The sequence below is a fragment of the Marmota flaviventris genome, chromosome 1 (genome assembly GCF_047511675.1).
Source record: "Marmota flaviventris isolate mMarFla1 chromosome 1, mMarFla1.hap1, whole genome shotgun sequence".
Lineage (NCBI taxonomy): Eukaryota > Metazoa > Chordata > Mammalia > Rodentia > Sciuridae > Marmota > Marmota flaviventris.
In genome coordinates, this window is record NC_092498.1 from 130247804 (window position 1) to 130319892 (window position 72089).

Sequence of the window (72089 nt, forward strand, 5' to 3'; positions counted from 1 at the left end):
AGCAGGGGTCTAATATCCAATTGAAAACACATCTTAACATAATCATTATCATCTCAATGGCTTGCTGGCATCACCTTTCAACCAAAAATGCCATGCATCATTCCTACTCCACTATGGCTCTTAGCATCTCCCCCCTCCTGTTTAATTAAGCACCAAGCCTGTGGCTTAGGGACCCTGCCTGGTAGTCTGTCCAATACTACATATGGTCCTTACCCATCATCAGATGAGCTCACCTCAAGGCACCAGCCTCCTGTCTTAGGTTGGTACCACTGCAATTGAAATATACCCCTCACTGACTACCAGTCCAGCATCCAGCCATACTTGTGCATAGGCCTAAGCACCAGTGGGGGGGGGTGAGGTTCTTTGCCTCACCTCTGTTGGCCCCCAAATTTGGCCTTGGTGCCAGTGGGGGGGTGAGGTTCTTTGCCTCACCTCTGTTGGCCCCCAAATTTTAGGCCATCACTAGCAGAAGGAAGGAGGATACAGAAATACAACAAAACTAAGCCAATTGACAGCTCCTTTGAAAAATTGTACCACCGGTGACACCATCAGCAAAGATACTCCAGCATTACCACAATTCGCTGCACCAACAGATAGTTCACAATGCATACAAGTGATACATAGTCCAGGCAAGTTCTGCAAGCAGTTCAAAGCAGAGGAATCTATCAATATGTCCATTTCCTCCCAAAGAAAATCAACTCCTTGATTGAGCATTACTTGTTGAGTTATTATTCATTGATGCATCAGTTTATACAGTTTACTTTGATAGCTATCGAAGAAGCTGTGGTTTGGTTTTATCTTTGTCTTCACTGGCACTGGGATGAAGATAGGAATTCTGACAAAGATGGCTAAAAAAAATATGTAACATTCCAACAGTTACTAAGAAAACAATTTTCTGAACAATTTACATTATCCTGAACAGAATTATTAAATATAATGTAAAGGAAAGGTGAAAGTAAACAAAGAGATCTGATAACCTCCTTATTTGTTCATATTTAAAACAATAGCTGTTTACCCAATTAAAATTAAACCATTTAAATCACGTGAATAATAAAAATATTTGGATCCATTTTTTCATGAGCACTCCTCATATATGATCTATGGACATAAGCACATACAGACATACAACACAAAACACAAGTGTGCACACATAACATACAACACATAAGACAATAGTAAAGGCCTTGTAGATTTACACAGGTGAAATCTCCATTGCAATGTTTAAAAACTCCACAGTCAAAAAATAAAACTGATCAGAAAAACATTAACCTAGGTCTGAATGAGCTCAAAAAATAAAATAGAACTTTATGATGTGGGAAAATGCAATAATAAAATAGATATTGAAAAAGACATCCTGGTTACCACCTGGGTTTAACTTTTTTTTGGATATCCCATCCTTTTTCCTGTAACTTGCATAATGGGTCTGAAGGTATTACCACAAGCAAGCCCCAAATTTTTTTTTTTACATTTGAAATAGGCTTTAATGGTGTTCATTATTCATTAGCGCCCAGGTGTGGGAGAACCACTGTTGCAGATCAAGAATAGCCAACCTGGAGCTCTGGATATCAGCTGTTATGGATTTGAGTCAAATCATCTTCTTTTTGGTCTGTAGAAATCGTTTTGGTTAGTCTCTCTGGAATCCAAATTGGCTGCTGTTCTCCCTGTGGAAACATACAAACAGAACCCCGACTCCAGACAATCACTGGTCAGGAACTTTCCATTGTCCTGTTAGAATATCCTTCCAAAGTACCTTAGGCTTATGTACATTTTTTGGACACAAATATCTTTCCGCAGCACTAAGCCCTGATGAATCCAAATTTTAAAAGTTTAGAGTAAAAAGGGTTATTTTACGTTTATCTTTGGGGGATATATACCCATTTCCAATTCCCTCTTTTTGTTTTAATAAGTACATTTTAATAGTTTGATGAGCTCTTTCAACTATGCCTTGTCCCTGTGGATTGTATGGGATTCCTCTTATATGAGTAATGCCAAATGATGAGCAAAATTGTTTAAAAGAGGTAGAAGTATAACCAGGACCATTATCTGTTTTTAACTGTTTTGGAACGCCCACAGTGGCAAAATTTTGTAAGCAATGAGCTATAATATCTTTAGTTTTTTCTCTGGCATGAGGGGAGCCCATCAAAAATCTGGAAGAAGTATCAACTGTAACATGCAAATATTTTAATTTTCCAAATTCTAGCAAGTGTGTGATGTCCATCTGCCAAATATGGTTAGGTATCAGTCCTCTAGGATTGACTCCAAGATTAACTTGTGGTAAAATGGTCACACAATTTTGACATTGTTTTATTATATGTCTTGCTTGTTCCTTAGTTATATTTTAAAACGCTTTTGTAAAATATTAGCATTGACATGGAACCTTTTATGAAAATTTATAGCTTCTTCTATTGTGGAGAAAATATGTATGTCATGTGTAGTTTTATCTGCTAAATCATTGCCCAAACTAAGGGCTCCAGGCAATCCTGTATGTGCCCTGATATGTCCTATAAAGAATGGATCTTTTCTGTCCCAGATTAGACTTTGTATAGTGGAAAACAAAGAGAAAAGAGTAGAGGAAAGGGAAATCCTACCAGCATCTTCAAGGGATACAATAGCATTAACTATATACTGACTATCAGAAAATAAGTTAAATACAGAATCTTTAAACATCACAAAAGCTTATAATACTGCATTAAGCTCTACCTTTTGAGCTGATTGTTTGGGTACTAAAAATGTAAAAGTTTGATCAGGGGTAACTACTGCTGCTGTACCATTATTTGACCCATCAGTGAATATATTTGGAGCATTCATGATAGGTGTTTTTCTTGTCATTTTTGGAAAAACTACAGGATGCGAAGACCAAAAAGACAACAAAGGATTAGATGGTAAGTGATTATCAAATGAAACATTAGATTTACACATGATTATTGCCCAAGTATTTAACTCATTAGCTAACTCATCAATTTGATCCATAGTATATGGAGTAATAATTTTATTGGGAGAAATCCCAAAGACTCCCTTTGCTGCTTTTACTCCTTTGAGTATTAATTGTCCTACAGCCTCAGGATACCTAGTAAGAATAGTGTTAGGAGAATAAGATAAATGTATTCACAATAATGGACTTTCTTGCCAAAATATTCCTGTAGGAATATTTTTTGTTGGTATTACAATAAATAATAAAGGCAAACATATCAATTCTATAAAAATGCATATTTTCCATATGTTTCAATAATTTTTAATGCCTTTCTTGCTTCAGGCGTTAACATGCAGGGTGAATTTGGATCTGATAGACCTTTTAGGATATCAAATAAAGGTCCCAACTCTCCTGCTGGTATGCCTAGATAAGGCCTTATCCAATTTATGTCTCCCAATAACTTTTGAAAGTCCTTAAGTGATTTGAGTTGATCTACTCGTATTTGAATTTTTGGTGGACGGACCATGGTTGAGGATAATAGAACTCCTAAATAATTAGTTGGAAGATTTAATTGTACTTTATCTATTGCTATCTCTAGATTATAATTTTTAATAAATTTGTAAGTGTGGCATAACATTCTAGCAATGTGTTTTTATCTTTATATGCTAATAATACATCATCCATATAGTGAAATATTTGTAGTTCAGGATTTTAATTTCTAAGTGGCTGGGTTATTTTGTTAACATAAATTTGACATATAGTTGGGCCCACCCCCAGAGTAGGTATCACCTTAGAAACTCAGGTGCTGGACCATGGGGGCAGGAGGACAGGGCACCTCCTTGAGGCTCTGAAGTTGGTATTTCAGATGCTGTGCAAGGAAGTCCTGCCCAGCTGTGCCCCACCATGGCAGCTGTGATGGATGAGGACATGTGGGCTCATCCTGAGCAGATCCAAGGATTAGCAAGTGAGAGGGTGTTTGGCAAGAAGAATGATAGGACAGAGAGGCACGTGTGTTTGTAGGAGGGTCCTTTATTGCAGGAGAGGGTGAGTGCTCCGGGAAGAAGAGACAGTGGGTGACTCGGGTGCTCAGGACTTGCTGGGATCACTCTTAATACACTGTGCAACTTTGTCTAAGCCAGGGGACCTCTTTGAACCTTGGTGTCTTCATCTGGTAAATGACAGTACCCCTTCCTTGCCTGCCTCCTAGGGTTGTTATGGCTCCCATAGGTGGGAGGTGTGCTATATTGGGAGAAGGAGGCAGATTCTTACAGGACCTGGGTGGTGGGCAGAAGCACACTTATTTCAAAATGAGTCATAGCCGCTGATGCATGGAAGTAGCTGGTTTGCAGCCACAGCAAATCCAGGGAAGTGTTCCTGCCTGAAAATGAAACTGAGTTTCTAAATGAAGCACCCATGTAAATTAGGCAGAACTGAACTGCTGCCAGTGCTTATTGAAGGTTTCCCTGTGTCTCCTGCAAATTGGACGAAATGCTGATGTGTTCAATTCCTTTGACACTTAGAGTCATTGATGGTGCAGAGCTGGGAGGAAGCTTTGGTTGATTCCAGCCCTGACACCCTCTGGCTCTCTGTCGTTAGGCACGAGACTCAGCAGCTCTGATTTTTGGCATTGTCACATGTGAAATGTAGCCGTGGGCTCTATGGTAGAATCAGAGACACAGGGAGGTAGGGTCCCTGGGAGGCCTGTGAGTAGGAGAGGATGTTTGAGTGGCAGGGGTTGGGACACTCATCCTAATGGGGTCACTTGTGTCTCATGCCAGTCTTGAACTGATCCAAGGGCTGGGAAAATCCCAGGGAGCGATTGTTTTGGGTTGGTCCCACACTGAACCTAGGGCGCTGGTCAGCAGTGGGCAAGTCTTCAGGCTGAAGGACTCAGACAGACAGGCTTAGGTGGCCTGGTCGTGTTCATCTGGGTGTGGACAGTCTCCCTATGCTGAAATAATGACACCCTGCTTTCTTGCTGTCTTTGGGGTTTATGACCTTCAAAATTTGGTTCCAGCTTCTATGGTGACAAATGAATGTGTAGATTGGACCTTGTGAGTGCCTGATAGAGCCCAGGACCATGCAGTCTGAGGAGTGGGGATGATTCCTTGGTCTCTTTTCTGGAGTCCTCACTTGATCTCCTCAGCACAGGAAACAGCTCCTGCAGGTGAAGTGCCCCAGGGCCGGGCATCTTTCCTTCCTGCCTCACAGCAGGTGAGCTGCACCCAGATGCCCCCGCTACCTCTGAGTCTCCCCTGCAAATAGAATCTAGAGTTTATGTCTGTGAGCTTCAATTTCTCATATTAGGGAAAAATAAAACCCCGTAATATGTATTTTAAATGGAATTAATGGACAAGAAATTGCCAAATGGAATTTGCTGACCTGCTGCCATTTAACCACAGATATTCTTGTTTTCCTTCTTTCTAGAGTTCAGCAGAGTTAATATTGCTGTTATTGAATGCCATATAGTAATCCTCTGGATATGGTGCTGAGAGGTGTCATCAGAAAGGGGACCCCAACTGGAGATTCTTTTCCTGCCTGAGTCCCACAGGTGGCATGCATCCAAGCAGGGCGCTGACTGGCAGCCTGTGAGAAAAGAGGGTCATTCTGTCGGAAACGCCAGGCAGGCCCCATCACTGGGACAGGTCTTTTGGACAGCAAAGTTGATCCGTTAAGAGAGCCATGAACAAAGCTACAGCATTTCAACTAGGCAGAGGAGAGACATTTTTGAGATTGCTGTGCAGCCTCAGAGGACTGCATGTTTTGGAATTGCTAAGAGTAAATTTTAAATGATTTCCCAAAACTGATGAGCATGTGGGCTGATGGCTGCATTGCTTCACTGTTTATCACTCCACATTGTCAACCCACATCTGCATGTTTCATTCTGTTCCACGAACATCTACAATTATTATTTGTCAATGAAAACTTTAAAAAGTAAAAACAGGTTACCTGAGTATGAATGCCATTGAATATCAGGAGGCACAGAGGATGGGAACGCCCTGCAGTGCAGGAACTCATCATAATACAAGTAAGCAAACTGTTTCTCCAAACTAGTGAGGTCTTTATTAAAGGGTGGGTGAGGTTGAAGCTGTTCTTAATAAAGCTGGGGCCATGGAATTTGTTCTGTGTTTTCCTGCCAAGCTGAGAGTCACGGCTGGCCCTTCTTGCCTTGCTTTATGAGCAGGGGAGGACAGTCCACCTGTGTGGACGATGGTGATACAACAAGAAAGTTGAATGTCTCACATTGTGGAGGAAACACCTTTGAAGCCACCAGTTTCATTTTTGGGTCCTGAAATGCTCCATGCGTGTCGGGATGCAGAGTTATTACTTGCTAAGTTGTTATAATAACTGAACAAAGCACCTAGTTCATTTTTAAGCTGAATGGCTGGGTTTATCAGTGGATGAATCTTTTGAGTCCTTCCTAAGACCTCATGGTACCTCCTTTGCAAGTCGCAGCATGAGGCAGGAGCCAGAGAAAGGACATCACCATCAGAGGCTCTTCCTGAGCCTTGCTGAGCCTCCTCAGCCTTCTCTGACATGAGTAGTCACATAAGTAGGTAGGGAAAACCAGAAAAGCATCATCTCTTTTTTTTCTGTCATATTGATCCATAAATAAATTAACCCTGTTTTAATTATGTTCACACTTCTATGGAAATTTTACCCCAAAGAAGTCCTGCTGAGGTGAGCTCTACTTCCTGGGGCTTGGGGTGGATCATTGCAGGCCCAGTTCAAAGGACCCAGGGAGGCCTCCAAAAGTCTCTTTCCCAGCTGGTGTCCCCATTCCTTGTACCCTAAACACACCCACACTTGGCAAGACCACCCAGGTCAACTGAGGGGAGCTCCTGATAGTGTGGAGCTTGCTAATTACCTCACACACCCTCCTGATTGAGGCCTCTTTTAGCAATGCAAAATTAAATCACACTCTCCTGTGCACAAGGGGAGCTCTCAGTGCCGCAGAGGCAGCCATGTGAGCTGTTGTATGGACCCCTAGTGTGGGCACATCCCTGAGGAAGCCTCTCATCTGTGGGGGCAAAGCAGCGATGGCCCCAGATTGGGGCCTGATGAGCACAGCCTGGAGGGGTGGGAGCAGGAGCAGGGCTGAGGCCAGCAGCTCCTGTGAGGCCCAGCGGCTCCGCCCTGGCTGCCTGGGCTTCAGCCCACACAGCCATGCGGTGGACAGTCAGACTGCTGCACTTTTTATCTGTTACGTTTTTTTGTTTGTTTGTTTGTTTGTTTGAATGTGAAATCTACTTTCTTAACTAATTTTAAGTGCCATTGACTATAATGTCCTCATTTTATCACAGGTTCCAGAGCTTTCTTCCCTTGCCTGGCTAAAACTTTCCACCACCTGATTCTGAGGCACCCTCCTCCCCCTTGGGCCCTGGTAGCTTGCATTCCAGCCTGTTTCCATGACTGCTGCTTTACTCAGCTCACTTTAAGTTGTGCAGGATCTGCACAACTCCGACTAGACTGATAGTATGATGTCCTTGAGGTTTATCCCTCCTGTTGTGTATGGAAGAATTGTTCCCTTTTTTAAGACTGGCTAGTACTGTATGGTATGCATGTGCCACATTTTCTTTATCATTCATCTGCAGCGGATACCAGGTTGTCTCCATCTTTTGACTACAGCAAGGAACCTGGAAGCGTAGCCATCTCTTTACATCCTCATCTGGGAGAAATAACCCGTAAGTGACATTGTTGGCTTATTTGCTGGCTCTCTTGAGTTTTCAGGAGAGCTCCTATGCTGTCTCCTGCAGTGGCTCACTATCCTATAGCCTACCGACAGTGGGCAAGGGTTCCATTTTCACCATATCTTTACAAAATTGCAACACCATATATAAACCTTCAAAGGCCCCTAGCGTCTCTCTCCCAACCTGTGCCCATGTAATCTAGAAAACCCTTTATATTTTTATTATTTATTTCTTTATTTGATTTTTTTTTTTACCCAGGGATTGAACACAGGGGCACTGGACCACTGAGCCACATCCCCAGCTCTATTTTGTATTATATTTAGAGACAGGGTTTCACTGAGTTTCTAAATGCCAAGTCATTGCTGAGGCTTGCTTTGAACTCAATCCTCCTGACTCAGCCTCCCCAGCCGCTGGGATTACAGGTGTGCGCGATGGCACCCAGCCCTTTATATTTACATATATTTAAAATATCCCTTTCTGGTTTTGCTGTGCATTTTCTTCATCATTCAGGACCCTGAACATCTTCCCATGTCTTCCTTAGAGATATGTCTACTTAGGTCTTTTGCCTCATTCCTAAGTCACTAGTTTTTCTTGCTACTGAAAACCAGTCTGAACTGCTCGCCAAGGGTCTCATTGTCAGTAAGGTCACCAGAGCTTCATGACAACCGTACAGGAGGGTTAATTCATATTCCAGCATCACCGTTGCTGCCTTAGATTCAAACCATCTTACAGATTTCCTCCAGAGTGTTTACCTCAGCTGTGCTGGTTGATCTGAGTTGAGCTGTAATTAAACAGCAGTGCTTTGCTTGCTAGCTCTGCAGGCACTCGATGTTACATTAAATTTTAATTCAGCCTGGACTGGATAAGAAGACTCTTCCAGATGACAAGGTGTGGTGAGCCGTTCCTATAGACCGTGGCCGCCATTAGAAGATGGCGCCGGCTTCCACTGTGGCCTGTGATAAACAACTCCTTTTATGGAGAATTGGCGCTCAATCCCTTACCACCCTATGAGAAAGATCCACATGGCAGCTTGGGATTGGTATGCGGGAGGCTTTATTAGGCTGGGCTTGGGCGCTTGGCGGGGGGTCGCTAGAAGATGATACATGAATCAAGGCCTGAATAAACTGCTGAAAGAAGAATCCTGTGTAGTGTTTTCCCTTGCCGGCGAGGGGTCGCGACAACTGGTGGCCCGGACGGGGAATTATATTCCTCGAACCCAGGATCCAGAACTTTCAGCAGTCAGGGTGGTGCACCGGTAAGTTCCCAGGTAAAGTGGGAATCCGCAAGCAAATAGCGGGGTGCTCTCTCTGTAAATAGAGAGAGAGCGGGAAAAAGGGACGCTCCCCTGTAAAAGGAAGAGAGCGGGGAATTCATAAAACGGAACGCTCCCCTGTAAAAGGAAGAGAGCGGGGATTTTTGTACTTTCACTTTCTTTATAGCTCTAAAAACATTATGGGCGCTACTTCTTCAAGCCCAATTTTGTTGGCCCTAGATGGGTTGCTACGTTCAAAAGGACTCAAAGTAAAGCAGAGCACTTTGCAGATGTTTTTGAGAGAAGCTGCTGGGGCCGCGGCCGCGGTAGGGCATGAGGATGGCGGTGGGCTCAGACAAGATGCAGCCGCCGTGCGAGAACCCGGCCCTGGCCGCAGCGGTGGTGGCGGCGGACAGCGCTCTGCACCGCAGTCCCAGCACCCGCGAGCCGGAGCGCGAGCAGCCGCCGGCGTCGCTGCGGCCGCGGCTGAAGGACCTGCCTGCACTGCTGCGGAGCGGGCTCACACTGCAGAGAAAGCGGAGCGCCGCCGGGGGCCGGGACCGGACGGAGCCGGTGTGGGTTCCAGAACGCCTGACAAGAAGAGTCCCGACAAATACATCTGAGCTTAATATTACCACTCTGGCCATTACTTCTCAGGTGTTAATTCCGTTGCCTCCTTCTAATGAGACCTCTAATGCCACTCATTTTAAGGCTTCTCCTTATTGCACCCCTGAGTATGGCTTCCCTCCAATATTCACGCCTTGCCAAGATCATTCTTGGGAGAAACATCAGGTCGCTAAAGGTTTCTCTCTTTCCCCCTCTCTCAAAAGATATTTGTATAATTCTTCCAGCAATGCTTCCTCTATAGGAGCAGGTTGGTCTTGGTTTCAATGGTTGATTTCCAATGAAAAGGGGGCCACAGCTGATATTTCCGCTTTGGCTCAATTACGAGGAGTCCAAAGTTGGCTGTTTAATGTTTCTGGTAGTACCCAAGACTCGGAGCGAGGTAGGAGGCTTAAAATTTTTGCAAATAATTCACAATTATCTAATGCTACATTACCCTCCGCACCAGTCTGTCTCCAATCTCCGTTTCTGTTTCTTTTGGCTAATGATACATCACAGGGGATGCTTAATTGTTCTAATGTTACCTGTTATTTGTCTGAGTGTTGGAATGGCTCCTGGACTACGGTAATGGTTATGAAGATTCCAACCTTTGTCCCAATCCCAGTTACTGCAGATCCAGAATCCTTTCCTATTGTTGAATTGATTAGAACCTGTAGAGATTTTTGAATTACGGCAGCTATAGTGACAGCTGTGGCGGTATCTGCTGCTGCAGAAGTTACAGCTGGAGTAGCCATGGCCAGCCAAGTACAAACTGCTGCCACTATTAATCAGGTTATTCAACAAACATCCACTGTACTTGAATCCCAAAGTAAAATTAATCAACACATTTTATCTGGGATTTTGGCTGCTAATCAAAGGATAGATCTGCTTCAAGCTCAAGTTGAGGAATTGTCTGACCTAGTACATTTGGGTTGTATTGATCAACGTGCACATTTATGTATAACCTCTGTCAGATTTAATGATTCCAAAAATGCCTCCCGCATCATCGGGGAATATCTATCCGGAACCTGGTCCATGGAAGCAGAAAACTTGATCCAGTCTCAACTAACTCAGATTGCTGTTTTGAATAGTACCCGTGTCGAACCAGTGACTTTGGGTCAATTCACCAGTTGGCTGTCCTCTGCCTTTTCCTTTTTTAAGGAATGGGTGGGAGTGGGCATTTGGGGGGCAATGTGTTGCTTCGGTGTTGTACTTTGTTTGTGGCTTCTCTGTCGCCTTAAAGCTCGCCATGCGCAAGAGAAAGCTATGATTGTACAGGCTCTTGTGGCCTTAGAGAATGGCATTTCTCCACAAATCTGGCTTGTACATCTTAAACAGTGATTTCTGGGCATGGCCATTGCACCCCAAGTTAGTTTCACATTGCACTGGGATTGGCATGTCCTCTTCTTTATGCTCTCCCGGTACTGAATAGCCCTTGCACTCTGCAGGTCTTGTTACCATTGCACGCAGATGGGTTTCAGGACTGGTCTTTCTTCTCGGCTACAGACTCTTTACCTTCCTCTGGGGCTTAGGGATTGTGTTGCCAACTTAAATTTTGTCATCATTACCAGGCTACCTGTGTTATCCTACTTCTCACTGTCGTCACGATGCAGGATGCGAGGCAAGGCACTGCACTTGAGTGATCCCTCAACGGACCTCAAGGAAAGCATGTCCTATTGCATGCGGGTTTGACGTCCACGCCCCGCCCTACGAAAAAAGGCGTTGGCTGATATGGGACCAGGTCTAAGGAAGGGCCCTCCTTAGGACTGAACCATACATTGCATCCACTTCTGCACAGTGGGATAGGACCTCTACTTTCGCCTGCATTGTTTTATAAAACAGAAGGGGGAACTGTGGTGAGCCGTTCCTATAGACCGTGGCCGCCATTAGAAGATGGCGCCGGCTTCCACTGTGGCCTGTGATAAACAACTCCTTTTATGGAGAATTGGCGCTCAATCCCTTACCACCCTATGAGAAAGATCCACGTGGCAGCTTGGGATTGGTATGCGGGAGGCTTTATTAGGCTGGGCTTGGGCGCTCGGCGGGGGGTCGCTAGAAGATGATACATGAATCAAGGCCTGAATAAACTGCTGAAAGAAGAATCCTGTGTCGTGTTTTCCCTTGCCGGCAAGGGGTCTCGACAACAAGGGAACACTTTAGCGGGGGGAGGAGGTGCAGGCGAAATTAAGCAGAGGTTCTCTGAAATGCTCTCATGGCTTCCTCCATGGGAGTGATTGGGGGTAAGTGCTCAGAATCACCCCTTAATGTTGCAGCCCCCTTGAGAGGACAGCAGGGCCTGGGAGAGTGGGGTGTAGAGCAGGAGAGAAAAGACTCTAAGCTTTACTTTTTCAAGTTTTTGCCTTCTCTCTCTCTCTGTCTCCCTCTGTTCTTCTAGACATGCAATTGCACGTGCATGTTAAGAGAGCTGTGGCTCCTGTGTGCTCCCTCCTCCTTCTCCTCTGCCTTACCAACACCTGTAAGTCCCGGCTCCCTTCTGTTCTAGTTTGAATAGTTTCTACTGACATGTCTGTATTCACTCAAATTTTCTTTTTTCTTGTCTAATGGGCTGCTAATCCCACATGTTTTTTTCTAGTTTTCATTCCTAGAAGTTTGATGTCATGATATCCTGTTGCCTACATCTGTGTCAGTTCTCAGTTTATTGCTAGTGATGGAGTTTCCTCCTCTTTAGGGGGGTGGTAATTCCTTTCTTTTTCATATGTCTGATAATTTCTAATTGGATGTAGAACATTGTAGATTCACCTTGTGTTAGATATTTTTGGATTCCTATAAATAGTCTTATGTGCCACAGTCTGGCTGGGCACAAAATCACGAGCCACTCAAGCAGGAACAAACTTTATATTTGAAACTGCTGCCAATGCCCGGAATTCCCTCCTACTGCACTTCCCCAACCAATGGGAACTCTCCAGGAGTCCTGTAGCAGGCCGAGGCGGACAGCAGGAGTCCAATATCCATATGAATGCAGATCTTAACATAATCATATCATCTCAATGGATTGCTGGCGGCCCCTTTCAACCAAAAATGCCATGCATCATATTACTTGGCTATGGCTCTTAGCATCTCCCCAATTCTGTTTAATTAAGCAACAAGCAATGTGGCTAGGGACTGTGCCTGTTAGGTTGTCCAATTCAACATATGGTCCTTACCCATCATCGGATGAACTGACCTCTAGGCATCAGCCTCCTGTCTTACGTTGATACCACTGCAATTGGATCATACCCGTCACTGACTACCGCTCCAGCATTTAGCCATACTTTTGGATAGGCCTATGCACCAGTGGGGGGGGTGAGGTTCTTTGCCTCACCTCTGTTGGCCCCCAAATTTAGACCATCACTAGTAGAAGGGAGGAGGATACAGAAATGCCACAACACCAAGCCAATTGATGGCTCCTTAGGAAAAATTGCATCACTGGTGACACATCAGCAAAGATATGCCAGCACTACCATAATTCGCTGCATCAACAGATAGATCACAATGCATACAAGTGATACATAGTCCAGGCAAGTTCTGCAAGCAGTTCAAAGTGGAGGAATCTATCAATATGTCCATTTCCTCCCAAAATAAATAGACTCCTTGAATGAGCATTACTTGTTGAGTTATTATTCATTGATGCATCAGTTTATAAAGTTTGTTGTGATAACTATCGAAGAAGCTGTAGTTTGGTTTCATCTTTGTCTTCACCGGCACTGGGATGAAGATAGGAATTCTGACAATGATGCTAAAAAAAAAAAAAAATATGTAACATTCCAACAGGTACTAAGAAAACAATTTTTTGAACAATTTACATTATCTTGAACAGAATTATTAAATATAATGAAAAATATGTGAAAGTAAACAAACAGATCTGTTAACCTACTTATTTGTTCACATATTAAAACAATCCTCAACAGCTGTTTACCCAATTTAAATTAAACCATTAAAATCACGTGAATAATAAAAAAAAAAAATTGGATCCATTTATTCATGAGCGCTCCACATATATGATATATGGACATACACACATACAGACATACAACACAAAACACAAGTGTGCACACATAACATACAACACATAAGACAATAGTAAAGGCCTTGTAGCTTTACATAGGTGAAATCTTCATTGCAATGTTTCAAAACTCCACAGTCAAAAAATAAAACTGATCAGAAAAACATTAACTTAGGTCTGTATGAGCTCAAAAATAAAATAGAACTTTATGATGTGGGAAAAAGCAATAATAAAATAGATATTGAAAAAAGCATCCTGGTTAATCACTGTCACAGATGTAAGAATAGCCAAGCTGGAGCTCTGTATATCAGCTGTTATGGATTTGAGTCAAATCATCTTCTTTTTGGTCTGTAGAAATTGTTTTGGTTAGTCTCTCTGGAATCCAAATCGGCTGCTGTTCTACCTGTGGAAACACACAAACAGAACCCCGACTCCAGACAATCACTGGGTCAGGACCTTTCCATTGTCCTGTTAGAATATCCTTCCAAAGTACCTTAGGCTTATGTACATTTTTTGGATACAAATGTCTTTCCGCAGCACTAAGCCCTGATGAATGCAAATTTAAAGAGTTTACAGTAAAAAGGGTTATTTTAAGTTTATCTTTGGGGAATATATACCCCTTTCCGATTCCCTCCTTTTGTTTTAATAAGTACATTTTAATAGTTTGATGAGCTCTTTCAACTATGCCTTGTCCCTGTGGATTGTATGGAATACCTGTTATGTGAGTAATGTCAAATGATGAGCAAAATTGTTTAAAAGAGTTAGAGGTATAGCCAGGACCATTATCTGTTTTTAACTGTTTTGGAACGCCCACAGTGGCAAAATTTTGTAAGCAATGAGCTATAATATCTTTAGTTTTTTTCTCCTGCATGAAGGGAGCCCATCAAAAATCTGGAAGAAGTATCAACTGTAACATGCAAATCTTTAATTTTTCAATTTCTGGCAAGTGTGTGACGTCCATCTGCCAAATATGATTAGGTATCAATCCTCTAGGATTGACTCTAAGATTAACTTGTGGTAAAAAGGTCACACATTTTTGACATTGTTTTATTATTTGTCTAGCTTGTTCCTTAGTTATTTTAAAATGCTTTTGTAAAGTATTAGCATTGACATGGAACCTTTTATGAAAATTTATAGCTTCTTCTATTGTGGAGAAAATATGTATGTCATGTGTAGATTTATCTGCTAAATCATTGCCCAAACTAAGGGCTACAGGCAATCCTGTATGTGCCCTGATATGTCCTATAAAGAATGGATCTTTTCTGTCCCAGATTAGACTTTGTATAGTGGAAAACAAAGAGAAAAGAGTAGAGGAAAGGGAAATCCTACCAGCATCTTCAAGGGATACAATAGCATTAACTATATACTGACTATCAGAAAATAAATTAAATACAGAATCTTTAAATATCACAAAAGCTTGTAATACTGCATTAAGCTCTACCTTTTGAGCTGATTGTTTGGGTACTAAAAATGTAAAAGTTTGATCAGGGGTTACTACTGCTGCTGTACCATTATTTGACCCATCAGTGAATATATTTGGAGCATTCATGATAGGTGTTTTTCTTGTCATTTTTGGAAAAACTACAGGATGCGAAGACCAAAAAGACAACAAAGGATTAGATGGTGATTATCAAATGAAACATTAGATTTACATATGATTATTGCCCAAGTATTTAACTCATTAGCTAACTCATCAATTTGATCCATAGTATATGGAGTAATAATTTTATTGGGAGAAATCCCAAACACTCCCTTTGCTGCTCTTATTCCTTTGAGTATTAATTGTCCTACAGCCTCAGGATACCTAGTAAGAATAGTGTTAGGAGAATAAGATAAATGTATCCACAATAATGGACCTTCTTGCCAAAATACTCCTATAGGAATATTTTTTGTTGGTATTACAATAAATAATAAAGGCAAACTTATATCAATTCTATCCAAATGCATATTTTCCATATATATTTCAATGATTTTTAATGCCTTTCTTGCTTCAGGCGGGGTGAATTTGGATCTGATGGACCTTTTAGGATATCAAATAAAGGTCCTAACTCTCCTGTTGGTATGCCTAGATAAGGCCTTATCCAATTTATGTCTCCCAATAACTTTTGAAAGTCCTTAAGTGATTTGAGTTGATCTACTCGTATTTGAATTTTTGGTGGATGGACCATGGTTGAGGATAATAGAACTCCTAAATAATTAATTGGAAGATTTAATTGTACTTTATCTATTGCTATCTCTAGGTTATAAATTTTTAATAAATTTGTAAGTGTGGCATAACATTCTAGCAATGTGTTTTTATCTTTATGTGCCAATAATACATCATCTATATAGTGAAATATTTGTAGTTCAGGATTTTGATTTCTAAGTGGCTGGATTGCTTTGTTAACATAAATGTGACACATAGTTGGACTATTAGCCATCCCTTGAGGGAGTACTTTCCATTCATATCTCTGATCAGGACCTTCATGATTTAGTGCAGGGATAGTAAATGCAAAACGTCGACTATCCTCGGGATGAATTGGAATTGAAAAAAAAAAAAACAATCTTTAATATCTATAGCTAAAACATACCAGGTTTTTGGCAAAGCAGACAATTGGGGAATCCCTGACTGAGCAGATCCTATAATAGCCATCTCATTATTAATGGCTCTTAAACCTTGCAATAATCTCCATTTACCAGATTTCTTTTAATGACAAAAATGGGAGTATTATGGGGAGATATGGAAGGTTGTATATTTCCCTCTGCTAGTTGTTGTTTGACCAGGTCATGGGCTACTTGTATCTTTTCTTTAGTCAGGGGCTACTGAGGAACCCATACTGGTCTTTCTGATTTCCAAGTAATTTTTATTGTCTCAGTGGCCCTTTCTGAAAACCCAATCCATGTCTATTTATTCCTTGATCTATTTGAATTGGTGATGTTATACCTTGTTTTTGTTCTCTTAATCTTTTTTCTTTCCTAAAGCCTTGTCTAGCCCTAGTAGTGAGCGCGTTAGGATTGATGTTATTTGTTAATGTCAAACCTAATTGATCGAGGACATCTTGTCCCCATAAATTTATAGGAAGATGATCCAATACATATGGCTGTATAGTTCCTTCACATCCTTCAGGATCCTTCCAATCTAATACCATTGCACTTCTATGACGATTAGTTGCCACTCCTAGGCCTCAAAGAGTTTGAGTGGCTTGTTGTAATGGCCAATGTTTTGGCCATTCTTGTCGAGATATGATGCTAAGGTCAGCTCCTGTGTCCAGTAGTCCATTAAATTCATGCCCTTGAATATTTAGTTTTAGCATTGGGTGAGAATCTAAGTTTAAAGACAGCATAGCCCAATCCATACCTGTGGAGCCTAATCCCCTGGAACCTCTTTCTACAGTATGACTGGAAATTTTATCATGCAGGCTGGGTATTATTAATAACTGTGCTATTATTAATAACTGTGCTATTCTATCTCCTGGTGAAATTACTGATATACCTTTTGGAGAACTAGCTATAATTTTTATTTCATCTTCATAATTGGGATCAATTACCCCAGGACTTATCATAAGTCCTTTTAGTGTAGAAGAACTGCGTCCCAATAATAAGCCTACTGTTCCTTGGGGAAGAGGTCCTTTTACTCCTGTGGGAATGATTTGAACTCCCATCTCTGGAGTGAGTACTGCTCTGGCGGAGGTGCAGATGTCCAACCCTGCGCTCCCTCTAGTTTGTCTGATGAGGGATTTAATGGATAACGTGTCCTGGGCCCTACCCTGATGGTGTTGCTGGGTTCCTCCATTGCCCCATATATTTGTGGTTGTGGGTCCCGGAGCATTGGGCCCCCAGTCTGTTTTTTGGCAATGGAGCCTGATGCCTTTCTCCACGATATCATGGGTAAACACTTGGTCCTTGTCCATTTTTTGATAACAGAATACCCTCTATGGTGGTTTGAGAATGGCATTCATTAGCCCAATATCTCCCTCTATGGCATCATGGGCAAATACCTGGTATTCTATTCCTGTGATACCTAGCTTTGTTAAATCCTCCTCCTATGGGGCAACTCCTTTTAAAATGTCCTGTTTGTTCACAATTGTAGCATGTTTTTGGCCTGGCATCTAAAGCCTGTTGTACTGCAGCTGCCAAGATTTGCCCTTGTTCATTAATGTCTCTACATAATATATGTGTTTAAATCTTCATGTCTCCATGGTCTAATGACCTCTATGCAGCAATGATTTGCTTGGTCATAAGCCAGTTGTTTAATAAATGGCATTGCTTGTTCTGTATCCCCCAAAATTCTGGAAGCTGTTTGAATAAGCCTATTTACAAATTCAGCGTAAGGTTCATTAGTTCCTTGTATTACCTTAGATAATTGTCCTTGTAAATCTCCATGCCCCTGTAAAGTTTTCCATGCCCTAACCACATCTACAGCAATTTGTGCGTATATGCCAGGATCATATTCAATTTGTTGCCGTTGACCCTCATAAGGTCCTTTTCCTTACAACATATCTAGATTTCTTTGGGGGTAACTGGCTGCTGCATTTCGCCTAGCTGTCTCCATGCAAAATTCCTCATTGGCAACCTTCCATAACAAATATTGTCCTCCATCGACACATGTTAGCCCAATCTGCTGGCGTCATGTCCAAGTTGGTAATGATTCGACCATGCTCACAGTGAAGGGTGCTTGCAGGCCATAGGTTGTTACAGCCTCCTTTAATTGCTTCACTGTTTTGAAATCTAAAGCACAGTGAATTCGTTGCCCTCCTGCCTGCTCAAGTACAGGGCATGCTAATCTTTGAGGTCCTGCCTCAGGATTCCGTCCATCAACTACGGGGGTTGAGGGCCACTCAGCTGTAGATGGAGCTGTTGGTTGAATTACGCCCTCTGGTGATAGAACAGAGTTAGTAGCCGACTCCTGTTGTAGCTCCCGCCCCCCATGGTTGTTTGTCCTTTAAGCTTTCTTCCTTTAAATTTTCCTCTGTCTGACTAGCTCAAGAGACCTTCTCTTTTGCTTGACCTAACATGTTTTCTACCATAGTCTGGACCTCTAACAATTTACTTAACAGTCTTTCGGTTTCTTTTTTACTAATTTCTAATCTACTATAAAGGTAACGCAACCCAATAAGATAACATAAAACAAAACCGAAACAGAATGAAACAAAAACGGAACAAAAAATCGTTGTATCAATTTTCTCTTTCTCAGGGCCGAAAAACTTCAAACCTTGAGCCAACCATTTTTCCCAGTTTGCCTGAGAAAGTTCTAGGGATAGGCAGCTTGAAACAAAAACAAAATAAATCAAAACAAGAACACATTGTTTTTTGAAATGGTCACCCATTCTCTCTCCTTCCCTCAGGGGCGAGCAATTTTACTCACCTCCAAGCTTCAGGCGTCCCCCGCACGAGCCACCAATTGCTGCAGTCTGGCTGGGCACAAAATCACGAGCCACTCAAGCAGGAACAAACTTTATTTTTGAAACTGCCACCAATGCCCCGTACGCTCCCGGGAAAATTGCCGATCAACACACATGTGGCGTTCCCACCCCCCCCCACCCCAACAGGAAGTCCCTCCTATGGTATTCCCTCCTACCGCACTTCCCCAACCAATGGGAACTCTCCAGGAGTCCTGTAGCAAGCCGAGGTGGACAGTAGGAGTCCAATATCCATATGAATGCAGATCTTAACATAATCATATCATCTCAATGGCTTGCTGGCGGCACCTTTTAACCAAAAATGCCATGCATCATATTACTTGGCTATGGTTCTTAGCACTTATGATTTGTTCTGGGGCAAGGTTAATTTACAAGGGGAAAAGTTGACCATTTTGGATCTTGTCTTATACATTTTTGAGGCAAAGGCAGCTCTCCATCTAAGGATAATTATTCCCTGCTAGTAAGGCGATTCTCTTCCGAGTATTTTACCAGATGCCCTGAAAAACATGAACTTGAAACTTGGAGTTTGTGATAATTAATGCAGCTTTTCTATATTGACTGGAAACTTCTAGGGGGCAAAACCTAATATTTGTATTTTTCTGTTCAGTAAAGCTCAGTGCAGTGCTTTTGCATAGAACTTTTTAGTCAAGGTACTTTAAGTTGCAAATGACAGAAACCTCATTTCATGCTAATTTAAACAAAGCAACTCCTGAAGCTAACATGACTAGGGCAGCAGGTTCAGGTACAGTGTGATCCAACAACTTGGATGTTCACAGGGAGTGACTTTCACCTCCTCTTAAGCCTGCTTTTCCTCGCTTGGAATCCACTCCCAGGAAGTTCTTTGCCTGGAAATGATCCTAGCATCTCTCAACCTGTGCCCTTAGTTTAGAAAGCCAGTGGGGAAATAATTTTATATGTTTTTTCTCAAACAATTCCAGCCAAAGTTCTGGGATTCAACATAGCTGGTGTGTCTTGGGTCACATGATCACACTAGAACCTGCCACTTGGTCAAGAGAGTAGAACCCCTGATTTAGGATCCAGTAGCCTGTGGTCATGCACTATGTCTGTGTAGATGGCAGGGGCTATCCCACCTAGCTTGCACATACTGACAGTGGAAGAACAGCACCTGATGGAGAGCACCACCCTGTGCTAAGGACATAGAGAGCGCCCTGGCAGGAGCTCAGCAGTCACTGCCAACAGCGCAGCTGGGGCCAAGGTCAGGAGGCCATCGCTACACCTCAGTTGCCTGTGCACAAAGTGTGTGCTGCCCCACCAAGGTATGGGTACCACAGTGACGGCATTCTCCTCTTCCTCATCTCCCTGCTTCCTCTCCACCACCATGGCTTCCTTTCCACCTCAGCATTCACATTGCACCTGACATTTCCCTGGGGAGATTGGAAATGGATAGGTTTAGGCCATTTTTGTATTTCTTTTGTGTTTGTTCCCTGCATGCCCTGGGGTGGGGAGAACCCTGGAAGGAGATGCATTCAGTGAGCAACACCAAGTGCACGGGGAAGTGGGCAGATGCACGGGCAAGTGGGCTTCCTCTGCCCATACCTCTCCCTTCTAGCTTGTCATTGTTTTCAAACACTGATTTCAAAATTGCTATTCACTGTTGACAAGGAGCTATTGATTGCACCTTTAAAATCAATGACAAACAAGTGGTTTGTAGAATTGGTCAGTGATGGTATTTACCTCTTCAGGATCACTGTAAGAATGATGAGAGGAATCTAAATATATCCAGCAGACCTCGAAGCAGATCCACAGTGTCTTCAGAGCGGCAAAGCTGTGGGCACATGGAGCATTCAGATCTGTTCTGGGTACACAGCATCGTAGGTATTATAGAAAATGTCATTCTCTATGCTGTCAGCACCTTCATTTTCTTTCCTTAGGGCTGGGATGGGAGGACGAGGGGGATGCATACTGATTTGGAAAGTGGTGTGGGGGCATGCTTGGCCCCTGGGTCAACGCAGATGTGTTGGACATCTACCTGTTCCACAGAGCCGGGAGAGCAGACCATAGGGTGTTTGTGCCCTTTCACACAGGGGCCACACTGCCCAGGGTGTGACAGCTGCTCTGGCCCTTGCTCTTCCCCATAGAAACAGGCACTGGCAGGCACAGCTGCACCCAGTCCTTTGGAACCTTTTCCATCACTCTAGGTCTGGAGCAGTCTTTCTGAGTGCCTGTGATAATGACAGTAGCTAAAATTGAGCATGTTCCCTATGTGCTAGCCGAGCTGAACACCCTGGGTACCATGTGGCCCCTCAGGATCCAGAGCACACCTGAGGAGGGGCACTATTGTGATCCCCATTTCCAAGATGAGGAAATTGAGACACAGGGACATAAAAAGCACACTTTCCAGGGCTAGACTTGCAGCGGGCAGCACATGGACGCTGGCCTACGGTGCTCAAGCTGTGCCAGCCCAGCTCCTCCCCAGGGGTTCCACATCTCAAACTCCACTGCACCTGGGAGTCATCATGAGACCTAGAGAAGTATAAGATACAGAGTGCAACATGGGAGAGAACACCCCAGGGGAAGCTGTGCTGTCCCAGGCAGAGGGGACTAGTGGGATGGGCATGTTGCACCTCTCTGCCCCCCATTCCTCCTCCTGTGACTAGGCACAAGCACTGGGCATGGTGGCTGCCACCACTTCACTACAGAGCATCCCCAGGCTAGTGGCAAGCTGCTGTCCCGGCCCCCTGGCACAGAACCAAGGCCCTCACTGGCCTTCCTCCACGCTGCTATGCTGGTGGGAGGAAGAGGAGGCTGCTACACTTCCTGGTTTAATGCACCCAATCAAGTCCCTGACACACAGGCTGAGCCTCGACTCCACCAGCCAGTCTGGCCCCAAGGCTATGTGCTTCACCTCCCTTCTGACCTTCTGCTGAAATGTCAGATGTGAATCCAGGGCCCAGGAGTCACTGGGGACCAGAAATGCACATGTGTTCTAGTGAAGCTCACAGGCACATGTTTTTAAATGTTTAAAATGATAACAAATATGCTCTATTTAGAATTGAAAATTCTGCAAATGTCATGTAGGGAAAGACTGGATGCTAGGAGCCTAATTTGGGGGACATTTGGCAAGGACAAAGTGAGATGGTTAACTCTCTACAGTTCCCTGGTTTGGACTGTGTCTGGAGGGGGGAGAGGAGATTGCTGGAATCTGGTGGGGAATCCTGAGGTGGAGATGTTTATATTCTGTGATTGGCCTTCCTTTATTTTGTTTTTGTTCGTTTGTGGGTCTGTGCTTTTAAGTCTGAGCCAAAAACAGTGCTACATTCTACTCTATTGTAAGCTTAGCCAAGCAGTTGGTCATTTCCAAAACAAATGTTCTGGAGCCATTTTGAAAAGTGTTAAGCAATAAACAAACCCAGGCTGATTGTGCTGAGTGGGGTGCATGTGAGGATCAGAAGGCTCTGCAGACGAGGTGAGGGTATGTGGAGCAGGGAACCGGGAGCACCTCCTGATCACCCAGACAGAGAAGCCCCTTGCGGCCATCCCAGGTCACAGGGGGACACCATCCAGGGGCTGTCGCTGGCCGTGTGCTGTGAGCTCAGGGACTCCACACACAGATGATCTTTAAATGCAAGGTGGGGCACAGCCCATGTGGCCCCTGCATCAGCGACCCTCTCCCCACCAACCCCGAGATTGCTAGGCTGCTGCCGTGCACCTTTCTGTTCTTTTCAGGACATGGGTGTTTCAAACAGGGTCAACTCTCAAGGGAAAGGCTACTTGACTCTCTGAAGATCATGGCCACTGGGGGAGTTGGCTCTGCTCTCAGATCAGGCTGTGGCCCAGGAAATGGTCTGCACATCACCTCATGGCTCTGCCCCTTCCCAAAACTAGGCTGACTCAGCAAGCCCTCTGAAGAGCTGGGGCCAGGTGACCTTGCCCAGAGGGGACGATTGACAGCAGAGACTCTCCCAGATAGGGTGCTGCTGCTCCAAGCTGCCTGGAAAGGGGGCCCTGGCCCTTCATCTTGAACAGCAGAAGCCTCCTGTGAGGCCCTCCTGATGAGGAGAGTGCCCACCCTGTGTTCACAGCCATGCCCCCAGACCCCCGGGCTGTTTCCATAAGTGATGTGCACGTCCGCTTTCTTGTTAGTTTTCTTTAACTTTTTAACTTAACAACAACCTTTAACTTAATTCCATAATTGCAAAATCCCTGGAACAATCAGAATCAGACTCCTTAGCTTTCTTTTTTTTTTTAAAGAGAGAGAGAGAGAGAGAGAGAGAGAGAGAGAGAGAGAGAGAGAGAGAGTTAGTATTTATTTTTTAGTTTTCGGCGGACACAACATCTTTGTTTTTATGTGGTGCTGAGGATCGAACCCGGGCTGCACGCAATGCCAGGTGGGTGCGCTACCACTTGAGCCACATCCCCAGCCCCTTAGCTTTCTTAATATGTTAAAATAGACAGCTTATTGAAATGGTATCTGTGTCCTCACTTGACATTAATTTGAATATTAACACATTTCTGTCTTGCCTTAAGAGCATCTGGTGCTTCTTGATTCTGGCTGACCCGGTTCATGTGTGGGAATTCATTAGCATGCAGTCCACAGTTCTTTCAGGTTCTCAGCGCTATTTGAATCGTGATACTTTGTGTTTCTGCCTATTTTTTTTAACACACTGGTTGGTCTTTTCCTTGTGTAGCAGAGAACTCAGAAGTGAGCTCTTCCAGTGCAGAGTGGAGTCCTCAGAAACAGCTCTCCTCCTTCAACATTTAAAAAAGCCCCTTGGGCTCCATCTAGTCATTCACCTTAGAAGAAAATACACCCAGTTCTATGTTTCTGTACATCTCAGCTGCTCTGTGCAGCAGTCAAGTTTATGTCTGCTTCCTTCTCAAAGACTTCAAGGTAGGCTTGAAGTCTTTGAGAAGACTTGAAGGTTTTCATAGAAGAGATCTAAGAGGGGTTAATTTCTACCTATAGTCTAAAGTTAGGGCTGATGACTTAGGAAGGTGACTGCTATTTAAGCTATAGTATTAAGGCGAGATTGCAATAAATCACCAAGTCGATCTTAAAGCAGGAGATGGAATCTTTTTCCACTAGCTGATGGTCTGGATCCACCAGCTGGTGGGCCAAGGGGCAGGCTGCAAGTCTGCACCCTTTGACCCCCTCCTGGGATTTGAGTACACCTATTTTAGCCCAAACACACATTAATCATAAGTGGCTGTTGCTATGATTCAAAACCATAAACAAACGTCATGAGATCTACAATCACAAACAAAAAAGTGACTGGGCCAAAATGTCCTAGTGAGTACAAGTTAAAGAATGGTTACTAACATTTAGACAATCAATCTTTAGACAAGGTACCTTGCCCAGGAAAAATGGGATCCAAAGAGAACACTTTTACATTGTATAAGAATTGCCACGTTTGTTGTCAAACCTGCTGAGCTAAGCCATTGTGGATGGGCACAGAGGCAGGCCTTCCCATGGGAGAAGCACTTCTTACCTGATGTGGAGTCTCAGGGTAAGATGGGTAAGAAGGAGTCTGTTTGGTCATTGCCCATACAGCCTGGCCCATAACAATAGGTTGTCTTGTACAGAAAAATATGATCTTTCACAATCAATACTAAAGAATAATTTTACTTGGAAACCCCAATTGAGCATGACATGTTTCTTGGTTGTTGTGACTTAGACTTTGTCATGGGACAAAGGTGAACTAACTCACCAGCTTCCTGGAGTCTCCATGCAGTTGCCATATCACTGCAGGCCTTCCACAAATGGAAGGGCACGAAAACGAACCAGGTTCTGAAAGGTCTGAGCCAGACAGTGCGAGGCCCTCTGCAGAGGCGCAGAGACCTGGCCACCAGTGGTTAACTAGTTGTTCTTGGCCCCATGGGAACTTACCTCACCTGAGGTGTCCCCTAAAGCTTCTGTGTTAATGTCAGAAGTGACATTAGTGAGTAACAGAAGTGAGCAGTGGAATCCTCATCACAGGTTGAGGAGAAGTTTCTACACACTGGGCTTACTATGCTGGGACTTCCTTTCAAAAAAAACAATTTACCTGCAGCCCTGCCCATCCTAAGTCAATAGGATACACTAAATTCCTCAGCAAAAACATATTATCTGCAGAAGAAAGCAGGCCTGATGGGAGCTTTGTCAATGCCTCTCATCCCATTGACTCAGGAGGCTGAGGCAGGAGGATCACAAGTTCAAAACCAGCCTCAGCAACTTAGTGAGGCCTAATTAACCTCAGTGAGACCCTGTCTCAATATAAAAAATAAAAAGGGCTGGGTCTGAGGCTCAGTGGAACAATTTTAGACTTGTTACTCAGAACAGTAGGTTCAGTCCCAGGTGCCAAAAAAAAAAAAAAAAAAATATTCCTAAAAGAAATTGAGGCCTGAAAAGCTCCTCCCTGCCATTAAGAGGAATGTAAGTTGCCCCAAGGGGGTTAATATTTTGTGAACTTTACATAGAGCAGATTCCAGAATTTAGGCAGATATAATCATTAGAACCAGTCAGTGTGGGTCACAGTGACCCAGAGTTGCCTGGATCCTCAGCCTGTCAAATCCCCCCTTGCGGTACCCCATGTGCAGTAGGGATTTGAAAGTCTGAGACAGTCCTGTTGTCAGTCAGAAGTCAAGAGGTGGACCTGAGCAGGACTCTCCAGAAACTTCCCTGGGCCCCAATAAACTTGAAGAAGAGGTTTCCCTTTCATCTCCAAGAGGACACACCATCTTCCTTGAGACTGTCCCTTTTCCTCTCCCACCTAATACTAAGGCCCGCACCTCTGAGCACCACAGCTAAGCTTTCCCAGTGTGCTCAGCAGAACTGGGGTCAGGACAGCCTCAGCAGTCGTGGCTTTATGTTGGGCCCTTGCTCTGTAACAAAATGATCTGTCTTGGAGAACTTTGGCCTCATTGGTCCGTCCTTGTCTGAGTGGACTGACTGGGTGGCATCTGAGGGCAGGTGAGTGTGGCTGAGGAAGTGGATCATGGGGACTGCTCTGGAACCATGGAGTAAGACAGATGGCCCTCCCCATGCAGTGAGCACCCTCAGTCCTTCCTGGTTGGCTACAATAGAAAGGTGAAAGGAGTTCACACTTACTTTCTCTGACTGCTTTGGCTCTGACATCACCTCTTGCCCTTGGACTTGGGCTGATGCCGTTGGCACTTCTCCTTCTCAGGCCTTTACCCTGCACTAGAATTTATACCACCAGCTTCCCAGGTCTCCTGTTAAAGATTCTCCATAGTCACCACATGAGTAAATTCTTCATTATCTATCTATCTATATAAATGTATATAAATATATATAATATATATGTATATATGTGTGTATAGGTATGTGTCTATAATTGTTGATATACAGGCTGTCCCCAACTTACGATGGCTCAATATTTCAACTTTATGATGGTATAAAAGGAATATGCATTCAGTAGGAGCTGTACTTCAGGTTGTGAATTTTGGTGTTTCCCAGGCTGGCAGTAGTATCTCAGTGCTGGGCAGCTGCGTAGAGCTCCGCACAATCATGAGAGTCCACATCAGTCTCCATGGAGCATCATGTTACCAGCTATGGAGATCCCTAGGTCAGATGTAGCAAGCACATCTCAACTTAGGTTATTTATGGGTCCATATTTTGTGGATGTAATCACATTATAATTTGAAGGGCATCTTTATTTATCTATTTATTTATCTGTAATACACCTGATTTCCATAATAGTCCTCCCTCAGTGTCCATAGGGAATTGGTTCCTAGACCTCCACAGACACCCAAATCTATAAATTCTCCCATCCTTATATCAGACATTATTGTGTTTGCACATAACCCGTGAGCAACCTCCCACATACTTTAAATCATTTCTACATTACTTACACTACCTACAAGATGCAGAAACTATATAAATCCTTGTTATGCTATATGTTAGGGGATGAGGACAAGAAGGGAAAAAAACTATGTTCAGTATGGAAATGGCTTTTTATTGGTTTGGTTGATTTATTTGCTTTTGCTTTTCTAAAAAAAAAAAAAAAAAAAAAAAAAAAACTACTTTGGATCCACTAGTTGTTCACATCCACAGACAGGAACCTGAATAGCTGAGGTCCAAGTGTGCTTCACAGTCTCCTGTGGAGCCTGGGAGATGCCTTACTTCAGAAGTCAACAGATCTTGCCTCCTCCCCTGTGCGCTGCATAAAAATGGGGTTTTCTTCTCAGCAGTCAGCCTGGTGCTCAGAGGGAAACCCCATGGTCCATGGACCATCAGGTTCTGAGCATGTGAACACTCTGCTGAAGGACCGCAGATTGCAGACCCAGGGGCCAGTGTCAATGGAGAGGATCTAATTAACGAGCCGCCTTGTCAACAGTTTAATGTCCACATTGGTGGCACAGTATACCATGATGACCTGAGCATTGGGTGGGGTCCTATTCTTCTTTGACCTCTCTGGACCCATCCTGGGCTCCTCCAAGAGTATGCGGTGCTCATCAGCGTCCTTCAGAAGGTCTGCTCTTCAAAAGTGCAGCGACTGTGCCTCTCCCAGGGAAGGTTCTAGAGGCTGAGTGTCCCTGCATGGCACGCATAAGGAGAGGCTGCACGCAGTGGAGACTTGCACATTACTCAGGGAGGAAGTGTCAATGATGCCCATGTCAATGGCAGTAATGGGAAAAGTGCATCTTTTGTGTGGCCCAGGATTGTAATCCTTTGGGGTGACAGAGAAAGACATTTTTAAGAATCCACAATTTGGAAAAAAAAGATTCAACAGTCTGGGATGTTGAACCTAATGTAGTAAAATCAGAAGGAGAGAATGTAAAGTTGAGGAAGCAGGTCCAAATAGAATGCCTTTGCAGTGTGAGAAGGCGGAAGATGAGGCTGAGCTGCTGCAGGTGAGCGTGTATGGAACTGAGCAACTGAGGAGTGCATGGCATCTGACGGTCCCTGTTGATGGGCTTTACCAGACGCACACTTGTCTTGGGACTTCAGTGAATAGAGGTGATTTCACATTAAGGTAGGTAGGTATGTAGATAGGGGATGGCTGTCTCTGTACAGAGCAATGTGTATGGGGCATTGGGAGCTATTATGGAGTATCTATGGCTTTTTCCTAACCCAGCTATAATCTAACTCATGATTTCAATAGACTAGTATTTATTGAGCATTTATTATGTGCCAGGCACTATTATAACCATACTGACTGAATTAAACCATCTAACAAGCTATTAAAGAACCTAATACTACTTATCACACTGTTTATAGTTGAAGGAACAGAGCTAGCAAGAGGCTAAGTAACTTACCAACATCACACAGCCTGCTTTGCTGGCTCCAGAGCCAACATTCTTGACCTCTAGGTATTAATGAAGTGCCACTCAGTGCGACCTTATAGAGCACAGGCCTTGTTCTTATGAAATAGGAACCCAGTGTCTGGTTCCAAAGAAGCTCACAACAAAATGCTTGTCTTTCCCTAGCTGGGCATTCAGAAGCAGGTGATTGATGGCTTCCTTGTCATTACAGGAAGAAGGAGCAGGAGCCTGACTTCCATAGTGTGATGACAATGTGATATACGATCATGGACTTTCTGACCAAGAGGAGGGCTCATGTGTTCATATATTAGCAATTGTATTGTTTATCAGCAAATCATGGCATTCAGAGTCTCAAAAGCCTATCATCCCTCATTCTAATGGAGTGAGAGAAGCCCACTCCTGCTCACCTTGGCGATGGTGTCTGCCAGTTTATTTCTGCAGTAACTCACTTTCTCAGCCTTCACCATCAGCTGGACAAGGCACTAATGAGGTGCTCAAGGGCCCATAATGAGCATCAGCGTCTTCAGGCCATCCAGCCCCAGGAAAGCTACTTGTTTCCAGCTCCGTCTGTGACAGGTGAGGGGAGGCAGGTGTCTTCTGATGGATGTGCTGTCAGAGGACATCTGAAGTTGCCTGCTGTGGGCTGGAAGGAGACTTCATGTGGCCTTTGGGAAAGCATCACTGGCTTTGAGATAGCAGTGGATTTCCTTAGTTAACCTGTAGCGGCTTTAAGAAAGAGACTTGGTACCAAGTTGTTTTTTAAGACTTGAATTTATAGAGAAGATCTGCTAGAGAGCCAGAGCCGAGCCAGTGTTGGAATCCAACTCCACCTGACTCCCAAATCTTCCAAGATGAATGGCACCATCCACTGGCACCCGTATGCTCACAGATGGATCCTGTAGGGGTTGGGAACACATGCCTTCACCTACCTGCCATTTTTAGGATAAGGAGAGATCAGCAGAATAATCAATGAGCACACCTATCTGGGTGAGAGCACCAGAGCCTGGCAGAGTCCACCACCGCCCGTGGGCTAGAACTGCGTGGGAAGAGGCAGATCTCAGAGAGGGAAGCCTGAGCACTGCCATTTTGGCTGGAAGAGTGTCCTCCACACAGGTCGTCAGTGCATGTTTTCTAATAATGTTCAGGTCACTCGACAGATGCTTTGGAGGGTATTGATGTGAGAAAGAGAGAGAACCCAGGCTCCCCAGAAGGTCCAGGTGTCTCTCTGAATTGCTATCGTATCATTGTGTTGATTGTTATTGTTAAATAACTAGAAGGTAATTTAAGAATTTCCTTCAAGTGAAGCAGACAAATACCATTCCTGTATGGTACAAATAAAAAGAGAAATGAGTGAGAAGGTAGACCTCATTCTGTACAATTTCCTGGCTGTATCACAGGAGACTTGCACTCACACCCTGCTCTGGTACTAGATTTTAATAAACTGAGCAGGAGTGGGGTGGCCAGGAGTGATGGAGAGGAGGAGGGGCCTTCAGCTGGACTTCTGTCATGCCAGAAAATGAGTCTTTGTTCTGGAAACTTGCTCACAGTTGGAAAAGGACTTTTCCTCCCATCCACCTATGTGCTGCTACTATGCAAATATGCACACACACAAGGGGCTCCTGCTTCTTAGGCCACACCCAGGAGACAAGCCCTGAGCAGTCCTCTGTCCCCAGCTCTCAGGCATCGCAGAAAACTTGACTGCACTCTGCCTCTTGGATGTGAACTTCAGCCCATAAATTCACAAGCTGCTATGACTGGAAGACTTCCTTGGCCCTGGACTGAAATAAACCCTTCAGACAGTGGTGTGATGGACCCATAATTTAAAATCTCCTGAGCACAATATGATTATAGGGAGACCTGATGTTGTAGGTCAAGGTCCTGTCTCAGGCCTTGCTATCTGGGTATCTCAGGCCCCTGATAGCCTTTCCTGGTAGATCCTGTATCTGTACCGATAACCTCTCTTCAGATGCCTGGATAAACTTCTTGGCAAGCGTCACTAAGCTTAGTACACCTCCAGCTGCCACCAGCCCTGAGGCCAGGGGTGCTGTCTGCTCCCATCTGCAACCTGGAGAAGTGCTCTCCCCGTCTTGCCCTAGCTGCCTACCTGGCCCCCTTCCAGTGTCGTTAGCAAGTATCTTGATTGACTTTCTTTTCTCACAGACTGCAAAAGTTTCCGTGGGGGGAAATGTCATGACTTGAACCCATGGTAACTCAAATCATGTTCTGGGTCATGGTTACTCCCACTTGGCTCAGAATAAACTATTTTCTTACTTCCTTTCAGGCAGATCATTCTACTTTGACATTTCCTTATGGCAAGAACCCTGTTCAGTATTTCCCCTTGTATCTCACTTGACCCTTCAAATCCATCCATCTGTGGGTCAGACTCTAACATCATTCACATTTCCCAGGCAGAGAGATGACTGGGCCAAGTAATTCTGGATAGTCCCAGAGGTCGTGGGTCTGAAAGTTAGTCACATTGGCCTCATATTAAGTTGTCTGCAGCCCGCTCCTTCCCTGGGCTGTTTGCAGAACATATTTCCTCATCTTTCCTTGCTTTGGTAGCAGCCCAGATTTCCTGGCTCATCAGGCCTTTCCCCACCCTAGAGCAGCACAGCCGGGGGCTTCTTGCTCCTGCCAATGCCCTCTGCTTGTCCATCTTCCCCCCCTTTAGCCCACCTGAAAGACAGCTGTGACTGCACTGAGCCCACCTGAAAAAGGCAGAATCAGTGTCTGCTGATGAGGAACCTTGGTTTAGTCTGCAGTCTCAACTCCCCAGGGCCTGGAAACAGCATTCACATCTCCTAGAGATTAGGACAGGAGGTAAAAACCTCTGAGTGGGGGCCAGAGGGCATTATTCTGCATGTCACAAGGAGATGACATAAAGAAGTCTCTGGAATTCCAGGGGCAAGCAGAGTGAAAGAAGGATCAGATTCTGCTAAAGTTGGAAAAAGTGCACAAATGCCCCTGGGCTTCCAGCCTAACCGCTGGCCACCTGCAGGGTGCCCACCAGTTGCATCCCAAAGCCCACGAGTACTACAGATGCACACCACAAAGAGCAGGCCCGGCTCTGTCAAATGTCAGCTATGACTGAGTCTTGAGCCAGGCCAAAGTGAGTTTCCTGCGTACTCCCTAAATACATGTTGCTCTCACCTTTGTAAAAACAAGCACCCTTTTGAAGAGAATAGTCTCCTAACAGAATCCACGAACACCCAGGCACTGTTCTGAGGGGCTGGCCTGCCACGTTGCTGCTCCATGGCCACCTGAAGTGTGCCCTTCAGGTGTCTGCTCTGCAGCTTCCTTCAATGCCCGGGTGCCATTTTGTGCCAGTGCGATGGTTAAGAGAGGTTTGATATTTCTGTAGAAGAGGCCAGTAGCACCTTACAACAGTGTGTAAAAGGAGTCCAGGGATATCTGAACCAGCACAGCCCTGGCCCCTACCCAGTGATGAGGAGAAAAGTTGCTTTATTCAAATCACTTTGTAAATTTTCCCCTAGTGCTGTGAATGGACCTTGCATCCTGGCATCTGAGCAGCCTGATGAGGGCCTCATGTCCTACTATGACATTGCACCCACTGGCTTGCTCATCCACCTGGACATCCAGTGCTGGGCCATAGCCTGGTGACTTGAATGCTCACTGATCAACTGAGTGTACAGAGTTTGTTGTCCTTTATGCAGTCCTGTGAAGCTAGTGGAATGAGCACTATTGGTATCTTAAGAGGACTTTGTGGCTGAGTGGGTGACTGTGCAGGCCCCAGAGTTAGTGACCAGGCCTGGAACCAGGGCCCCCGTGCTGAATGCAGAGGCTGAGGGGGCTTCAGGAGTTGACTCTGGAGCCACGTGGCTGAGTACAGACCTCCCAGTACACGCATCATCTGTGTTGAGTCGTTCATCCTTGGTGTTCATCAGTGTCCTTGTCTGTCACCTGAGGGTGGTGATGTCACCTGCCCCCTCTGTGTGAGGATTAATGAGCTAACATATATAGACACAGAGAACCATGCAACAACCCAGTCAATCATTGGGCAAGGGAATGGTCTTTGGACTAATGGGTGGAATCCCAATACTCTCAATTAAATAGCACCAAGTCTGCTTCTCTGATTGATGTTTCCTGTTCTGTCCCTACTGAACAGACACTTCTCAGAAGAAGATATACAAGTGATCAACAAATATATGAAAAAGTGTTCAACATCTCTAGTAATTAGAGAAATGCAAATGAAGACTACTCTAAGATTTCATCTCATCCCAGTCAAAAGGGCACTTATCAAGAATACAAGCAATAAGTATTGGCAAGGATGTGGGGAAATGGGTACACTCTTCATTGCTGGTGGCACTGCAAATTGGTGCAACTACTTTGGAAAGCAGTATGAAGATTCCTCAGAAAACTTGGAATGAAACCACCATTTGACCCAGTTAACCCACTTGTGCATTTATACTTAAAATCAGTACACTATAGTGACATAGCCACACCAATGTTTATAGCAACCTAGATGCCCATCAATAGATGAATGGACAAAGAAACTGTCTTTGGAATGGAATATTACTCAGCATTAAAAGAGAATGAAATCATGGCATTTTCAGGTAAATGGATGGAGTTGGAGAATATCATGCTCAGCAAAGTAAGCCAATCTTAAAAAACCAAAGGCCAAATATTTACTCTGATAATTGGATACTGATCTATGATGGGGGGGGGGGGCATGGGAGGAATGGAGGAACATAGGATTGGGCAAAGGGGAGGGTGAAGGAGGGGTTGGGGGTAGGAAAGATGGTGGAATGAGATGGACATCATTACCCTATGTGCATGTATAATTGTACGAATGGTGCATTTCTATACCATGTACAACCAGAGAAGTGATATGTTGCACTCTATTTGTGTACAATGAATTGTAATGCATTTTGCTGTCATGTACAACTAAGTAGAACAAATAAAAATCACCATCATCATCGTAACAATAATAATAAAATGAAATCTAAAAAAAAAGATTGAGCAACAGTGGTATAATAAGTGCTCTGTAAACATGGGCACTTGCTCTTTGCCGGCAGCTTCTCCCCTGTCTGATGGCTTTTTCAGAGTGATTAGACTTGGTAAAGTGAGGTTTGCCTGTCTAGCCTCATGTCATCCCCCTCTCTAGCCACATTCCTCATTGGGAACAAACCTTCCCACTGTCCTTGTGGGGATGGGTCCAGTCTGGCCAGTTAGCACTTCAAGTCTCTGACCAAAGTGATCAAGTAAAAAACTGGGAGGCAAACCAGGTCTTACAATCCAAAGACTTTGCAAAGACTTTGCTAAAATTCTAAGGCAATGGATTTCTGGCTTGACATGTTCTGATTCAGAGACTGCCAAGGAACCACCAGGGGAGACAGGACTCCATGGAGAGTCTAACAAATGTAAAGCAGAGACCAAGAAGGAGGGGCTGTGGGAACCTGAGCACGTTGTTCATAGCCAGGATTAGAGGATGCATTCAGCTCAGGGTTGAAGCCAATCACATCTAATCTAATTCTGATTCTAATCCCAGAATGGTCTTCCTGCTTACTGTCCTTAACATAAATAGATCTCCAGTAGAACCCAGCCCAAGTGGTCATTCACAAGGAATGAGAGCTGAGGTCTATTTGTTGGCCCAGATCACTGAGGAATCATTACCTTAGAAGGAAGCCGGGCATGGGTGCAGATGACCGACAGTCAGCCACCAGAAGAGGAAAGGAACAGCCATGGCCACATGGACTTGGTAAGGAAAGAAGCTGCCCCCGGTGCCACATTAGAGGACTCCTGTGTGTAAGGATGTTCCCAGAACATAAGACCTTCATGGAGGACACCAGGAAGAGAAAGGGATACACAAAATAGTAGTGAAACCACAAAGTTTCCACAATAGGCTAAAAAGTCTCTCCAGAAATATAATGTTTAGCATGAGGACTATAATTAATGACATTGTATTCCATACTAGAAACGTGCTGAGAGATAATATTTTAGTATTCTAGATATATTAAGGAAAGAAAGACAACCAGGTGAGGTGACAGATCTGTTAATTTGCTTGACTGCATAGTCACTGTGTACATGTGCATCAAAAGATCATGTGATCCAACTTACATATACACAACACAAATAAGAACAAATGGAGAATTAGTCATACCTGGCCATCAGGAAATTAGACAATCTCTAACTAGGAGTGATAAGAGTCTAAATTATTACTATAAAGAAAGAAATAGTGCCAAAACACTTAAAATGCTACAACTAGAAAATTACTGTTTGTGAAATTCTTTTGAGAAGTATCAGTTTGGATCAAGTTTGATTGTTTCAATTTTAATAATTATTGTAAGACTAGGGGGATATATAAGGGAGTAAAGTAATTCCCAATATAGTCTCAGGCAGTAGGCTGATGGTCACATGGAGATCTTGGGGACTTAAAGGGGAGGAACTGTGTTTTTGATGGAGGTTAATCTTACAAAGATGTCCTGGGCAAGGGAACGGTCTTTGGACTAATAGGTGGAATCCCAATACTCTCAATTAAATAGCACCGTGTCTGCTTCTCTGATTGATGTTTCCTGTTCTGTCCTTACAGAGGCTTTTGTTTTTAGCTCCTGCTTATCTGTTTCTATCAGCACTTCATAGAATACTCTGTGCATATAATGGTCCTGAACATTAGGCCTGCGTTACACTACTGTTAGTTAAATTCTACCTGCACACAATCATCAGGGTTAGGGTGATTTATTACTGGTGTAAATCTAGATTTCTCATATGGGATATTGAGAGTATGGAACAATTATAATTCTCCATAACACTGGTGAGTGTTGTGGGTTTTACTTCCCATATTGTTCAAGACAAGAATTTTATTCCCAGAAGTTGCAAATAACCTTCTCCACAGTGGAATGCACTCAAAGTCAAATAAGAGAACGCATTCCATGGACTTATTTCTTGATACTTTGGGTCCTTGGGCACCAAGCCTGCCTCCAGGAGCCATTGGAGACTGGCTCTGCTTTCAATTGCTGAGTCTTTCTGGAAGTATTCACTAGAGTGTAAATTTGGAAATTCAGTGTCTTGGCTGCAGCCAACATTACCAGGCTTCCACCAGGTGTTTTTGACTTGGTCCTTCTCTTCCATAGAAGTCTGGAAAGCAATCCTTGCAGATTTCCTTTTTCCTGTAATTAATTTCCTACGCAAATCCCGAATACCTAAGCTTGTTCCAGTATGTGTGCCCATGGTTCAGTGAATCCAGAGGTGGAGAAAGCTGCCTAGCTCCATATGTCCAGCTTTAACCAGACAAAGAGGTCTTAATCCTTTCTGGGCCATAATTTGATGCATTAGCATTTCCTGGATCCTGTCCTAAGCCTACATGTGTTGGTGCTATTTTTTAATCTCCAAAAGTCAGGCATAAAATGTTTGAAATAAAAGAGCTCATGAAATGTGATCCATATCTGGCCAAGATGGAATAACAGGAACCAAAATTTACATCCCAAAGGAAACAACTTAAAAATGGACCAAGTACATAAAACAATGGTTTTTAGACATTGCTGTAGGCAGGGCCCTGTGCTGATCACTAGACCAGGGAAAGCACATTAATTGGGCTCTCTGACCCTCATCCTGGTGCACTTCCTGGAGAACGTTTCAGGGCCCAGCACAGGTAGGGAATCCCAGCAGAGCCTCGCATTTCCCAGAGCTGAGAATAGAGAAGTGGAAGTTCAAAAAGAGCTCCCTGCTCTGAGAAAGGCAGAATTAATACTGTTAACAGGGCCACGTTACCAAAAGTGATCCACAGATTTAAAGCAAGATACCAATGGCATTCTTCACAGAACTAGAAGAAACAGTCCTGCAATTCATATGCGAGAATAAAAAACCCAGAAGAGCCAAAGCAGTCTTGAGCACTAGAGGCTCCCAATACCCGACTTCACACTCACCACAGAGCCTTAGTAACCATCAACACAGTGCAGTCTAAAACCAGCCGTGCAGACCAATGGAATACACCAGAAGACACAGAAACAAACCCTCACTGATAGTCGTCTGGTGCTTTATGAGGATTATTAAAATAAAAATGATCACACTTCATCTGAGCTGATACTTCTCAAAACTACTTTTCAGTTAGAATGACAGTCATCAAGAATACCAATTTTAATAAACATCCGCAGGATTTGAGGAAAAAAGGAACACCAACACATTGTTGGTGGGACTGTAAATTACTATAACCATTTTGAGGACATTCCTCAAAAGACTAGGAATGGAACCACCATATGATCCCGCTGTCCAACTCCTCAATAAGAATGCAGAAGAGTTAGAGTCAGCACACTGTGTTGGGACATGGATACACGTGTTTACAGCAGCACAGTTCACCATGGCTGACCTGTGGACCAGGCTGGGGGCCTAACAACAGACAAATGGATAAAGAAAACATGGTGTATATAGACGATGGAATTCTACTCAGCCACCAAGAAGAAGGAAATGTGTCTTTTGCTGGTAAATGGATAGAACCCAAAGCATTACACTAAGTGAAACAACAGTCTCGGACAGTCAAGGATTGTACGTTTTCTCTCATGTAGATGGGAGGGCGAAGAAAAGAGGAAAGAAGGGGGATCTTATGAACATGGGAAGCAACAGAGCAGAGGCAGGTGACCATGAGGAGGGGGCGAGGGAAAGACGAGGTACCTGGTACCACAGGCCAGTCACTCTGTGTGCGCACATGAAGATGTACCGGTGACTTCCACCATGGTCTGTAAGTCGAGTGCAGCAAGGCCCATAACAGGGAAGGGACTGGGGTCTGAGAGGTCAAGGCACCAGAGTCCACAGGCCGAGTGGAGGTGTCTGCTCTTCTGTCCTGGTCCACCCCACCAGAAAGACCTTCAGAATCAACCAAGGGATCAAGAATGGCCTTGTTGAACTGAAACCCTGGGAGGAGCTTGTGGCTGGCTCCAACTCAAGTCAGTCCTAAATTCCTGAAAAACTGTTCCACGTGGAGTCCCTGTGCAAATACCACCTGCCCTTGGAGGCTGGATGTGGAGATGGAACATAGGGTTCTCCACGTACCTCCACCATCTGGAGGCCGGGTAGGCTCTACACGGCCTGTTTGATACTATATTTTATATTCTTCCCAACCTCACTTCTTGCCCACCAAAACCTGGATTTGCCTTCTCACAAGGAAGGAAGTCCCCATGATCCAGTCTGCAGATGTGAACTTAGCACCCAGTTAGCAAATGGGACTCAAGGGAGACTCAGGGAGGCTCAGGGAAGTGTTTTCTGGTTGAAAGTGTGAGCCTTGGCCATGAGTCTGCCTCTGGGGTCTGAGAGGACAAGGCACCAGGACAAGGCTATGCACCAGAGCTCTGTGGCCATGTCTTGCAGCCAGAGGCAACATGTTCAAAAAGATAGCAGAAGTTCTCAGGATGACAAAATGCAGAGATAGGAAGTGACATCCCTGAAGTGTGGAACCAATCAGGAGCCTCCTCTCTTCTCACTGTGTGAGAAAATCTGTGGCCATCACTGTGCCTTCCATAGTCAGAGGAAAGGACAAAGCCTGGGGGTCAGAGCAGCTTCTCAGTGGAGAGCCAACAGAAACCGTGAAGATCCTTGTGGCCAGGTGTGGATTGCTGGATACAGGAGAATCCCCGAGTGCCCAGGTACAAGGGAGGTCTGGAGGTACATGGCCTGAGATCCCCTTTGCGTTCCAGGACCAGGTTCTGAATGTGAGACAGGAGAAGCTGAGTTAGGTGACAAGCTTCAGGATCCATGTGGAGACAGCTGGTTGCTGAGCATCAGGCACACCATGCACCTAGAACCTGCACCCTCTCCAATTCCCGGGCTAAGTGCTCTGCCACTAGGAAGGGGCAAGGAGACTGTGCAGGCATGGTCTCCGAAGCTGCAGGGGTATGCAGGCTGCTGTGGCATGTGACCTCCTTGCTGACCTATGAAACTATGATGGCACCCCCACTTGGACAGCAGCTGGCTCATTGCTTTGGAGGTCATTCTAGAAGTGAACCTGCAATCTCTTGCTCCCCAGCATTGTCCTAAAATTTTTAGCACCAGCAACTTACTTTTTATAATGGTATTTCTACAACTAGTTTTTCAGAGAGACTGGTGAGAGCCCCATTGCAAACACTCTGAAGGGGGGGAGGATAAAATAAAGATAAAACTTCTCTAAGCACCATGAAGAGCTAAGTGATCAGTGCCCCACCCCCAACACACACACTTGACTTTAGAAATTGTTGTGGGCTCAAGAAATGGAGTGTTTGAGTCAGCAGATTCCTTAGTGTGTGGGCTTAACCAGAGTGGGGAACAGGGTGGCCTGGGGGCTGAGGTTCTGGTTTTCCAGACAGAATAGAAGTGCAAATGGAGGCATGTGTGTGGCCACCATTGTTCTAGTCTAAGGAACAAAGACTGAATGAGAGGCTAAGGAGCTTATCTCTATAAATAAAGTCCTTAGCTTCTGTTCTTGGAATCTGAGAGTGTCTAGCTGGGCTGATGGCCGCCCTGCCTATCTTGCCTGTTAGGAAGATCAAAACAACCATAATAATAATAGGAGTGGGAGAGAACAGAGCCAGGCTGTGTGAGCAGAGCATCCAATGGGGGCCGTGAGTCAATGTGGAGAGTGCCCATGGGCCTGCTCTAAAGATGTCTGTGACATTGAAGGTGCTGAGTTAGTCAGTAAAGGCTCTCCTTATACACAGCAGCGTTGACTTCAGCAATAACATGAAAGCACAGTGGAAGGAGAGAGGGGGAAGAGAATACACCACCAGGTTGGTGAAGCCCAAACTCCTGAAGCCAGGTAGCTGTGCGACCCGGCCACTTCTCAGGGTCCCTACTGGGGAGTCCTGGCAGAGCATCCTCTCCACCACTGACACTCCAAAGCTCTTGCTTCCAGTGGGTCTCTTTAAATACCAGCAAATAGAACACAGAAGACACCACTTCAACAGCCTTCAGGACTTAGCCTGGCTTCATCCCCCCAAGTATGTGCCAGACCCCCAGAGGATGTGTACCTAGAGATAAGTGAGATCACAGTTCCCCTGAGGCAGCCACTCCCACAAGAAGCCAGCATTCCCTGGATGTTTTGTAGGAGACATTCAAAGGTGACTGCAGGCAGGGGACAGGGAAGGCCTTGATATTTTCCTCAGCCTGCAATGTTCTCAGGGATGTTTTGCATTAATTAGCTCTCTTCACTCTCACAGTGACATCATAAATGACTTTAAACTTGGTCACCGTTTTGCAGGTCTGGGCCCATGGATTCTGTGATGCACCAGGTAAGGAAGGGTTGGGCCTGGAGTGTGCTCAGCTCGCTGGCTCCATGCCCACCCCAAGCAGCCATGTGACCCCCTAGGCAGGCTCCTTGCCCAGGATGAGACAGGCCAGGGCCTGTGGTCCCAGTGCTCCTTGCTGGGTCTGAGCTTTGCCTCCAACCTTGATTCCCAAAACCAATATGGTGTTGGAATGAGGAGGATCTGGTGTCTACTGCCCCTTCTTGGAGGACCAGGAAGCCCCGCACAGAGGTCCCTTTTGCCCTCCTGTCCACAACCAGCATTTGCCTCACTTCTCTGGGGAGCCATGATGGTCACCGAGAGGTGTCCAGTGAGACTTTGAGTGAAGGCTCAAAGTTTGCATTGGGGCTCTCACCAGTCTCTCTGAAATACTAGCTGTGGAAATACCATTATAAAAAGTAAGTTGCTGGTGCTAAAAAATTTTCTGCAGTAGGAGGAAAAGCCATGACGACTCTGTGTCCTGGGTTTTACTGGAGCCTCTTAAGTTAGGAGGATCCTGATTTTGAGAAGAAGCCATAGTACTTGATGTGCAGCCGCAGGAATGAGAAGATATAGTGGCAATCAACTGCCCATGGAATGCGGACTATGGCATCCAGACACATTCCCAAAGTTCCTTGGACTCAAGGGAAATGAGTGCCCTTCAGGAATGTCATGATGGCTCAGGTGACTGAAGGTGCAGACTGAAAGATTGGGGAGTGGAAGCTTCTCCGAGGCCATTTGGTGTATGGGTAGCACAGGCAGGAGCCCTGACCTCTCCAAGCAGTCATTGTCTGTGAGATGAAAACAATGATCTGCACTTTTCTATCTCACAAGATGATGCTGAGAAAAAATAAATGAACATCATCAATGTGACCTCTTTTAGTAGAAAAAGCTAAGCTGAAAAATGAATGAAAGCTGTTTTCCTATGAATATAAGCCTCCACTTTCTGTGTTACTAATTGAAGACAGGGAAACCGTGAGGATTTTATTTTCTAAACTTGGAATTGAATTCTTGAATTGTATTGGACATGGGCAGTGGTTAAGAACATTTTTAAAAAATGGAAAAAATTATTTCTTGCTGAAAATATGAAATTACCAGATCTTCTATCTTTCCGCATGCACCTGTAGTAAGTATTTTCTAGCTAATACTGATGGAATTATATTTTGGAAATTGATCAACAGAACTATAAATTCTCACTGTAAAGTGTTAGTCTATTGAGTTGTTTTCTAATGTCTGTTTAATACATGCAGCTTTAATGCAATATGTCCTCTAGAACTAAATTGCAAATAGAAGGTAAATTGGACGAATTGATAGTTTTAGGCCATAAAACCCCCTTTCCTGCTGTGTTTTCCTGGGGCCCTCAGATCTTTCATAGGGACTGCCCACCTCTGTGCAAGAACGTGGAGGCCATACTTGGAGGGTTATGGGGTAGAGGGAATGACGAAGCCGTCTTCTCAACAGCTTTCCTATCTTTGCACCGCTCTCTGAGCACAGATTAATTTTTTAATGTCATGATTCTTTACTCTGAATATCCAGCACCAAGATCTGCATCATTTTTGAAATAATCTTTATTGCTAAATCAACCAAAATCTCTTTTAAAGCATACACACAGTTACTACTCTTTAAAATCAATTTATTTGGGGCTGGGGATGTGGCTCAAGTGGTAGCGTGCTTACCTGGCATGCGTGCGGCCCGGGTTCGATCCTCAGCACCACATACAAAGATGTTGTGTCCCCCGAGAACTAAAAAATAAATGTTAATAAATTCTCTCTCTCTCTCTCTCTCTCTCTTAAAATAAATAGATAAAATCAATTTATTCTTTGAGTAAAAGGAAAAATGATGTAAGTTGTTCTTTTTAGGAATGCTTTATTTGGAAGGTGAAATCAAGCAATTATTGAAAGCTTTAAAAATCATTTCAGCAAACATTTTATTTTGAAAGTGAATTAGGAAATATTTTGGTGTAAACATTAATTACAGTGTTTTAAGTGATTGTGATAAAATTGCAATTAAAAATAAAACATGCTTGTAATTTAGAGGTTCATTTTTCTTACACCTATTTCACCTTTGTTGCTTTTTACTTCATGGCACCTTAATGAGCAGAGACAAGAGTTCTTGGTGTCACTTTAGAATATCCTACATCTGTCTAGCTCCATCTTCTCCTAAAAGGCAGTGAATTTCCAGTGTGGCTGGTCCACAGCAAATGCCAGGCATAGACTGCTTCTCCCTTCTCACTCTCTTCTCGAGTCTCCACCAGAGATAAGAGAATGGTTCCATGGGAGGTTCTTCAAGTTCCTAAAGAGATGAGGTTCCCAGAGACCTCTAAGACCCTGGCTAATGGATAGAGCCTGTCCCTCTCAGTCTTCATGTCCCAAAGGTCATCAGCAGAGGGCATGTGCAGTGGAGATGGCACCCCAATATGTCTCCCTGCCTCTTCCCCAGTCTGCTCCCAATGCATGGGGAACACTTCTTCTCAGACACTCTTTAAATGTCCATCACAGGTCCCTGTGCCATTTGCTCGGCAGCCAAGTTCATCTATGCAATTGACTGTCTACCGTAGACCATGACAGAGAATTGTATTTTTCCATTTTTATGAAAGCAGGCAGCTTTTGACACTTAGAAATTCCATTTCAGCTACTGTAAGTAGGCACCAAATTGCTGTCTACTTACTGTAATTATGGACAATTCTAAAACTTTCACACATTTTCAGAGTTTTAGTGAGTCACTTTAAGAAGATATCAGGGGCATTGTGTCTCTCTAGTGGGATGGGATTATAATGCATTTTCCCCCAAGTACCTTCAGCCAGCACTGTGTGGCTTTAGCTGCATTGAATTTCTAAAGTATCATCATAGTTCAAATGATATCTTGGTTGATGGCTGATTAGTTGCCCTTGGAAATGACTTGGATGCATGGCCTAATTTTTCAAAAAGCTTTAAGAAGGGTCACAGCAAAATTCAGTTGTAGGACATGAAATAAACTAATGTGTATTTTCCTGCCCTTTTAAAACTATATTGTTTGTTCATCATGTTGCTGGGATGTAGATCATTATTAATGACAGTCCAGTGTATCTCAAGTATGGATTAAGGTTACAGAGCACTGAGGCTCATTTTTTCTAATTATATACACTTAAAGAATGTTTTGGAATTAACATTTCTGTGATAAAAATTTGCAAATGTGAAGAAGAGTTATCACAACAAATATTTTGATTTTTTTTCTTGGAGTTTTGTTCAATTCAGTAAGTAACACTTAGACATTTATGATCCCAAGGATTTTTCCATAACTGTCTCATCATTGGATGAAATGGTGGTGTCTGTCCAGCCAAACCTGCAGTCCCAGTGGCCAGTTGTGGTTGCAGAGGGCGAAGCACAAGGGCCCCTGATCAAGTTGGAGATGATGATCAGCGAGCCTTGCCAGAAGACCAAGAGGAAGAGTGTTCTTGCTGTGGGTAAAGGAAGCATCAAGGTCAGGTTTGCATAGGGCATCGAGGAGGAGCACCGAGGAGGCAGCAATGACATCAAGGGCATGAACCAGGAATATAAAGATCACCTAAGCAACTCCATAGAGCGGGAAGGGAGCCAGGAGCCAGCGGTCCAGGAGTGGCTCCAGCATGGCAGCCCCGCTGGCCCAGAGGACAGGACCAACAGGAGCACAGCCCTGTCGCTACCTGGGGAGGGGAAGGACAGGAAGCTGCTCAAGAGTGGTGGTGCAGATGCCTTCACCAACTTCCCCACCCAGGGGAAGTTTCCAGAATCCAGTAACCCTAGTGACCTTACAGTGGCCTCGAGGGGCTTGAGGGACTTGGAGATCGGCATGCACGCCCTGCTCTGCGTCTTCTGCCTGGCCATTCTGGTCTTCCTGATCACTGCGTGGTGTTTGCCTGGAAGTACAGACAAAAGGCTTGCGGTGAGCGAGCAGGGCAACATCCCCCACTCCCATGACTGGGTCTGGCTTGGGAACGAGGTGGAGCTTTTGGAGAACCCAGTGGACATCACACTCCCGCACTCCCATGATAGACAGGGGGCTGCAGTTTGAGGAGAGGAACTTCCTGCTGAGTGGAGGCTCCCAGAAGCCCTTCCACAGTCAGCTGCTCAGACCTTCTGACTATGTCTATGAGAAAGAGATGAAAACCGAACCTGTAAACTCTTCTGGCCCAAAGAGGAAGAGGGTCAAGTTTACTTCCTACACCACCATCCTCCCCGAGGATGGGGGCCCGTACACCAACTCCATCCTGTTTGACAGTGATGAAAGCATCAAGTGGGTCTGCCAGGACATGGGGCTGGGGGACTCACAGACATGAAATACTGTGTTATATTTGAATTCACTGATGTGCCTTCTGTTTTTCAAACAGCTGGAGCCGTGAGCTTGTTCAGCAACAGAGGGTGATTTAATAAGGATTTATTTGTTGAAACCTGGTGTGGGGGTGCAGGGGGTAGCGTCCTCTTTAAAGCACATGAAAGTGGCCTGAAGAGTTAGTGCAGCTTGTGTGTAAGCCAGGATGAACACCTGGCATGGCCCCTGTAGTACTGCTGCAGCACTGGGTCAGCAGACAAGCACCACCTGGTACTCACTCATTACCAGTGTGCCAAGTTCTCCACCAAGGACTTTACCCGCCATCTCAGGGCAAACAGATATTTACAACTGGGAGGAGTTTGATGGTTAATTTTCCTATACTTTGACATCAGTCAGGTGCATGGACAAGTCTTACGCTGGGCCTGAGAACTCTTCTGTGACAGGTGAGTGAATGTGGACACCCTTAGTGGTGATGTGCTCCGTCCATTGTTTTTATGCACATTTATGCCAACACCTGTTGTTTTGTTTGGGGGAGAGTTGTTTATTGTTTTGTTGTTGACTTCTGGGAGGCTTTTTGAAACATACATGGTTTCTCTCCTTTAACTGACATTTGCTTGGATGAGACAGGAGTTGGGCTCCCTAGAACCAGCCTTGCCACATCCAGATTGAATTCCCAGGGCCCTTCTCTGCTTCACCCTCTGCTTTTGGATACAAAGTAACTGAATCCTCATTTTTCTCTAGCCCTTGTTTTTTCATTGACACATTTTAAATCAGCATTGCATGACAGATTTTTTTTTAAAAAAATTAACATTCGATGAAAAAGATTCACATGGATTTCACAAAAATTGGGGAATATCTGTGAACCACAAAAAATTTTTGTTTTAAATACATTGGAGATGAAAATCCATGTGGGAAATTATAGAGTCCACTCCTAAGGGGAAAGGGCCCACTTAAAACACCTAGTCACATAAATATTTTGTGGAGAACATTTCACTCACTAGACTCAAATATGAAACTGGTGTGGACCTTCGTGAAAAGAAGATTCCTTAAAAACAGATATAGACTAAACTGCCATTTTACTCAAGAAGAATAGAGAAAGCACGGATGAGATTCTGTTTAGCAGGATGGAAATCCATCTATTCAGTGACCAGGAAAACATTCACATCTGTGCTTCTGGCCAAGAGAAAACATCACAGAACGTGTCCTGAGGTAGGAAAGCAATGAGCACACTCAATATAGTCATGAAAATAAATGGCCACTCTAAACCTCAAGATACAGTTGTCAGGAAATCAAGGGTCAGAAAAAGAAGGGGAGGAAGGAAAAAATCAGTCTCCAATTCTTTTTGAAAAAATAAACAGCGGTTGAAACAGTGGTATGAAATGGAGTTAGAGCAAGCTTCCGAATAAGAGAATGAGACAGCTTGTCAATTAAATAAATTGAAATGGCTGTAAACAGATACTGGACATCGCAGCTTCCTTGAGAACATCTTTTAGCACCAGCGAGGAGTCTCAGGAGGTCTCCCAGAAGAGGGGCCCTTGCAGGTTTTTTTTTTTTTTTTTTTTTTACAGGTTTTTAAAATAATTTTTATTTTTTAAAAGTAAATTGTACATTACAGGAAAACACACACACACACACACACACACAAGCAAAGAACAAAGTCATCCAGTCACAAGAAGCTTAGTTGGACGTGTCCCTCTAGGTTGTATGCATATATACACAATATCCCATTTTGTGTGATTGAGATTGTGGTGTGTGCTTTTCCACACATCATGAATATTCACCAATTCAAAATCCCGAAGCTACATGAGTATTTTTTGATAACCAAGAATACACTACACCAACTCAATCTGTTATCCTTTCTTGGGGACAAAAATTTCACTGAAGACAGAAATGGCAACAGGCCTCTAGATAGACATATTGGCAGAGTTACAACTAAAACAATTCATTCCCTTAATGCTCAATTTAAAATGAAACAGCAACAGAATACACCAAGCTTGTTTCATTAACAGATTTCTACTACTAAAATATTAGCAATAATGCATGTTCCCAGTGAATTAAAATATTCCTATAGTACAGCCAGAAGATGCACACACACCAGTGGCTTACATCAAAATGTAAATCTTTGAGCACTTGCTTCCATCTTTCTGTGTTTCCCTGTGCCCCTCTGCTGCCAGCCTAATGAACAAGTCCTGATACACAATGCCCACAGATAAAACAATTCCATGTCCAAGATGCATCTTTTCTATCAATTATAACAAAAAGATATTTACAAGTTGGCTAATTCACTAGCAGTACTTTTTATGATTCACTGTCACCTCAAGCATCTAGAAAGCTTAGATATTGTGAAATGAAGTATGAACTTTGTGCACAAAAACACAATTTACCAAAAATGTACATATAGATATATGGTTATAATCTAAACCTGTCTTCCAAATATGGAGACTTTAGCAAAGAGCACTTCCCCTCCCCCTTCCTCTTCTCCCTCTTCACCACTCCAGTGACTAAATTCAGGACTATCCCTAGCTCCAAGAGCTGGATTAACAAGGGTCACTCTCAGAAGACAGTTCTTTCTAAAAACTAACAAAAGGACATTTATATAGGGATTATTTTGCTATTGTTAACAAACTTTTGGCATTAGGACTTATCCTTTAATACCCAGCAATATTAACTAAAATGCACATATAACAATGGCTAGACAATCTGAACTAATCTAAAGGGCACCCATTGCTTCTCTATGCATACTTTCTCCTTCCCCTACCCCCGACCCAGTGAACCTTCAACCTACCCTCCAAGACATCAAGTTCAACAATTCCATTCCCCTAAATGGCAACCATTCCTAAGTAGAAACAAAACATACTTAAAGGGCATTACTTTAGCTCTCTACTTTTCCCATGTGTTGTGCACTTTTCAACATCTAGAAACACTAGATGTTCCCAACAAGGACTTAAGTTTCCAACTCTACATACAGTAGCACTGAATAAACTGCAACACTTACTTAACAAAGGCTATACTTTCAAGCAAAACTCCCCCCCCACCCCTTTTTTTAAAGGCTAGAATTTGAAAGTGTCTTCCAAACAGTAACATTCTGGCCTAGAACCCTTCCCCTTCTAGTCTTATCAACCAATGGGTCGGTATATGCATCTGTAATGCTTAGAGATGACTTTTAACAAATTTCACTTTCTAACTGGTTTTAATTATAGTCTTTCCTATGAATATAACAACATGTACTCGGTGTGTTTACTAACTCTACTTTTGTCATACACTGGCAACCTCTTTAGCATCTAGATAGACTAGATGTAAATTAGGACTCATTTGTCCTTTATATACACTATTTACACAGAATAGTAAAACAAAACCCACAAATATAAGGGACAATGGTCAATTCTGCTTCACAGAAAATACACTGGTATAAAGCCCTTTATATTTTCTTTTCCTTCTTCCTCCCTGAACCAGCACAGATATAATATGTACTCTTCAGAGAAGTGTTTTGATCATTCCATTTCCAAAAGACAGTTATTTCCTCATGAATTTAAAAAAAAAAAAAAAGATATATAACAAAATGTTTTATTTACTACCTCTACTTTTAACATACTTTGTGCACTTCTAAACATCTAGAAAGACTAGATGTTTCAAATAAGGACTTAAGTTTGTCCACTATGTACATAGTAGTGTTAAATAAACTACACACATGTAACAATGGTTATATCTGAAAGTGTCTTCTAAGTAGGATCATTCTGGCCTAGAATCCTTCATTTCTTCTACTTCTTTCTCCTTTTGTCACATGTGTCACATCTGAGTGTCACATGATATGATGTTACAATTTCATTTCCAAAAGTCCTTTTCAGAAGACTGCCTTTCTATGAATTTTAACACAAAGTGTACAAAATGTGTGAGTTTACTACTCTACTTTTGTCATACATTGGCAACCTCTTTAATATCTAGAGACTAGATATTATAAAATTAGGACTCCTTTGTCCAATATATATACAATATATACAGTACAGCAAAGTTAAATGAAATGCACGGTACAAGGCAATGGGTAACCTGAAGTTTTCTAGCACACTCTAACAATGTTAAACACCTTTTGCAACTTCTTCCCTCCCACCTCCCTCAACCCAATCAACAAGTACAACAGACAGTATTCTGTTAAGAGGTGGTTTAACAATTCCAAACACAAAATTTCTCATCAGTTTTTAAAAGCTATTTACAAAAAGTTTCAATTCTACTACTTTTACTTTTAAATATATCAAGCACTTCTAAATATATAGAAGGACTAGATATTCCACACAAGACCCTGTCCACTATTCACACAGCACTGGTAAATAAAATTGCACACGTAGCAATGGTTAAATATGAGGTATCTTCTAATATGACCATTTTGTCCTTGAACCTCTCCCTCCTCATTTCCTTCTATTTTCAGTCCAGTGGACAAGTACAGGCATATGTAACACTTAGAGATGGTCGAACAAATCCATATCCAAAAGTCTTTTTACAGAGGACAAGCTTTCCTATGAATTTCAACAAAAAAAAATGTACAAAATGTTCTAATTTTACTAACTACTTGGTCATACACTGGCAACCTCTTTAACATCTAGAGACTAGATGTTACAAAATTGGGACTTATTTGTCCATTATATACACTATATACACAGCAAAAACAAAATGCACAAAACATAGAAAACTGATGTCTGAAAATGTCCAAATATGAACACACTAACCTTTTGCAATTGCTTCCCTCCCACCTCCTCCACATCACTGAGCAAATACAGACAGTACTATACCGCTCACAGAGGTGGTTTAATAGTTCCATTCCCAAAAGACTATTTCATATGAATTTTAGCAAAAAGATATTTACAAAGTGATATTTTACTACCTCTACGTTTAACATACATCGGGCACTTCTAAACATCTAGACAAGACTAGATGTTTCAAGTAAGGACTCAATTTGTCCACTATGTACATGACAGTCTTGAATACACTGCACACATGTAACAATAGTTCTAATTTGAAAATGTCTTCAAAATATGAGCATTCTGGCCCTTCACCGACCCAGTGGGCTATAATGCTCAAAATTTTCAGAAGACAATCTTTCGTAGGAATTTTAACACAAAATATTCAAAACTGGTTTACTAATTCTACTTTTGTCATACACTGGCAACCTCTTTAACATCTAGAAAGGCTAGATATAGATTAGGAGGACTCATTTGTCCTTTATATACACTATGTACACAGCAAAGTAAAACAAAACCCAGACAACTCTTGGCTCTCGGTAAGCACACTGGCACGGTGCTCCCCAGGACCAGCACACAACTGTACTATTCAACAGGGGTTTGGCTATTGCATCCCCCCCCCAAAAAAAAGAAACCATTTCATAAGAATTTTAACAAAATAAATTTACAAAATGTGTCATATATTTTACCACTTCTACTTTTAACATATATCAGGCACTTTAGAACATCTAGAAAACCTAGATATTTAAAAAAAATATTTAGCATTTTCAACTATATATACACTAATGAGTAATAAAATGCACACGCAAAACAATGGTTATTATATGAAAAATGTCTTTTACGAAAACCAGTCTGGCACAGGACCTCCTTCTCACGGTCAGTCTTCTCCATGTCCAACAACCCACTGAACAAACGTGGACAAGTGTCGCTCCTAGAGGTGGTCTAACAAATTCATTTCAAAGTCACTTCCAGAAAACATTTCTGATTTTTTCAAACAAACGGACATTTACAAGACGTTATTTTCTAACTCTATCATACGTCAGGCATCCTCTTTACATTTAGAATGTCCAGATTCAGCACAAGTTTTAAAAGGTTGGGGGGCAAGTTGAGAGCAGCTTTTTCATATTATATACACAGGCCTTTTACAAAGGGCCAGGAAATCTCCCCAAAGGGTGGCGGGCGTTTCCAACTGGGTAGATGCGGCTTGTGACTACCGTTTCTCTCTTTGGTAGAACAAACACCAACCGCCCGAGGCCGCTAACCGTTCCACCCGTCGTCGTCTTCCGGGGCTTCGCTCACCTTCCAGGACGGTTCCCGTCTTTGTTGGCCGAGACAAGGTGTGGTCTCGAGGAGCTGGCACTGAGCGCTCACGGAGAGCCCTGGTCTGTGCGGCTCCGCTGTCCAATGCGTGGTCGAGCTTTCAGGAGTCCATCCTCCTTCTTGGGACCTTGAAGCCCCTGCCGGCCTCCGCGGTGTTTGGGCGGCCGCCATTCTTCTCGCCATGCCACGCCCGCCTCCACCCAAAGGCGCCACGTCCCAGGTGGCGGCTTCAGCTGGGACGGGCACGATTGAGCCAGGAGACCCGGCAGCCCTCGGGGTCCGGGGCCCGACAGGTCGCCGCCGCCATCAGGTCATCCATCTGGGTGGCAGGTTCACCGGTCCTTCACAGCCAGGGCCAGACAGTGGGCACTCGCAGCAGGAGCTCCGGGGATCTGCAGGAGAGGCCGCGTCCTGTCTTCGGGCCCCCCAGCACACCCGCCGGCCTGGGGCCGGGGGTCCCAGAGGGCCCCGGGGAGCAGGCCGCACTCCCGTTTCTCACCACGCTCCCCTTGCAGGGTCTTGACACACCTCACAGAAAAGAAATCCAGGATGTGTCAAAAGCAGGCACAGCAGAGATTTATTTAGGAAACAAGGAATGTGCACTTAGGCAGCCTGAAAGTGGACGTTATCTCAAGAATAAGTGCTTTCAGGACCTTGGGCTCTTCTATTAAGGGAAACTTTGTGCTTAGTGACCATGTCAAATGTGTGGGTGGCGTCACCTGGTGGGCCCAGTTCTCTTCCTCAGGGAGAACAGGGCTGACACGGTGCTGTGGTTCTCTTAGGGATATCTGGGTGGATGTCATCCAGGTGATAAGGTTTGGAAGGTACCCACATGGTGGCTCCTCCAACATCTCCCCTTTGGCTCTGTTCTGGCAGCACCTGCAGGCATTAGTGACTGGACTCACAGTGCTCCAAGGCTCACGGGCCTCTCAGGAATCCACATCAGGAGGAAAATAGGCTGGGCCTATAGGTGGGACGGGGCCTCTTAGGGTTAGACTTAGGGTTTCTTCTATCTTGTCTCACTTTGAGCCACGACAAGTCTAAGAACTAACTTGGAAAGACAGAGGAGGAATCTGGGGCTCAGCCATGACTCTGACGGGCTGATGGCTGAGCTGGTCAGAACAGAGGTGTTCAGTTGCCCCCTTGTTGTGTAGACTTCCACGTGGGTGAACCCACCCTCAAACCCATCTGCTGTGAGGTCTCCTCAAGTTGGCAGCCAAGAGGGTCTTCATCTGCTTCTCCCTCATGCACAGGGCTGGAGGTTTTGTGGAGAAAGGGTTGGCCTCACCACAGGTGTTCTCTGGGTCCTTTGCTGTTGGAATGGTGCTTGTGAGTTGAGGCCCTGGAGCCTGGGAATCCTTGCAATGGTCTGGGGAAGGAAGCATTTGCAGGATGGGGAGTCTGCAAGGCTGGCTGACTCCTGGAGGAAGGGCTGCCCAGGAGTCCCGAGGAAATCATGCTGCATTTCTCTGTATTATTCTTTTACTTTTAATTGAGTATTTTGTTTATGCCACTGTTTTTCAGAGGATTTGAAGGTGAGGTAGCCCCAAACCCACTGATTGGATAAGTCCACAGGTGTGTTAATGGAGCACAACTAACAACTAGGCCTGTGATTTCTAGAGGCCACTGTCCAGTTCTCCCCACTGTGTCCTGGCTGGACAAACACTACAGAATATATATATATAGTATTCAAATTTTGAGCCCTCATCAATGATCTCTGTGGATTTGTAAAAGTCATATGTGTTATGGAAATCTCTCTGTTCTTTGTTTTTAGGTTTTTTTTCATAGAGAAAAAAAAATAGAATAAAATATGACCTGGGTTTCAGTATTTATGTTGGACAAGCTTACTCAAGATGGTCAGGACACTAGGACTTTCCCAATGGGAAGTAAGAACCCAAAAGCTTTAAAGTACACTAGGGAAATTATCTTCCCACTCCAAGAAAGCAGTAATGATATGGGTTCCCACACTGGGCAGGCTTCCTGTTCTGTGCCCTGCCTTCAAAATATTATTGCTACTCAAAGTCAGTTTTTCAGATTAAAAAAAATAATTCAATATGCAGAATTGCCTTTTTAGGTTCTGTTAAACATTTTAATATATCTAAATATTCCTCCTAAATACAGCACTTTGCAAATAGTGAAATTCCATTTTTATTATTAAGGTTGGAACTAAAATGACTATTTGAGTCCTAGAGAGATCACAGACACAAGGGTTAAAATTAAAATAAAAAAAGGTTTAAACAGAACCTAGAAATGAAAAATAGAATCTATTTTGGATTTAACAAAGACTTCTTAATCATGTTTCAAAATTGTTTTAAATAAAATAATAAAATAATTGTCCTTTATAAAACATTTAAAAATATTTCTGCAGATGAAAGATATAGTTACAAAATGAACGGGCAAACATAAATTGGGAGGAAAAATTGCAGTACATCTCCTAACAAATTGTATACAGATAGGTAATTCTGCTATTGCTCCAGAATAAAAGACAATCTAATTTTTTAAACAGGCAGGAGAAAATGGCTATTGGGGCTGGAGTGTAACTCAGTGGTGGAGCTCGCCTATGGGCACGAGCCCCTGGGCTCCACCCCAGCACTGCAAAAAGAGAAAAAAGGAAAAATTCATGTCAAAACTACAGTGACTTAGCTCTACTTAATTTCTAGAACAACCAAAATTTTAAAGTCTGAAAAACACCAATGTTAGTGAAAATGTGGATCAGCTAAAACTGTCTAATATTGCCAATTAGTTGGCAGTTTTTAAAACAAATTTCTAAAAAATTGTACACATATTCTATAACTAAGCAATTCCTCAACTTAGTATGAATACAAGGGAAACTATTCATATGTAAAAATATAGTAACATGTTTATGTCACACACAGCCCAAGGAAACCTGATGAGGACATTTGTAGCAACTTCAATTATAATAACAAAATACCAACTGGGAACAACTTTAATGTCAATGACGAGGTAAATGTTGCTCAGCTGGGTAGATCTACATAGCAGAATGCCATTCACAGCCCAAATCATGACCTCCTGATTCACCCAGCACAGGGTACCCTCAGAAGTGCTTTATGATGAAAAAGAATCCACCTGAGGTGGCAAAGCAAGGTGGGCTGGAGCTCAGGATTTGGAGGGAGACAGCAGGCAGGACGCGTGCCTAAGTGTTTCTCATCCTGGTGGGGGACCTGCTACCTGTAAGTTTGTAGTGATCAACTGCTGTGATCTATGTATTTCACCACGTTAATGACACCTCAGCTGCACTACAACTCAAGCATGTTGTGCGACCATCATATGCAGAATCATTGACCATCATGGGGAAATAAATAAATAAAGACCTTTTTATGGTACATTATTTTTCAGCCCTTGTGCGTATAACTGGACCAGCAACAAAGTAACTCCTTGAACACTGTATGACACTCAGTGCCATGACTTGAGAGTGATCTGAACAGCTCCACCACATTTGTAAAGATTAAAGACAACTTCTCAACAGATATACAAATAGACAGTCCCAGTCTCCATGGCGGGTCTTTATGTGGCTCCTAGTCAGGACCCGTCATGGTTCTTAGAAGAAAAAGCTGACAGTTCTAAAAAACAGAGGGATAATTAGCTTCAGAGCCTGGCGGAGAGTGAATTGCAGCAGAGGAAAGACTAGAGGGCATGTGAAAGAAAATGCCAGGCTTGGCAAAAATAATCCACCATTATTCTCAAAAGTAATTGAAGATTATTTATGGAAATCTTTTACTTTCACAAGTAAGTTGAAAGAGGGGAAAGAAAAGAGAGGTGATTGAACCCCTGCCCCCCAAAAAAAGCTTTAAATCGCTAATGAATGCAAAACATAGCTGTTAATGGGCAGACTTGTTCTGAGTTCCTGATAGAAACCTTTTTTTTTTTTTCTTTTTAGTGCATTGTAGTTAGACGTAATCTTGGGTTCGTTTTCACAAAATCATGCAAGCATGGAATAGAATTTGGTCCACCGAAGTCCCCAGTACTTCCCCTTTCCCTCCCCTCTGCCCTCCCTTTCGTCTATTCTCCTGATCTTCTTTCTATTTATTTATAGTCTTTTAAATTAGTGCTTTATAGATAGACATAAGGTACAATTAACCGTGGTATACTCACGTATGGGCATAGCATGATTTAGTCAATTCTACTCCAACTTTGTCCTGTTCTCCCTCCTGCCCCGCCAAGCCCCTCCTACTCTAGAGATCTCCTGGATTTTTCACCTTCTTTCCTCTTATTGCAGTCTCACTCATGCATGAGAAAACACTGGACCCGTGGCGTTCTACTCATTTCACTGAGCTCCATCCATTTACTGGCTGATGCCAGAGTTCCATTCTTCTCTGTGGCTGAGTAAACTCCACTGTGGATATCTGCCACATGTTCTTTATCCATTCATGTGTTGATGGGCGTCTAGGTCGATTCTATTGCTTGGCTCTTGTGAGTTGTGCTGCTGCGAACATTGATGTGGCTGCGTCCGTATGGTGTGCTGATTTTAGTTATTTTGGAAAAATACTGAGGAGAGGGACAGCTGGATCATATGGTGGCTAGTCTTTGGAGGAATCTCCATACAGCTTTGCAGAGTGGTTGCGCTCATTTGTAGTCCCACCAACAATGTAAGGGTGGGCCTTTCCCCACATCCTCCCAGCACTCGCTGGTTTGTATTCTTGATGTCCGCCATTCTGACTGGGGCGAGGACCTCTCCTAAGGTGACCGATGTACCTGCTGCCCCGAGAGGGCATGATGTGGAGGGTGGAAAGCTGGGGATAACAGAGAATAAGTGAACATTGAGTTCACAGTGCTTATCAGGCAAGGTCACTTTAGAAACCATCTGGACTGTTGAGGGAAAGGTTCCTCCTGACAGAGAAAGAGGAAATGAAGCGGATGCACTCAGTGAAGAAAACCCAGGAAGTGAAGCTCCAGGGACTCTAGGGGCAAGTCTCCAGCTGGAACAGGAGGAAACTACGCCGGCCAGGAGGTCCCCAGCCTCTGCAGAGATGTAGACCACCATTGGCCCTTTACCAAGCACATGCTCCTGTGCATGGGAGGAGAAACACTCAGGTGTGGAAGAAGGCCTCCGCCGGACTCAGAAATGGACTCAAGTGGAGTGGAAGGGGCATATTTTGTGAAAACTGTCTTGTCTTCCAAAAGTAAGGCAGCTGTCGGTGACGGAGGAGCGGCCCTGTGCACTGAGAGAAAGCTCACTGACCTGAGAAAAGACACTCGGGGAGAAGTGAGTCTGTGCTAAATTTGAATGTGAGTTTTCTCAAATGGTCCTTAAGAGGACCAGGCCACCCTCTGATTTCCAGGTCCTGGAGGAGAAGCACTAACCAGCAATGGGTCACCAACTGGTAAAACTAGGAGCTTTTCCTGTGGCCTCTGCAAAATGCATCACCTTTTATGGAGATTGGTTTCAGGTGCTCTGTCTTGTTCGTTCTCTCAGTGGGGGAAAGCAGGGGAGAGTCATGTCTTAAGGGCAGGTCTCAGCATATGCCTTCAATCCACTTGAGCATTTCAGACCCTCCTCTCCCAGCCCAGGATTCATCTAGTTTCAGCAAATGGAAACCAGCAGGCAGTTCAAGGCCAACATAAGTGCTGTCATTTGTGAACCAAGGGCACACCTCTCTCCCAGCCCATCTGTGCTGTGCTTCAGGACCCCTGGAAGGAGGTGACCTGTGTAGGGTGGCCGGGTCTTCCAGGTGCTGGCAGGATGCAGCACCCAGTCTCTGCCTGGTACAGAGCAGGGCTGGGTGACAAAGTGCTGTGTCAACAGGTCAACGGTAGCGTCAGATTGCGAAGAAGTAGTCTCAATGACAAATCTAAGCACCATCCAAGCACCCCTTTGTGGGTGGCTCTGTGGTGCTGGCTCCTCCGTGCTGTTCAGAACGAAGGAGCTGGCATTCCCTTTGCAGTTTTCATTCCAACTTAAACTCTACGAGAAGCATCTGTTGCTGATCATGGCACTGTAGGAGAGCCATGATTGACTGGGTTCTATTAATCCATTAAAAAGTCCTGAAGTTTGGCTTCCCCCTAAGAAGATGAAAGCTGCCTGAGAATCTTGCTCTCCTATTAACAATAAGATGACAAATTGGTTAATCAACATAACCACAGAATTTTTGAAAGCCAGAATGTCAATGGACACTGGTGAGCTAAATTTCAGAATGACAAGCCCCACTTAAGAGAGTGGGAGACACAGCCTTTGATAAAGCACAGCAGGAAAAGGAGACAGCCATAAAATTAGACAAAAAGTTAATTAATTCTTAAAAGATAAAACTGAGCTACTGCAGCAGTTAGGAGATCTCAGATGCCCCAAGCAGGGGGAGTGGGCACCTGCTCACCGGCACTTCGCCGTGGATCTCCAGTGGGTGCATATGAGAAGAAGCATATGGGCTGATGTCACAGGTGATGCACAAGGTCACCTTGCAGGCAAAGACTGGCAGGTGAGCAACTGCCATCACCAGGCAGGAATAAAATTGCCCATGTCTCCAGCTCTTCTTGTCAATGGCAATATGTGAAATGCAGGGGAAACATTACATAATGTTGTCCTGCCTTTTAAAATGGATCAGCTTGGGCTATTGACTAAATAAATTTGCTCCCTTGATTCCATATGGACTAGAGGTGGAAATACATCTGCTGTCCAGCGGGGGACAGAGAATTCACTCAGGCCCAAGAGACTGCACTGATGTGAAGGAGAACATTGTCACTGCTGATGGCACAAGACCCTTGTTTGCACCAATGTCCCGACCGAGGGCCACAAACCTAGGTGGGGAGGAATGAAGGGACAAGAGACAGGAGGGATGACAGCAAGACAGGAGTTCTGATCAAGCTGCAAATTTTTATTGTTCACACAGGGGTATTTATATGCTGGGGATGGGGAAGCTCTCTAATCAGCAATTGCTGGATGTGGGTGGTGAAACTGCCAGCTGCAAGATGTCTGAGGATCCTGATAACTGCAGGATGTTCCAGGGAGATAGGTAGCTGCAGGATATCTCCCAGGCAGGATGTCTCCCAGGGGGCTGTTTTTTGTAAATGTCAGGCTATTCTTTGAAGGAGAATTTCCTTCTAGCCCCTGACACACCAATACCCAACACCTATGAGAAAAGAGTTCCATGTTGGTGCCCGGGAAGGAGCAGGCAGCAAGGCTGAGCAATTCCTCCCAGGGACTGAAGTGCACAGGAATGGCCTGCTTCTGAGACCTGAGCAGCAGCATGTGAAATGCTCCCACCAGCCCGGCTCGCTTTGCTCCAGGCAACAGTGATGAGTATCGGCCATGTGGAAGGGTGGGCACAGAGACAGGGGTGAGGGCTGAGGAACACTGAGATGATGGCGGTGCACAGAGAAGCTCCTGGCGCTCCAGGTCTTCTGCTCCACGATGGGGTGGCTGCGAGACCTGAGGGCTGTGAAGGTCTCTGGGAAAACCACCAAAAACCCATCCAGTTCCTCACCAGATCCACCCAACCCCGCTCACAGCCAGCAATATGAAGAACAGGGCCCTTCCTAGGCCTCAACAGTGACTGCCACATTCCATACAGTGCCTGATAGTCAATACAGAATCATGAGAGACAAAAACGCAAAAGGAGGACGATGACCACATCATGTAAGCAAAATAAGCAGGAGACAGAAAGGCGAATACTGCATGATCCCATGTATGTGGAATCTAAACTAGTCAAGTTTGCAAAACAGAGAACAGAGATCTCCAAGGCCTGAGGTCAATGGGCAGGGGGGAGGGGCCGCTAACCTAGGAGTCAGCTTCAGGTGTGTAAGGTGACTGTCCAGAGGCCTAATGCATAGCTATGTGACCACCCTGCACACTGGGAATTTGCTGGGGAGATGAATGTTAATTTAATCTTCTTGCACACACGTGCAGGCAGATGATAAGCATTGTGGTGATGGTGTATTGTGACATTTCATGACTTGTATCAAAACATCTCTTTGTACACCAGCTACACATGGCATGTGCCCACATAGAGTACAAGGTTTTTATGCCAGGGATATCTCAATAAAATTGCATTTAAATTAAAAAAAATCCTTGAAGTTACATAAGGAGTGGAATTAGATTTCCCGGCTTATATCTTGAAGAATCTTTTTTGAGAAGACTGGCAACAATGAAATGGATAGGGATATATCAGCAAAGAAAAACTGTAAAAAACAGTCCAATAATGTTAGAAATGAAAAAGATGGCATCGGGGCAGGAGAACATTCTCTGAAAGAGTCACTAGCAGCCTGGAAAAAAGCAAACTCAAAAGTAAGCAACAAAATTTATACTACTAAAGCAAAACCAAAACACAGGAAGATAAAAGTGAAAAACTTCATGAAGAATTTGAAAATTGTGAGACCATATCAAACTGTGCTAAGTATGTAGCACAGAAATCCTAGTCAGGGAGGCACAAGACAGGAGAAAGAAATGTTTGAAGATATTGTCTGATAATCTACTACAATTTAAAAGTCACAGCTCCCAGGTGCAAGGAAATGAGAGAATGCCATGTCCACAGATAAACCCCACCGTACACATCCTGCCCGCCCACTGAGAGAAAATACAGAAGGCAAGTGCAGGAAATGGAGATGCACATCTAAGGGACAGAAATGAGGAAGGTAGCAGGGCCATCAGAAGGTATTCAAGCCACGAGATGATTTGTGAAAAAGAAAATACTCAAAAGTTGAAGTGAAAATACTTTTCAAACAGTAGAGAAATAAGCAGTGTTTTTTTTCCAAAATAAATAAATAAATAAAATCTGAGAGCATCCCTTACTAAAAATCTTGCACTATGTGAAACTGAATAGGCTACCACTGTGCAGGAGAGATCTGCCAATGGTAGGCTTGGTGCTGGGGGTGGAGCGCAGGGCCCTGGGCATGCTAGGCAAGCGCTCTACCCCTGAGCCACGTCCCAGCCTCACGGCAGGTTGATTCATGAGTCAAGGGAGGAAGGACAGGTGCTTGTCCCTGGTGAGTACACCAGCCAGGCCACCACTCAGTGGAATTGTCCTCAACAGTAAGAAGAAACGAGACACTGCCAGGTCTGGCTGTGACTCCAGCCACCTGCTAGTGTCTGACCACAAGGGTCTCTAGCACACTCAGTGCTCAGGAGTGTGCTAGAGACTCTTATGGGGATGAAAGGTTCCTTGTCCCTCAGGAAGGTTAGTGGCAGCAGCGAGTCAGGTTCAATCTTAAGAACATAGTATATTGTCAGAGTAGTGATGTTCGTGAACCTGCTCTGCCAAACCAGCATGAGAAATCCTGGCAAAATCAGCTTATTCAGGAGCTCTGGAAGTTAATTGAAGGTTGACCACAGACTGAAGAGGGTTTGTTCAGGAAAGAATTGCTGAGCCCGAGGAAAAGCAGGGTTGGTGGCATTCTGACCTTGGGGGCAGTGCTTAAACACTCCATCCCAGGTGCCTGCCACTGCTTGACCTGCTGACCGCTCCCTGGAAAAGCCCATGCACAGGGCATTGACATCAATTGACTTGGACTCGCCCTGAAGCTCACTCCCCAGGAAAGCCCTAACCCCAGGAAAATAACCAGCCACAGTTTAGTATCACAGAGGCCCAACACAAAGACCCTAGGGGCAGGGGACCAGGGGTGGCAGGGGACAGAAACACATAGCCAGAAGTGCCAAATGGCATCATCAAATTCAAAGCTGTTGTTCCGTAAGCTACACCATCTAAAAATGAAACAAAAGCAAGCCACAGACTGGGAGAAAATATTTGCAAGTATATATCCTAAAAAGGATTTATGATTTATAAATGACTCATATCACAACAGTAAGACACACCTGTAAAAATTGGGCAGAAACTTGTTAAATAAATTATATGAATGGCAAAATGTGAGACAAAGAATGCAAGACATGGTCGGTCATTAACACAAAGCAGAAAAAAACCCAAACAAGGTATCATGTGACACCTACCAAAATGGCATGTTTCACCAGGGAGATGATAGAGGGTGCAGGGAGGCTGCAGAGAGAGGAGGACCCCGGTGCTGCTGGAGGAAATGCAGGTTAAACTGCCTCTGTTTCCCAGAAAGCTGATCCTGGGCGTGTCTCGCAGCCCTGTGTCCACCCAGCACCCTCTCTCAAGGCACTTCACCCCTGTGCCACATCCCCAGCCCTTCTTAACTTTGTATGTTGAGACAGGGCCTCCTTAAGTTGCTTGGGGCCTTGCAGAGTTGCTGAGCCTGGCCTGGAACTCATGATCCCCCTAGAGGCCAGCCTTGGTCCACACAGATACCCCCCTGAGTGCGTGGGCAGCAGTGGCACTTGCAGTACGCCAAGCTGGCAGTAAAGCTGCCTGTCCCCATGCGGTGGGTAAGCAAGTCTGGCCGACCGTGCAGCAGAATGTCATCAGAAATTAAAAGAGCCACAGATTCATGCTACAGCACGCGTGACCTCAAAGCATTATGTCACATGGAAGAAGCCAGCCTCAGAAGAATCATCTCATATGACCGGACAGATATGAAACATCCAGAAAAGGCAAAGTGTAAACCAGAAAGTAGGTCTGCAATCTGCCTGGGCTGGGGTCCAGGTTGTGGGAGCCCAATGGGCTCAGGAGTTAGTGAAGTACAGAAATGTTCTGATTCATCTAGGACCAGGGTTGCACCACTCAGTACAGTTACTAAAAATCATTGAGTTGTGCCCTGGAAATGGGTAAATTTTATGATATGTAAAATCTATTTCAATAAAGCTTTTTAACTAAAAAAAAAAAAGGAACTTAACCAATCAAAATTTCCTGGACAAAACAGGCAAGCGTTGCTTTGGAAAGAGGTCCCCAAGCTGCTAAGCCAACTGCATCTTAGAAGCCCGAGGAGGCGACGTGAAGGGGTGCTGTTTCTCCTGGGGAAGGCAGACCTGTGGGCCTGCTCCTGTGGCATCCTCTCCTGGAAAGCAGTGGCCCTTTTCCCCTCATTTCTCTAATAAGCAGAACAGTGTTGGGAGACGGCAGTCTCTAAACAGGTATCCTTGGGGAGTATAATCCTGAGGTTGACGTCCATGTGGTAGAGGCTCCTCTTATTCCTATTTTGGAGACAAGGAAACTGAGCAGGAAGCTCTGATCACACAGTACAGGTAGAGCTGGGATTTGACCCAGGGGATCTATTTCCATCCTAAGAACCCTCTAAAGACCCCCCAGGGAGTTGGGGCAGCCCTGCCTCTGAAGGCAACCAGGCATCCCTGTAGCCATTGTGACTTAGGGGAACAGATGTTTCTGGTTGCTTAGCAACCCCTTTGTCAAGCTGCCCCACCCCCACCTGTGCAGATCTTGCTCCTCACAGAAGCTGCAGGTTCTTAGGTGTGTGTCAAAGGTTTTCTCCTGCAGGTTGGGTGGGAAAGTAGCAGGACTCTCAGGAAGAAATACCAGCTGTACTGGATCCTCTCTAGAAGCTGGAGAGAGAAAGGAAGGAGGGTCCCCAGGCCGCACTGGGTGGAGTCTGTGCAGTAGCTGCCTATTGACATGCTCCACAGGTGTTCTCTGCACACCTGCTCTGTGACCACCAGCACTCCAGGGGCAGGGGCTGTCCTGGTCCACAGAAGAGATAAGACTCTGGACACTCACACTCTTGCAGAGGGAGGAAGAGGGGCAGATGTTAAGGCAGTGTCCCAGGACGGGCCATGTGATCAGCCAGCAGCCTGTGGGGTTGCTATTTCAAACTCATCCTCAGCAGACTCTGATGATAAGCTGTCACCTGAGCAAAGACCCAAAGGCAGCAAGGGAAGGGCTCACACAGCTACAGCAGGGAAAGCACTGTTCAGAACTGATGGCAGGGGGCCGACAGCGCCCTCGGACATGCCCCAAAACACCCAAACTGCAGGACATGGGGGTCCCTGGGGGTCGATGGCAGTCCATTCCCTTCCACAGCAGGTGTTGGGTGCAGAGCAGGCTGAACTGTGTTGTCTGCAGGGCAGGCTGAACAGATGTTGGCTGCAAGATAGCCCACGCACTCAAACCCCCTCTATCTGGTCCTTTATCACCTGTTTGCCTCAAGTCTGAACATTCAACCCTGCTTAAGGCTGAACACTTAACCCCCACTTGGGCCAACAAGGCAGCTTGCAGACCCAGAGGCCCCATTAGATTTGGGCTATAAAAACTCCCTCCTGCCAGGCCCCCCTCTCTCTTGCTCTCTCTCTCTTGCTCTTTATCTTTCTTATGCACGCTCTCTCTCTCTTGCTCTTGCTCTCTCCCTGTTCATCTCTTCTCTTTTCTCTCTCTCTCTTTCCTTCTTTCCTTTCTCTTTGTTGCACTGCTGCAATAAAGATCTTTTGGTTACTCTGAGTGTTGTGGTCACTTTCCTTTCAGCAGGAAGCGGTGGCTGCCTTTCCAGCTGAGCTTGGAGTGCTGTAATGCCAGATTTGTGGGACTCCATAGACCTCCAGGAGCTGAATCTGATGCAATCACACACAGTTTTTATTGCAAGCTCGAGCCTGGACTCACAACCATTTCTGATGCAGCCGTCCAGAGGAGTGAGTCCTTACCCTTAGTTCAGTGAGGATTTATAGGTTTTTTGGGGATACTCTATGTGTCACAACATCACACAGCAAATTATTTCATACCGAGGGAAAATCAAACAACTCTTAACATTGATTAGCACATTCACTGGCAGGAACAAGTTGGGTAAAGGTGATTGGTTAGTTCAAGTGGCAGATACATTTGAACTGATTGGTTTAAGCCATGAGGGGTGTCCGTGCTAAACTACATGGTTTCCCAGCATGTTATCAACCACCATAAACTACTGGGAGGGTCACCAGGCATTTCAGATATTTTTTCCTGTCTAATGCTGATTGGTGGTTGCTAGGGGGTTACTGTGGATCTTCACCTAGCATAACTGAATCAGGGACACCTGGCTCAGCAGATCTCTCCTGTTATTTACAGACAAACAACTCAGCAGGGTGGGTATGTGCCTAGGAGCACTCTGTGGGTTTTTCAAAGGACAAAGGTCACGCCCCTTCCCTTTGGACAGGCCTTGAGGTAGAAGCTGGTTTCTCAAAGAATGGAGTCACATAAGTTTCTCAGTGCCAGTGAAGCCAGATTTAAAATTAGGTAGTCAGTGTAGTTAGGTAAATCTGGTCTAATATTGAGTGAAATCTAAAATGGAGGCCATGCTGAGAATGATTCCGGGAAGCAGGACAACTCATGGAATGTTAATGAAGTCCCAAGAAAAGCCCCTAGGCCCAAAGTCCATCCCAAAGGAATGTTAATGGAGCCCAGGAAACAGCCCCCAACAGATTTGGAGATAGCCCATCCCAAAGAAGTGTTAATGAAGTCCTTCCTGCCCATATTACTTCTTTGGCCCACCCGTGTCCCACCCCTCGGGCCTTCCAACCTACATTCCATCACTGAAAGAACTATAAAAAGGGGAGACAACTGCACTTCCATGGATTCCACCTCTTGGGTCCCCTTCTTCCTCCAGCAGGCAGAAGTCTTTTCTGCTGTCCTTTAATAAACTTCTAATTTCTACTCTGACCTCGCCTCTGCTTGCTTCTCTGGTGTTATTCTTCAACATTGGGGAAGCAAGGACTCGTCATCGGCCAACAGCGGTAACACCAGGGAGGGACACTTCAGGGCCCTGGTACATGACAACATGAGGGTGGTATTCAGGATGACATGATTCTCAGCGACTCCAGGGGGCCACAACAGAGGGGCACCAGGATTACGCATCCTCTCTGTGTTGATCTAGTGCCTTTGCTCACAGTGTGGACCGAAGGCAGCCCTGAACCATTTAGATTATCATCTTTCTCTTTACTTCTCCCCTTCCATCATTTCTCTGTTTCTTTTCTCTCTCACTCTTATCCTATATACCTGACTATCTGATTTCTGGCACTCCTACGTACTTGGAGTTGGAAGGTGAATGAGGCCCACATTTACTTTAAATTTGCAAAAGGCAAAACTCTAAACAGCAGATGGAAGCCCTTGAGAAAGGGTTCTGTAACCAGAGCCCCGCATGCTGAGCCTGGCTTCCCTGAGCACTGAGCTCCCTGTGTCTTCAGCACACAGGGATGCGAGGAGCTCCCGCTGAGGTAGAGGTTGGCAGATTCCACTGCCACAGCAGCAACAGGGCTGTGCAGCCTCAGCAGACACTGCTTTACCGAAAGTGAATGGTAGTCACCAGAAGCCAGGAGAAGAGTAGAAGGGTGGCTGGGGTCCCGCGGGCCCAGTGGAGGCTGATGGGTCTGCGCAGGAGCCCTCTGCTGTCTTCAGGGCCCTGCTCCCAGATTCCAAGGCCAGCACCTCTTCCTGAGTCTGAGCTGGCAGGAGACAGGCAGGGAGTTCCTGATCTCACCTCCCAGCTTCCAAGGGACATAGAACCTCCCCCTCCTCGGGATTCACAGGAGCTGTCTGCCTAGCAGAAGAGCAAACATGACCTGGCCCAAGGCAGTCCCCAAAGTGGGTGGAATGTCCCTAGAGACATTATAGAAAGTACTGCTGAATTGGGTGATATGTAAAACCAGACAACCTTAGAAATATCTTTCTATGTCTAAGATTCTTAAGTAAAAAGTGTTCTGGAGCAAGCTCCTAGGAGAGGAATCTCGACGAGCTCTCCTGTTTTCAGAGAATAACACTCTGTGCTGACCCGTGTCAAGTTCTAGACTGTTTGGGCTTCGTTTCAATTGACCAGATGGGTCAGTTCACAAGCCCAGCATGTGCTGGACCCTTGTGAAGTTTGCACTTCATAGTTGCGTGTAAAAGAGATGACCTCATTCAGCAAAGACCCAGGAGGACTGTTGTGGAAGCAGGATGCCACGGAGCACGAAAGAGCAGCCATTGGGCTTAGACACGGAACTGCAAAGGTCCTGGGGTTGCCTTCCTCAGCTCCCCCTCATCTGCATGCTTTGGTCTTGTAGATCTGTGTTTCTTCTCGGCAGCAGATGAAGTCTTCTTTAAACCCAACTTTGAGTGACACAGTCTGCTCCGGTGCTCAGGCCGACCTCTCTCTGAGGAGTGGTCTTGCTTTCCATGGAACCAGGTGTACAAGACATCATCCAAGTCTTGCAGGAAAACAGCCACCAGGAGCAGGTGACATTAAGACACCCCCTGATCCAGGGTATACTGCCTCCTGGGACATGTCATTTTAGTTTCAAGCCACAGTTAAACTTGACCTCCAATTACAGCCACTATTGGTTCCTAACACAATTGCACCATAATTAACTGCCAAACCGCCACTAACAAATCCAGCTAAGTAACATAAATTTCCTCTTGTTATTCATAAATTATCTGTGAAGGACAATGAGGATATGCATAAACAAGTTTTCTTGTTTGAATAGCAAGTTATTCTCATGGCCATGCAAAAAGCAACATTTTCTGATAAAGGAATCTTTTTGGGCTAAGAAAGAAGAAACTAATTTTACACCATAATCATCTCAATCATTTAAGTGAGTTCTTTTTCATACCAATATATTGAGGATATCATTTTGGATTTTACAAAATTATGGATGTTGAAAGTTCCAGATCACAAGGTTTGGGAGGTATTGCTCTTTTTTGTTTATATTTGTTTACTTTTTGATGTATGTGGATTATCCTGTTTTGTTGTTAGAGTGTGGACCAATAGTAGGCCTGTGTTTATTTGCCCAGGAAAATCCAATGGCTGAATGGATTTGGAGGAAGTTTTGTACCAGGATAACAGTCTGTGCAGAGCCTGTTCACAGGCACATCAGTCACCAGGATGTCCGAAAAACAGAACCTGAGTCACATTCCCTGAAAAGCTCATGCATCCATTCAGGAGTGTTCAGTGGTGGAAGGCTCGGAGGATGAGCTCTGATCTCACCAGGGCCTTGATCCATGTGATGGATTAATAATCTGAAGGAACTGCTGGGCGGCAACTGTAGGCAGGCGAGGAGGGCCTGGGAGAAGCAAGTCTCTGGAGGCATGACTGGGACTACAACTGTCCCTGGCTCCTTGCCCCCTCTCTGCTTCCTGCTGCCCTGAGCTCAGCAGCTCTCTCCCCACACCCTTCCGCCATGATGTTCTTCCTCACCTCCACCCATAGCCATGGACTCAGCTGACCTGGACTGAACATTTGAAACCATGAGCCCAAAATAAACTTTTCCTCCTCTGGGTTGTTCTTAGCAGGGGTGCTGGCCACAGCAAGGAGGAGCTGACCAGCACACATTCCCACCAACCGTGGGTGAGAGTCCCCTTTTCTCCACGTCCTCAGTAGCATGCTGTCCTCTGTCATAATAGCCATTTCAGTTGAGTGAGGTGGCATTTCATCATGGTTTTTATTTGCATTTCCCTGATGATTAGTAATTTTTGAGCAGTATTTCACAGTCCTGTTGTCTTTTTTGAGAAATGTCTATTAAGCCCTTTAGTCCATTTTTAAATGGGCTTATCTGGTTTGTTATTGAGTTTGAATCATTTACATATTTGGATTATTACCGACTTCTCAAATGTATAGTTTCTAAATTAACTTTCTAAATATTTTCCCATTCTGTAGCTTGTCTTCTCATCCTGTTGATTGTTTTCTTTGCGGTGTCAAAGTTTTTGAGTTTGATGTAATCCCATTTGCCAATTTTTTACTTTTGTTGCTTTTTTCTTTCTTATTTCTTTTTTAAATTGGTTCTTTTTAGTTATATATAATATTAGGATTCATTTTGTCATGATTGTCAAAGCATGGAATATAATTTGCTCTAATTCAGCCCCAGTCCTTCCCCTTTCCTCCCCTTCTCTCTTCTCCTGTTCCCTTCTCTCTACTCTACTGATCTTCTGCTATTTATGCATAGTTTTTTTTTTTTTTTTTAAAGAGTGTCTTATGGATATACAAATGGTTTACTAGGATTTCAAGATCATATCCAAAAAACCTGTTCCCAGACCAGGGTCCTAAAGTATTTCTCCATGTTTTCTTCTGGCAATTTCACAGGTTTTGCACTTAAGCTTTGAGCCCATTTTGAGTTGATCTTTGTAACTGGGGGGAGCTGAGGGTCTCATTTGTTTCTTGTGCATATCCAGTTTCCACAGAGCCATTATTTAAGGACTGACTTTCCTCCATTGTGCATAGTCAGCTTTTTCGTCACTGTGATCAAAAGACCTGACAAGAATGATTTTAGAGGAGGAAAGTTTATTTCACACTCACAGTTGCAGAGATCTCAGTCCCTAGATGGTTGCCTCCATGGCTCTGGGACAGAGGTGAATCAGGACGTCATGGCTGAAAGATGCAGAGGAAAGTAGCTCAGGGCCTGGTGATTCAGAAGCAGAGAGAGCACTTTGCTCACCAGGGACAATACATACCCAAAGGCGCACCCCAAGTGACCTACTACTTCCACCCATACTCTGCCCAGTTACCACCCAGTTAATCCATTAAGTGGATTAAGGTACTGATTTGGTTAAGGCTCTTTCTCAACCCAATTATTTCATCTCTAAAATTTCTTTCATTGCTTCACACATGAGCTTTTGGGGATGCTTATACCTAAACCATATCTTTATTCTTGGCTCCTTATAAAAATATCCTTTGACTATAAATGTGTAGAATTATTTCTGGGATCCCTTCTATGTTTTGTGGGTCTGTGGGCCTGCTTTTATAGCAGTGCCATGCTGTTTTGATTAGTATGGCTTTGTAGTATATTTTGAAACCAGGTAGTTTGATGCCTCCAACATTTTTCATTTTGCTCAATGTTGCTATGGCTATTTGGAGCTTAAGTTCCATAAGCATACTAGGATTGTTTTCCTAGCTCTGTTAGAATGACATCAGTGCATTGACAGGGATTGCCTGACTCTTAACTATTTGTCAGTGGACAAATGGATACAGAATACGTGGTGCATACACAGAATAGAATACTACTCGGCCATAAAAAACATGAAATCGAGGCACAAGTGACAGCATGGATGGACCTGGAGGACATTACATTAAATGAAATAAGGCAGGTCCAGAAAGACGAGCACCACACCATCTCACTCATGAATGGAATATGAAAAAGTGGGATCATACAAGTTGCAAGTAGAATAGTAATTTTCAGAGACTGGCAGGAGAAGAGAGTGGAAGAGGAGGAGAGGTTAGTCAAGAGTTAAAGGGGAATAAGCAACCCTGCACCTACGGATGGGAGGGTGACACATTGTGAATCTCAAAATAGAAGACTTTGAATGTAGTCTCTGACAGTCACCATAAAGAAATGATTAAAATTCAGGTGAAAAATGTATTAATTATTCTGAGTCCATCATTTTCCAATTAAATATCACATTATATTTCCTAAATATATATAAAAGTAATGTATCCATCAAAAAGTAAAGTTAGTGCCGGGACTGGGGCTCAGTGGTTGCCTGGAGCACCTGAGGTCCTGGATTCGATACTCAGAACCCCAAAAACAAAATTTAAAAAGAAAATTAAAATATGATTAACAAATTAAAAATAAGCATTTTAAAATGAAACCTTGGTTGCAAAGCAAGAGAAGAAGAGAGAGGGAGATACAAGCAGCCCAAGGGCCCTGGATGAGAGAGAAAGGACAGACAGACATGGAAGGGAGGGGCAGGGAAAAGAAGAGATGGAGTCTTTCTTGGGGCTCGGGGGGCACGTGAAGGTGAAGTGGGTGGCTGGGTTGCTTCCACCTGGGTGGGCTCTTTCTAGACTCTGAGCCCAGGTTCAGGTCCTGGCAGGGAGACAAGGCTGCACATGGTCTGAATGTCCACACAGGAGAGACAGTTAGGGGACATTAGCATGGGGCCCACTCTTCCCAGAAGTCCTGAGTCCCACTGACAGGGAGGTGTGAAGACTAGTGGCAGGTCTGGTTTTTAGGAGAACAGGCTCCTCCCCTGGGTCCTACAGCACCTCGAGTCCTGAGCAGGAAAACCTTTCCTCCTGGTCCTCACCCTTGGCTTTCCATGCAGAGCTGACTGCCCTTGGCAGGCAGTCATAAAAATCAGCAATTGACCTGTCCCCACACAAGCACATGGGCAGCCAGTCAGCACCATAAGTCCTGAAATTTGGTTAAAGGAAACTCAGGACTCATGTTCTAAGAGCACTACCTGCCCACACTGTAGGGCCTCTCCCCTCACGGGATCCAGCTCTGCGGAGACAACATCAGTAGCTTTCTAGTCCAGCAGCAAAGGATGCTGCAAGTGGCTTTTGTGGGGCCCAGGCTGTGCAGGGATTTAGAGAAAGTGCAGCAGATGTTACTGAGAGGTGTTTAATCTGAGAGCCGCTGACCTAGAAGAGACAGGTTGAGAGCTGCTGTTGTCATCAGGAGAGACACCTGAGGCATCCTCATCTGAAAAATACTGTTTTCTGCATTGGAGCTTTGAGACCAAAGCTGATGAGTTAAAACTATCCCAAAACCCTCCTCTGGGAACAATCCTGTGCACTGAGGATTTTTTTTTTTTAATTCTGTTTCCTCCTTTGATATCTGAAGGGAATTTCCTGTTCTCCCTTCTGGACTTCTGAGATGGTTTATTCTGTAAGAAGCATCTAAAGGCGAGGGCGCCTGCACAGTCTCTCAAAGCTATGGACAGGTCCTTCCAGTCAGAGCAGCACATCCCTGTGAGCTGGCAGAGACTCGGGCAGGAAATGAAAGGAGACTTTCAGAGCAGGAGGGATCTCACGTTGCAGAACAGTCTTGGGGGGTGAGTGCTCTTGGAGATTTTTCCCTGGAGTGGGGGCTTCCCTGACTGGCTTCCGGGTGCCTTTGGAGGTCTTGATGGGCTCACTGTCTTTTGGTATACAACTGGGGGCTTTCAAAGCTGGGTAGATTTTCCCACCTCCACTGTTAGGATCTCAGTCCTGGACTTGAGGGTGAGAGTCTTGCATGAACAATTACTCGGCTCACATTCTCCTACCACTTGGAGCTGAGGAGAGGTGTCCTGTTGAAACCAGAGTCATGATATGTGCACTCTTTTCTGACCCAATGTAGCAAGTCAGTCTTTTATCCTTAAAAATTAAAGTGTCTGTTTAGGTCTTTCGTCATTTATTAATTGGGCTATTTGTGTTTTCCTTGCATGTATGATTTTGTTAAAATGAAGCCAGTTTCTATGTATAATTATGATGCTCTAATAAAAAATTAATATATCTCCTTGTCTCTCCATCTGCTACCTGGCTATGATCTTTTCCTACCTGCACAGTAATCCTAGAACAATAATTTAGGGACATGGGGGAAATCAAATATTGGTTCTCTAGGCAGTTACATGATCAGAGAGCGGATATGATTGCGATGTCTGCACTACACTGAGAGGCATCATCATCCATGTTAAACAGTCTCTACAGAGAGGAATACGAACTGCTTTGAAAAAATGTAATAAATGAGTAAATAGCTACATTATTGCCACTTATGGCTCCTGCTCCTACCTCAAATGCTCATCTATAAAAAGATTAATCTGTGTGAGAACATGGTCTTGGCCTCAGCAACAATGTTTCCAGCACAAGAAACATTGATATATGTCATTCCAAGCCCCAAGTAGTCCTAGGAACACTTTCAAATCTAGTTCTCACAGCTAATGGCGACAATGCACTTACTAAGCCCAGCCCTCGGGTACGCAAAGTTATAGGAATAAGCACTTAGCCTGTGTCCATGGTTCTCAGCTAGGTTAACTTTGCCCCCAAGGAGATGTTTGGGCATAGTTAGAGCCCGTGTGGGTGGCACGACTGCAGAGATGCTCCCGGCACCAAGTGACGAGCTCCAGAGTGTCCTTTGAAAATGCCACTGTGCAGAGTGACTGGCCCCACGTGGCAGCAGCCTGGTGCCCAGGGAATACCTGCGTGACTGCATTATCTCCTCACATCCTCTCAACACCCCCACACCAGTGAGTGGGTCACACTGTCCTAGCACGGCTGGCTTCACAGTCAGGGGACTCTCTTCCTTTTCCTCCTGGACCACACCTGGATGTTTCTCATTGCTAAGATTGATTTTTGGCCAAGGGGATGTGTATGGAGTGAGGCTGTGGCCTTCATTATTGATTTACGAGGCCTTGCACTTGGTCCTTCACATTCCCCCTTGCCCGGCTTCCTGCTGGCAGCAGGAGCTTCAGCAGAGCACTGAGTAGCCCACAGCACACAGAAGGGCCTAAACCCAGAAGAAGCCCTTGAGTGACCACATGGTCTTCTGTGTGTTAAGCCAGGAGGTCTGGGGTTGTCTGTTTCATCAGTCACTTGTTTTAACTGACACAACTATTATATTTTTAAACTAAAGGACAAAGAGGACTCTGGAGTCTAGCCCAAGGTCAGGTTGGGTGTCATGAAGTTCTCTTAGCCTGTCCTCCCCCCCTCCTTTTGAGGCTCAGGTCTGCTGCAGTACAGCCCTCCTGGAACCACAGTGTCCTAAACACCCCTGCCTCAGGACAGGGGAAGTTTGGACTTCACCAGCTGACCCAGGTTGGGTTACCTGCAGCCTTGAACTAGTCTCTATGTCCAGGGCAATGCTAAGCACTGATTGTCTTGGGTTATCTGCCTAATCCGACATGGAGACAGTCACAATGAAGTTATGCTGGTTCAGCTCCAACCTTGAAGCTGGGGTGGACTCCACCCTTGCAAACCTCCCGGCTCCTGACCTGCCTGCCATGGGGCTCTCCTCTCCCAGGACATGCATGTGATGGGTGCTTTTGTGTACTTAGGCCATCAAGAGCCTGGAGAGCATCAGCTGTCTCTTAAGGCAGCAGGGACCATGCTTCCCACAGCTCAGAGACAACATGCTATATAAATGGGACATTTATATTCAAAGGTATGAGCAGGAGATGGCACATCAGATTTAGCTAGAGGAACTGTGTCCCTGAACCGGCTCCAGCTGTGGTGTGATTGACATCCAAAGGAATGCATCTGGAAGTAATCCTGATCTTGCAGTGGTCCTGCTCTGGAAGTGGAGGGTTTATGCCTGCCTGCTGGAAGCATATCCACTGCCACTTTAGGTGAAGCATGGATAGCAAGAATATGAACCCTCTAGTAATTGGGACTGAGGGGACAAAGACCAGACCTGCTGCGTCTGTCCAGGTGAGGTGCTCTCAGGCTCTCTGTATCTGACTGTGACTGTTGAGTTTATGTTCCTGAACTGCTCAAACAGTCATGAAGCAGTGTCCATTGAGCAGTCTGTTTGTTTGTTTTGAAATACAGAAGATTGAATCCAGGGCTGCTCCAACATTAAGCTATACCACCAGCCCTTTCTAAATTTTTTAAATGTTGAGTTAGGGTTTTACTGAGTGGCTGAGGCTGACCTCAAACTTGCGATCGGCCTCCCAAGCCTCCTGAGTAGTTGGGGTTATAGGTGTGCACATGGGCCCAGCTCCACTGAATCATTCTATCTAGGTAAAATTTTCCCAGGTGTCTCTCCTGCCTGATTTAAAGTCACCACTGGAATTAACACATGAAAAAGATGGAATTGTGCGGCCAGAAACTTGGACTTTTGTGAGGTTTATTAGATGACATATCCTGGGGACCAGGGGAATATTCTTTATGTGAAACTCTTTAAATAATGACCAGTGTTTCTAAACCTTGCCACACTTGGAATTAAAAAAAAAAAACAAAAAAAACAACAATCTTTAGCACTTATCATGAACCATTTAGTATCAACAAAGGATTCTTGAGTAG

At 44.5% G+C, this 72089-nt stretch overlaps 1 pseudogene; it reads left to right on the top strand.

Moving 5' to 3' along the window:
• The first annotated feature begins 9193 nt into the window (after positions 1-9193).
• Positions 9194-43582, top strand: LOC114080605 (transmembrane protein 132B pseudogene; annotated as a pseudogene).
• The last annotated feature ends 28507 nt before the right edge of the window (positions 43583-72089 follow it).